At 38.9% G+C, this 69,736-nt stretch overlaps 3 protein-coding genes and 1 non-coding gene across 6 annotated transcripts; 1 reads left to right on the top strand and 3 right to left on the bottom strand.

Annotated features, from left to right (window-relative positions):
- Positions 1-12,009: 12,009 nt before the first annotated feature.
- Positions 12,010-18,757, bottom strand: ORC6 (origin recognition complex subunit 6). 3 transcript variants are annotated; one of them, XM_045442625.1, is made up of 7 exons: positions 18,645-18,757; positions 17,291-17,420; positions 15,679-15,842; positions 15,370-15,459; positions 13,723-13,835; positions 13,189-13,257; positions 12,010-12,576 (listed from the first exon to the last, which is right to left on the bottom strand). In XM_045442625.1, the coding sequence occupies exons 1-7, from the start codon at positions 18,707-18,709 to the stop codon at positions 12,449-12,451; spliced, it is 759 nt and encodes a 252-aa protein (XP_045298581.1). In that variant the 5' UTR covers positions 18,710-18,757; the 3' UTR covers positions 12,010-12,448. The 3 variants fall into 3 exon arrangements, with proteins under 3 accessions (XP_045298581.1, XP_045298583.1, XP_045298582.1); XM_045442627.1 differs by lacking the exon at positions 18,645-18,757 and adding an exon at positions 17,827-18,487; XM_045442626.1 differs by lacking the exon at positions 15,370-15,459.
- Positions 18,758-19,073: 316 nt separating this feature from the next.
- On the top strand, positions 19,074-55,825 carry VPS35 (VPS35 retromer complex component). Its single transcript, XM_045442624.1, has 17 exons — positions 19,074-19,280; positions 25,108-25,206; positions 26,480-26,576; positions 27,660-27,783; positions 29,521-29,703; positions 31,348-31,561; positions 32,746-32,829; positions 33,232-33,341; positions 36,900-36,996; positions 37,095-37,243; positions 38,982-39,189; positions 39,945-40,100; positions 48,675-48,797; positions 50,658-50,837; positions 51,586-51,825; positions 52,932-53,075; positions 53,728-55,825. The coding sequence occupies exons 1-17, from the start codon at positions 19,278-19,280 to the stop codon at positions 53,905-53,907; spliced, it is 2,391 nt and encodes a 796-aa protein (XP_045298580.1). The 5' UTR covers positions 19,074-19,277; the 3' UTR covers positions 53,908-55,825.
- TRNAR-CCU lies at positions 30,431-30,503 on the bottom strand. The gene has a single exon. It is a non-coding gene; the product is annotated as a tRNA-Arg (tRNA).
- Positions 55,826-59,314: 3,489 nt separating the features above from the next.
- On the bottom strand, positions 59,315-63,525 carry LOC123577823 (predicted GPI-anchored protein 58). The gene is made up of 3 exons (XM_045440113.1): positions 63,517-63,525; positions 62,681-63,356; positions 59,315-59,614 (listed from the first exon to the last, which is right to left on the bottom strand). Exons 1-3 carry the CDS (start codon positions 63,523-63,525, stop codon positions 59,442-59,444), a joined length of 858 nt encoding a protein of 285 aa, XP_045296069.1. The 3' UTR covers positions 59,315-59,441.
- Positions 63,526-69,736: the final 6,211 nt, after the last annotated feature.

The following is a 69,736-nucleotide window of genomic DNA, read 5'->3' as shown; positions in this document are numbered from 1 at the left end:
GTAGCAATTTCTTACTTGACACATCCCCAAAGGCAAGGGAATTAAAAGGAAAAATGAACTACTGGGACCTTATGAAGATAAAAAGCTTCTGTACAGCAAAAGAAACCACCAACAAAACTAAAAGGCAACCAACAGAATGGGAAAAGATGTTTGCAAATGACATATCGGACAAAGGGCTAGTATCCAAAATCTGTAAAGAGCTCACCAAACTCCACACCCGAAAAACAAATAACCCAGTGAAGAAATGGGCAGAAAACATGAATAGACACTTCTGTAAAGAAGACATCCGGATGGCCAACAGGCACATGAAAAGATGCTCAACGTTGCTCCTCAGCAGGGAAATACAAATCAAAACCACACTCAGATATCACCCCACGCCAGTCAGAGTGGCCAAAATGAACAAATCAGGAGACTATAGATGCTGGAGAGGATGTGAAGAAACAGGAACCCTCTTGCACTGTTGGCGGGAATGCAAACTGGTGCAGCCACTCTGGAAAACAGTGTGGAGGTTCCTGAAAAAATTAAAAATAGACCTACCCTATGACCCAGCAGTAGCACTGCTAGGAATTTACCCAAGGGATACAGGAGTACTGATGCATAGGGGCACTTGTACCCCAATGTTCATAGCAGCACTCTCAACAATAGCCAAATGATGGAAAGAGCCTAAATGTCCATCAACTGATGAATGGATAAAAAAAATGTGGTTTATATACACAATGGAATACTACGTGGCAATGAGAAAGAATGAAATATGGCCCTTTGTAGCAAAGTGGATGGAACTGGAGAGTGTGATGCTAAGTGAAATAAACCATACAGTGAAAGACAGATACCATATGGTTTCACTCTTATGTGGATACTGAGAAATTTAACAGAAACCCATGGGTAGGGGAAGGAAAAAAAAAGAAAACAAAGGAGGTTAGAGTGAGATATAGCCAAAGCATAAGAGACTCTTAAAAACTGAGAACAAACTGAGGGTTGATGGGGTGTGGGAGGGAGGGGAGGGTGGGTGATGGGTATTGAGGAGGGCACCTTTTGGGATGAGCATTGGGTGTTGTATGGAAACCAATTTGACAATAAACTTCATATATTGAAAAAAAATAGAAATTGAAGACACAAAGAAGTTGAAAAACATCCCATGCTCATAGACTGGAAGAAAAAACATTGTTAAAATATCTAACTACCCAAGTAATCTACATATTTAATGGAATCCCTATCAAAATACCACCAGCATTTTTCACAGAGCTAGAAGAAACCCAAAATTTGTATGGTACCACAAAAGACCCCAAATAGCCAAAGTAATCCTGAAAAAGCAAAGCTAGAGGCATCACGATTCCAGACTTCAAGTTATACTACAAAGCTGTAGTCATCAAGACAGTATGGTACTGTACAAAAAGAGACACATAGATCAATGGAATAGAATAAAAAACCCAGAAATGGACCCACAACTATATGATCAATTCAACTTCAACAAAGCAGGTAAGAATATCCAATGGAAAAAAGACAGTCTCTTTAACAAATGGTGTTAGCAAACCTGGACAGCAACATGCAGAAGAACGAAACTGGACCTCTTTCTCACACCATACACAAAAATAAATTCAAAATGGGTGATAAGACCTAAATTTTGAGACATAAAAATCTTAGAGGAAAACACAAACAGCAACCTCTTTAACTTTAGCCCTAACTTCTTACTAGACACATCGCCAGAATCAAGGGAAACAAAGACAAACATGAACTACTGGGACTTCATCAAAGTAAAAATCTTCTGCACAGCAAAGGAATCAATCAACAAAACTATAAGGCAGCCTATGGAATGGCAGAAGAGATTTGTAAATGACACATCTGATAAAGAGTTATCAAAATAAATATTACAAATATTTAAGAAATAAGCAGAAGAGAGAAATAGTTTTCCAAAGAAGACATCCAGATGGCTAACAGACATGAAAAGATGGTTAATGTCACTCATCATCAAGGAAATACAGATAAAAACCATGATGAGATACCCCCTCACACCTTTCAGAATGGCTAAAATTAGCAACACAAGAAACAACAGGTGTTGGTGTTGATTCAGAGAAAGGGGAACCCTCTTGCACTGTTGGTGGGAATGCAAACTGGTGCAGCCACTCTTAAGAACAGTATGGAGGTTCCTCAAAGTTAAAAATTCCTCGAAAAGTTAAAAATTGAACTACCCTACAACCCAGCAATTGCATTATGAGATATTTATCCAAAGGATACAAAAATACAGATTTGAAGGGGTACGTGCTCCCCAATGTTTACATCAACATTATCAACAATAGCCAAACTATGGAGAGAGCCCAAATGTCCATAGACTGATGCATGGATAAAGAAGAGGTGGTGGCGGTGCTGGGGTTGCTCAGTCGGTTAAGCATCCAACTTTGACTCAGGTCAGGGTCTCATAGTTCGTGTGTTTGGGCCTTGTGTTGGACTTTGTGCTGAGTTTGGAGCCTGGAGCCTGCTTTAGATTCTGTGTCTCCCTCTCTCTCTCTGCCCCTCCCCCACTTGTGTTCTCTTTCTCTCCCAAAAGTAAATAAATATTACAAAAAAAAAAAAGAGATGAAGAGGTAGTGTATACCTCCCCCCCCACACACACACAATGGAGTATTAGTCATCAAAAAGAATGAAATCTTGCCATTTGCAATGTGAATGGAGCTAAGATGTATTATGCTAAGCAAAATTAAGTCAATCAGAGAAAGACATACCATATGATTTCACTTATATGTGGAATTTAATAAAGAAAACAGATGAACATATGGGAAGGGGGTAAAAAGAGAATAGAGGGAAACAAACCAAAAGAAACTTAAAAAAAATTTTTTTTTTAATATTTATTTTTGAGACAGTATGAGCATAAGCCAGAGAGGGACAGAGAGAGGCGGTGACAGAGGATCTGAAACTGGCTTTGTGTTGACAGCACAGAGCCTGATGTGGGACTTGAACTCACGAGCCGTGAGATCATGACCTGAGCCAAAGTCAGCTGCTTAACTGACTGAGCCACCCAGGTATCCCAAGAAACTCTTAATGACAAACATGGGTTGATGGGTAGGAGATGGCCTAGGAGGGTGATGGGTACTAAGGAGGGAACTTGTGATGAGCCCTAGGTGTTGTATGTAAGTGATGAATCACTGAATTCTACTCCTGAAACCAACATTGCACTTGTATGTTAACCAACTAAAATTTAAATTAAAAAAAAAAAGGTGTGGTGGGGGAAAGATGTGGTTTATATACATAATGGAATATTACTCAGCAATCAAAAAGAATGAAATTTTGCCATTTGCAATGGCATGGCTGGAGCTAGAGTGGATTATGCTAAGTGAAATAAGTCATTCAGAAAAAGACAAACACCATACGATTTCACTCATATGTGGGATTTAAGAAACAAAACATACAAACACATGAAGAGGGGGTAAAAAAAAGAAAAAAGAGAAAGGGAAAGAAATCACAAGAGGCTCTTTGACAATAGGGAACAGACTGAGGGTTGATGGAGGGAAAAGGGTGGGGAATGGGGCTAGATGGGTGATGCATATTAAGGCGGGTACTTGTGATGAGCACTGGGGCATTGTATGTAAGTGATGAATCACTGAATTCTACTTCCGAAACCAATATGTACTCTAAGTTAACTAACTGGAATTTAAATAAAAATATGAAAAGAAAAAATAGAAAATAAAGAATAAAAAGAAAAGAACTGAGCTTCCATAAAATCTTTACAACAGTTCTGAAAGAGACTCACTAGGTAGTAAGCATCTATCACTGGGAATGTGAATGTGTGGGAAACACGTTGTAGAAAGAATTCGTGCCCTAGGAGGGCATTTGGATATATTGCCTTAAGGCAATCCTCACCTCCCCACCCCAATTAATTAAGGAAATAACCAAGTAAGAAATAACTATGTTCCAGATAATCAAAATAAATTACCACCATCTGCTTTAAGGCATAAAGGGGAAAAATGTCACCAACAGAACTTCTATTTACTTTCATGGAATCAACAGTGAAAAGGCAATCTAAGAAGTGGGAAGAAATATTTGCAAATCATTTATCTGCCAAGAGGTTAATATCTAGACTATGAAAAGAATTCCTAAAACTCAGCAACAAAAAATAACCTGATTCAAAAATGGGCAAAAGACTTGGACAGATGTGTTTCATAGATGATAAACAAATGGCCAGTAGCACATGAAAAAAATGCTCATTAATCATTACAGAAATGCAAATAAGGACAATGAGATACCACCTCATACCCATTAGAATAGAAAAACAAAAACAAAAACAACAGAGTAACAAGTGTTCAGAAAATAAGTGTTGGCAAAAGAGTTAAGATGATGGAGGAGCACAGAGACACTGAGCTTGTTTCTTCCCTGAAACGCAGCTAGATCAGCACCAAACCATTTTGAACACCTGGGAAATTAATCTGAGGATTAACACAACAATTTGTATAACTTGAGCCACAGAACTCAGCAGAAAGAGAAAAATTTATTATTATTGTTATTATTATTATTACTTTTTAATTTTTAAAGGTTTTTTATTCTATTTCATTTTATTTTATACAATATTATATATATATATAATTATTAAAGTTTTCTTACCTTTTCTTTTCTTTCCCTTTTTTCTCTATCCTATCAAGCTTCTCACAACAAGCAGATCAAAACACAACTATGGTCTGGCTTTCATGATTTGATTTTGTGTTTTGTTTTTAATTTTAACTTTTAATTTTATTATTATTTTTTCTTCCTCCAAAATGACAAAACAAAGGAATGCACCTCAAAAGAAAGAACAGGAAGAAATGACAGCCAGGGGCTTAATCAACACCTAGAATTTAGAACCATAATAATATGAATACTAGGTGGGGTTGAAAAAAGCACAGAACCCCTTCCTGCAGAGATAAAAGAAATAAAATCTAATCAGGACAAAGTTAAAAATGCTTTAACTGAGATGCAATCTCAAATGGATGCCACGATGGCAAGGATGGACAAAACAGAGCAGTAAATCAGTGATACAGAAGATAAAATTATGGAGAATAATGAAGCAGGAAAAAGGAGAGAAACAAAGGCAAAAAAATCACGATACAAGACTTACAGAACTCAGTGATATATTGAAAAGGAATAACATCTGAATCATAGGAGTCTCAGAAGATGAAGAGAGAGAAAAAGGGGCAGAAGATTTATGGTAGCAAATTATAGTGGAAAACTTTCCTAATCTGGGGAAGGACACAGACATCAACATTCAAGAAGTACAGAGAATTCCCATTAGATTCAACAAAAACCGACCACCACCAAGGCATATCATAGTCAAATTCACAAAATACACAGACCAGAAAAGATTTATGAAAGCAGCAAGGGAAAAAAGTTCTTAACCTATGTAAGACAGATCAGGTTCACAGCAGACATATCCACAGAAACTTGGAGGCCAGAAAGGAGTGACAGGATATAGTCAATGTGATGAATGGGGAAAATAAGCAGCCAAGAATTCTTTGTCCAGCAAGGCTGTCATTCAAAATAGAAAGAGATAAAGAGTTTCCCAAACAAAAACTAAAGGAGTTCATGACCACTAAACCAGCCCTGCAAGAAATTTTAAGGGGGGGTTTTGAGTGTAGAAAAGAGAAAACAAAAAAGACCAAAAGCAACAAAGACTAAAAAGGCCCAGAGGACATCACCAGAAATACTAACTCTATAGGCAACACAATTGTACTAAATTCATATCTTTCAGTACTCACTCTAAATGTCAATGGACTAAATGTTCCCATCTAAAGATTCAGGGTATCAGAATGGATTAGAAAAGAAGACCCATCTATATGCTGCTTACAAGACTCATTTTCGACCTAAAGACACCCGCAGATTGGAAGTAAGGGGATGGAGAACAATCAATCATGCTAAGTAGGTGGAGTAGCCATACTTACAATAGATGAACTACATTTAAAAATAAAGACTATAACAAGAGATGAAAGGATTATATCATAATTAAGGGGTATATCTACTAAAAGGATCTAACAATTGTAAATATTTATGCCCCCAATGTGGCAGCACCCAAATATATAAATCAATTAACCACAAACATAAAAAAGCTTGTTGATAATAATACCATAATAGTAGGGGATTTGAACACCACACTTACAACAATGGACAGATCATGTAAGCAGAAAATCAACAAGGAAACAATGGCTTTGAATGACACACTGGACCAGATAGACTTAACAGATACATTCAGAACATTTCATCCAAAAGCAGAATACGCATTCTTTGGGAGTGTGCATGTAACATTCTCCAGAAGAGATCACAAATCAGCCCTCAACAAGTACAAAAAGGTTGAGATGATACCTTGCATATTTTCAGACCACAATGCTACAAAACTTGAAATCAACCACAAGAAAAATTTGGAAAGGTAACAAATACTTGGACACTAAAGAACATCCTACTAAAGAATAAATAAATGGGTTAACAAAGAAATTAAAGAGGAAATTTAAAAAGTACATGGAAATCAATGAAAATGAAAACACAACAGCCCAAAACCTCTGGGATGCAGCAAAGGCTGTCATAAGAGGGAAGTATATAACAACCAGGCCTTCCTAAAGAAGGAAGAAAGGTCTCATATACACCACCTAACCTTATACCTAAAAGAGCTGGAAAAAAGAATAGCAAATAAGGCCCAAAACCAGCATGTAAATAATAAAGATTAGAGAAGAAATTAAGGATATCGAAATCAAACAAACAGAACAGATCAACGAAACCGGGAGCTGGTTCTTTGAAAGAATTAACAAAGTTGATAAAATCCCTAGCCAGGCTGATCACAAAGAAAAAGGAAAGGACCCAAATAAAGGGGAGAGATCACAACCAACACAACAGAAATACAAACAATAATAAGAGAATATTATGAGCATTTATATGTCAACAAATTAGGTAATCTGAAAGAAATGGATAAATTCCAAGAAACATAAACTACCAAAACTGAAACAGGAAAAAACAGAAAATTTGAACAGACCCATAACCAGTAAAGAAATTGAATCAGTAACCAAAAATCTCCCAACAAACAGGAGTCCAGGGCTGGATGACTCTCCAGGGGAATTCTACTAACATTTAAAGAAGAGTTAACACCTATTCTTTTGAAGTTGTTCCAAAAAATAGAAATGGTAGGAAAACTTCCAAACTTATTCTACAAGGCCAGCATTGCCTTGATTCCCAAAACCATACAAAGACCCCCTGAAAAGAAGACCTCCAGACCAATTTCCCTAATGAAGACGGATGCAAAAATTCTCAGCAAGATACTAGCCAACCGGATCCAACAATACATTAAAAGAACTATTCACCACAATCAAGTGGGATTTATTCCTGGGCTGCATGGCTGGTTCAATATCTGCAAATTGATCAACATGATAAATCAAATTAATAAACGATAGGATTAATAACTCATAATCCCCTCAATAGACACAGAAAAAGCATCTGACAAAATACAGCATCCTTTCTTAAAACCCTCAAGAAAGTAGGGACAGAAGGATCATACCTCAAGATCATAAAGGCCATATATGAAAGACCCACTGTAATATCATTCTTAATGGGGAAAAACTGAGAGCTTTCCCCCTAAGTTCAGGAACACAAGGATGTCCACTCTCACCACTGCTGTTCAACACAGTATTGGAAGTCTGGGACTCAGCAATCAGACAATACAAAGAAATAAAAGGTATGCAAATTGGCAAGAAGGAAGTCAAACTTTCACTTTGCAGATGACATTATACTCTATGTGGAAAACCCAAAAAACTCCACCAAAAAACTGCTAGAACTGATCTATGAATTCAGCAAAGTCACAGGATATAAAATCAATGTACAGACATCAGTTGCATTTTTATACATCAATAATGAAGTAGTAGAAAGAGAAATCAAGGAATCCTATTTACAATTGCACTGAAAACCATAAAATACCTAGGAATAAATCTAACCAAAGAGGTGAAAAATCTACATACTGAAAACTATAGAAAGCTTATGAAAGAAATTGAAGACACATACAAAAAAAGGAAAAACATTCCATGCTTACGGGTTGGAAGAACAAATATTGGGGCGCTCGGGTGGTCTCAGTCAGTTAAAGCGTCCGACTTCAGCTCAGGTCATGATCTCACAGTTCGTGGGTCTGAGCCATGTGTCAGGCTGTGCTGATAGCTCAGAGCCTGGAGCCTGCTTCGGATTCTGTGTCTCCTTCTCTATCTGCCCCTCCCCACTCTCACTCTCCTTCTCTCCAAAAATGAACATTAAAAAAAAATTTTTAATTAAAAAAAAGAACAAATATTGTTAAAATGTCAGTACTACCCAAAGCAATCTATGTATTCAATGCAATACCTATCAAAATAACACCAGCATTCTTTACAGAGCTAGGATAAACAATCCTAAAATTTGTATGGAACCAGAAAAGACCATGAATAGCCAAAGCTAGGAATTGAGCCTAATCCTGAAAAAGAAAACCAAAGCTGGAGGCGTCACAATTCTGGACTTCCAGATGTATTACAAAGCTATAATCAAGACAGTTTGGTACTGGCACAAAAAACAGACACATACATCAATGGAACAGAATAGAGAACCCAGAAATAGACTCACAAACGTACGGCCAACCAATCTTTAACAAGGCAGGAAAGAAAATCCAGTGGAAAAAAGATGGTGTCTTCAGCAAATGGTGTTGGGAAAACTGGACAGGGACATGCAGAAGGATGAACCTGGACCACTTCTTACACCATACACAAAAAAACTCAACATGGATGAAAGACCTAAACGTAAGACAGGAAGCCATCAAAATCCTGGAAGAGAAAACAGGCAACAACCTCTTTGACCATGGCTGCAGCAACTTCTTACTTGATATGTCTCTAGAGGCAAGGGAAATAAAGGCAAAAATGAACTATTGGGACCCATCAAGATAAAAATCTCCTGCACAGCAAAGGAAACAATCAGCAAAACTAAAAGGCAACCGACAGAATGGGAGAAGATATTTGCAAATGACATATCAGATAAAGCATTAGTATCCAAAATCTATAAAGAACTTAACAAACTCAACACCCAAAAAACAAATAATCCAGTTAAGAAATGGGCAAAAATCATGAACAGTTTTCCAAAGAAGACACCCAGATGGCTAATAACCACATGAAAAGATGCTCAACATCACTCATCATCAGGGAAATACAAATCAAAACCACAATGAGATACCACCTCATGCCTGTCAGAATGGCTAAAATTAACAACCCAGGCAACAACAGATGTTGGTCAGGATGTGGAGAAAGAGGAATCCTTTTGCACTGGTAGTGGGAATGCAAATTGGTGCAGCCACTCTGGAAAACAGCACAGAGATTCCTCAAAAAATTAAAAATAGAATTACCCTATGACCCAGCAATTGTACTGTTAGGTACTTGTCCAAAGGATACAGGAGTGCTGTTTTGAAGAGGCACATGCACCCCAATGTTTATAGCAGCACTATTGACAATAGCCAAAGTATGGAAAGAGCTCAAATGTCCATCAACTGATGAATGGATAAAGAAGATGTGATATTTATATGTAATGGAATATTACTCAGTAATCAAAAAGAATGAAATCTTGCCATTTGCAACAACATGGATGGAACTAGACTGTATTATGCTAAGTGAAATAAGTCAATCAGAGAAAAACAAATACGTTTCCCTTACATATGGAATTTAAGAAACAACATAAGATGAATATAAGGGAAGTAAAAATAATATAAAATCAGAGAGGGAGACAAACCATAAAAGACTATTAAATACAATGAACAAAAATTGAGGGTCGCTAGCTGGTTGTTAGGTGGGGGAATGGGCTAAATGGGAGAGGGGAATTAAGGACACTTGTTGGGATGAACACTGGGTGTTACATGTAAGTGATGAATCACTAAATCTATTCCTGAAATCATTATTACACTATATATTAACTAACTTGGATTTAAATTTTTAAAAAGTGAAAAAAAAAAAAGTGTTGGCAAGGATGTAGAGTAATTGAACCCTTGTGTACTGTTGGTGGGAACATCATATAGTGCATCTACTAAACAGTTCCTCAAAATTTTAAAAATAGCATTCACATGATCTAGCAATCCCATTTCTGTGTATATATCCAAAAAGAACTGAAAGCAGGGTCTCAAAGAGATATTGTACCCCCATGTACCCCCATGCATTATATACAACAGCCAAAAGGTGGAAGCAACCCAAGTGTCCATTTATAGATGAATGGATCAACAAAATGTGGTATATCTATACCATGGACTACTATAATACCTCAAAATGGAAAGAAATTGACACATGCCATGAGAATGAACCTCAAGGACATAATTTTAAGTGAAATAAGCCACTCACAAAAAGACACTCTTGTACCGACCTAGAGTAGCCAAATTCAGATATAAACATATGGTAATTGCCAGGGAGGCAATTAGGAGAGGGACGAATAAGTTGCTTAATGGGTGTAATCAGCTACACAAGATGAAAAGAGCTCTGGAGATTGGTTGCTAACAGTGTGAATGTAACACTACTGAACTATGTATTTAAAAAATGATTAAGAAGCTATGTTTTATGCTAGGTACATTTTACAATTAAAAAAAAACGTGAATATGCTTAATTTTACTTGGTGATGAATAGACTGCTTTTCACTCAAAGCCAGAAATCTAAATCTTGGCATCAAATAAAAACAAATTATATACTTTCTTAAAATAAACTAGGAAAAGACTAACTTATTCATTTTAGATGAAAGCAATGAGCTACTATTTAAGGAATGCCTTCTAAGTACTATGCACTTTATAGAAATATTACCTTCAGTTCTCACAAGGCAGAGAATATCTCTACTTTATAAATGAGGAAACTGAAGCTCTTTTAAGGTTCTGAAATTTCCTTACAGTGGAAGTGGCAGAGTCACAATTTAAATACCAATGTATGTGCTTCCAAAGGCTCATGTTCATTTCCCTCTATCACAGGGCTTGCTAGACATTATGCCTGAGTTAGGATCATTTGACCGTGGCTTTTCTTTTAGATTTCCAGATCTTGGAAGGATCTGGAAATAAAAAGGGCAGGGGAAGAAATTACTCTTTTAAATGTTAGTCTGCTTTTTTTTTCTTCTTTAATGTTTATGTATTTATTTTGACAGAGAGAGAGAGAGAGAGAGACAGACAGACACACAGACAGAAAGGAGAGAGCACGTGCATGCTAGTTGGGGAGGAGCAGAGGGAGAGACAGAGAATCCCAAGCAGGCTCTGCACTGTTAGCGCAGAGCTGGAGGCTGGGCTCAATCTTATGAACCAGGAGATCATGACCTGAGCTGAAACCAAGAGTCAGTCAGACATTTAACTGACTGAGCCACCCAGGCATCCCAAGAAATCCCTCTTTTAGCACTCCAGGTCTATACAGCAGGTATTACATCTTACTTATAGCAAATAAAATACAACCCCTATTGATACTATTCTGAATAGATTTTAAAATTTGGATATTCTTCATGGCTATACTTGATTTAATTAAAATCATACCTGGCACAATGCCTCTGAGCCCCTAGCAATGTACCTTCCATAAAGGTCCTTTCTTATAGTTATAAAATAAGGAGTATTTTTAGTAAGGTTACATTCTTCACTATGTGGGTGTGAAAGAAAATAGCCCTCAGTCCATCTGACTTTTTAATATGCTGTTAATGTGTAATTCATTACATGAGACCTTTATATGTGAAGTTCTCTCTATATTCTAACATTTGCTAAATACTTACTTATACCAGGTACTGTGCTAAATGTTTTATATGTATCAGCTCAGATACACCTCCAAATTATTCTATGAAGTAGACACCATTTTTAGTCCTACTTATAGATGAGGCACGAAGAAGTTAATTAATTTTCTCAAGGTTCCATAGGTAGTTAAGTGGCTGTAAACTCAGGGAGTCTGATTCAAGAGTTTGTTGTCTAGTGAGCATTATTATGGTTCAGGATATGGCCTTTTTCTTCTAGAGTAGACAGTTTTTAGCATAGCAATGACTCCCCCAAACTGATGACAAGGGCAACCTGAATGCATATAAAAAGAAATATTTATTAACTCAGGCTGTACCATATACTGATTTAGTCAAACAAGAAATTTACACAAAAACCTAAGTAAAATCCATAGTACTCCATTCAGACCTGAATTTTATATTGATAGGACAGGAGAATGTCTTTTGCTTAAAACAAAAGAGCAAAATGGCTCCAATTCCATTTTGTAGGAATGCAGACCTGTGGGGAGCCAAAGCCATGCCAACCAGGCACTGTGCCTGACCTAATGAATTTGTCGCCCATGTCACCGGCCAGTTTGCTTCCAAGAACTCAGCCCCAGCACTGACTTCTTTGCTTTTAAGGCAATAGTCTTCGGATCCTTGTTATAAGAGTTCAAATAAAATTCCAAAGCCCTCACATCTTCATTGAGGTGGCAGATGTACTATTAGTTTGCAGCCAATGGCAGTCTGGAAGCTGAAATCACTCTGCTACAACCTTTTGTGCTTTGGCAGCATTTTCCAAAATTTTCCTTTTCCATTCTTCATAATCCTGTGTCAGATCTTCATCTTTCTGCAGTTTATGTGGTCTGTCTACTACCTTCTCTGTTTCTATGAAAGAAAATTTTCAAAAGTGTTTCAAAATTCTTACAAGTAAAAAAAAAAGTAACCTTGTTTCAAATATCTTATTAATTAAAAAATATGGAATATAATGCTGAAAACTGGAAACAGTAGCTAACACATTAGTTTTTTGCTCTTTTACTCCATGCACCTCACAACATCCTTAAAATAGTTAACATTTATCAAGCACCTATCTTGTGCTTCAAGACACTGAACCAAGAACTTCAATGGCATTATCTCATTCAACCCTCACCATAATTCTATGAAGTGGGTGCTAATATTAACCGCAAAAGATTAGAAAATTCAGGCTTACAGAAATAAGTGACTTTCCTAAAGTTCTAGAGTCAGTGGGTATTAAAGCAGGATGTGAACCTAAGCCGTTTGGCTTCAGATAGGTTCTTACATAATATTTCTATTAACTTCTTTAAATGACTACTTGGAAAAGTGGTCTTATCAAATAAATGATTGTTAGAATTTATTTAAAACCTGACTCTTATCAGGCAAGCAGCTAAAGCAGCACAGGACTATTCACTGCATTAAACTCACTGTACACTAATCCCACTGCACTAATTTCAAAGCTTGTCCAGTGTTAATACAACTTACCTTTTGCTGGAGGTTCAACCATTGTCTTCTTTTTCTTCTGTGGTGGAGTAGCTGAATCTCCAGCTTCTCCTTTAAGGGAAAAAACGTGTTACCTACTAACTAAATTTTCTCCTATTCTTAATTTTACTAGTTGGGCACATTTTGGATTACAAATAAAAATTAGATACTTTGACCAAATACTAGGATAAGGAGAAGGCAAATGATCTTGCCCTTCTCTTTTCTTTAGTTTCTCTTGTCAGACTTGAGAATCTTTTCTATTCTAGCTTATGTATATGAAGGCTAGCATTTAACATTGGAGCATGTTAACAGAAAATCTATTTTTCAGGCATGGAGTCATATAATCACAGGTGTTTTAAAGGTCATTATGCTACTTTATTTGAAAAACCAAATAATTTCTCACTAAAAACTTACCTGGTCCACATTAAATACAGAATTCAGAAAGCAGCCATTTTGCAAGTTTGAAAATATTAGGCTTTTACCAGTAAGTTTACATTTTCAAATAACACATTCTTGAAATATAGAATGAATACTCACTGTCAGCCTGCTGCCCAATCTTCTCTAATTGTTTACACAGTCGATCAAATATGGCTTTTTTCACACCAGATGTGGCTACCATTTTATTTTTATCCACCTTTAGCTTTAACACCCTATAAAAGAGTTTAATAAATTACTATTTTTAAGACCAGTATAGCTATCTCTGGCCAACCATATTATCAACTTATTTCCTTTCCACTCATGCTTTATGTTTAGTTTTCCTTTTATTCCAAACATACACTATTAGCTATAATCATGTAAATTTGCCTTTTAAAACACTTATTTAGTTGTTTGTTGGACTGACAGTTAAAATATAATGGGATCTGTTATGTAACAAAAGGGGCACACAGGGGCACCTGGGTGGCTCAGTTGGTTGGGCATACGACTTTGGCTCAGGTCATGATCTCACAGCTCATGGGTTCAAGCCCTGCATCAGGCTCTGTGCTGACAGGTCAGAGCCTGGAACCTTCTTCGGATTCTGTCACAGTTTCTCTCTGCCCCTCCCCCCTCTCTCTCTCAAAAATAAAAAAATTTTAAAAAAGGGGGCACACAGAAGACATCTGTACAGTGCTTCATGCCTTGAAGAACTCTCAGAATCTCAGATGTTACTAATTTGCTGAATGACAATCATAGCATTTTTAAGTGTTCAACTCACTTTAACCCACGATACTTATGTTTATACTATAGGAAGATAAATCACTTTCACCTCCCCAATTACCAATCACCTTCCTAATTACCAGTCCACAACAACTACTAATGAAATATACAAAAGACTTCTTGTTTAGGATAAATCTAGTCAAACCTTTGTTTGCTCAGTGTCATTTGGTTTCAAAAGTAGGGTTAGTGTTAATATTGTTTTTTGTAACAACCGCCATACTCTTTCTCCACATACACATATCTTTGTTGAAATAAAAGGACCTTTTCTATGAATGCCAATTAATCGTTCTAGGTGTGTAGCTAATAGAGCTAAACAACCAAAATTAGAGGCTGGGTAGTAAGAAACCGTCTTTACAGGACAACTATATTTTGTTTTATAAGGAGTTTCCCAGCAAGATAAAATAAGACAACTTTAGACAAAGATAACAGGAGTATTTCCAAGGTACCATTTCAGTATGCACAAAAATAACCCCAAATTTTAAAATTCAGATGTAAAAATTCATCACTGGTGTTTTCTAAATTATTTGAAAAACAGCTGCAATTGGTATTTAAAAAAGATAGGACTGGAATAATCATAAACCAGTTTTAATGACAGATTTCATTACTCTTAAAGGTAGACCCTGGGGGTGCCTGGCTGGCTAAGTCAGAAGAACATATGACTCTTGATCTTGGGGTTGTGAGTTTGAGCCCCACGTCAGGTGTATAGATTACAAAAGAAAATAAAAAACTTAAAAAACAAACCCTTAAAAAAAGAAAAAGAAAATAAATAAAACATGGACCCTTGGCAAGCAGACTACTGGCAACAGTGATCCAAATTGTCAGATATATTGTAGGCTAAACAGAATCTGGTCACTTGGCCACTATTCCTAATATTATTTATATGGGAAAATATGCTCTGTGTTGAAATAAACTGAATTAGAAGTCTTCTTTGGGAATGAGAAATCTCTTTGTGAACTGTGGACTTTTCTCAATATTAAAAGGCACACTTACTTGCATGCTGAAAGTAGTGCAGCAGTGGTGAAAAGTGGCCTGGATAAGTCGAGATCCAACTGCTGTGTTTGTGGAAGACTGGACTCATAGCTAAGGGAAAGCAGTGTTTGCAGAATTATTTGTTAAAAAATACTATTTCAAAGGAACTGAAAATGCATATGAGAACTTACTAAGCCATTTAAATGCATGAGCTCTACGTCATGTCACCTTACCATATTAGTTATTTTTTAAGACTGAAAATAGGACATTAGATAATTCTGCCTTTTGTATCAGTGTAAATTTTCAGTTAAGACTCTTTATGCTTCTTACCTTTGCAATATCTTTGAAGCCATGTTCACTGCTTCTGTACAGCTAAATTGTACAGCTAGGTCTCTTATTCCAATATTTGAATTCAGGCCCAGTAAACACTCAAAAGATTTAAGACGGCTCTGATACATCTTCTTGTTCAAACCAGAAAGTTTAATTAAATAAACCTTTAAAAGAAAAAAATGCATGAATCATAAAAATTATAATCATAATCATTCTATATTGGTGCCCTTAAACGTTTGTTTAGTAGGTCACCTTTTCAAAATTAATTAATTCTGTGACAACTGACTCTATCTAAACATTTAGCTTCATTTAGTCAAAAGTCAGTAATCATGTCAGGCAGAATTGAGTACTGCTTTCAAGGAGCTCACACTTTAGAAAGACAGTCATGCATAAGCACAGGTAATTTTAAAAAACAACATAGTGTTACTACAGCCATGCTGTGAATAAAAAAACAAAGGAGACACCCGTTTTTCAACAAAAGTCACAATGTGCAATTTAGTGGGAAAAGGATGGAGGGAAGTAGTGGGAGTGGGGGTGGGAAGGATGATTGTGTGGAGGAGGGAGAGGAGAGGCTAACTGGGAAACAGGAGGATCAACAACTGAGGGAAACCAACTACACCTGGGAAAGTCAAGGAAAGTTTCATGAAGGATGTAACAGCAAGGCAGGGTCATGGAAGACCTTGCCAGAAAAGAAATGCATGTTAAAAAAAAAAAAAAAGGTTGTTGCTTTACAAAGATGTAAGTCATTAAAGTGCATAGTCTGTTAAGCAAATAGTGTAGCTTGAGGTTAGTATTTAAGACAGGCTGGAGAGGGGCGCCTGGGTGGTGCAGTCGGTTAAGCGTCCGACTTCAGCCAGGTCACGATCTCGCGGTCCGTGAGTTCGAGCCCCGCGTCGGGCTCTGGGCTCTGGGCTGATGGCTCAGAGCCTGGAGCCTGTTTCCGATTCTGTGTCTCCCTCTCTCTCTGCCCCTCCCCCGTTCATGCTCTGTCTCTCTCTGTCCCCAAAATAAATAAACGTTGAAAAAAAAAAAATTTAAAAAAGACAGGCTGGAGAGTTTGACAGTAATGGGGAGCCAATGTCACCATTTGATGAGTATATCATTATGTGATATATACTGTGTTAAGTGTGTTACATACAGTATATGGTTTAATCCTCACAATAATCCAGCGAAATGGATATTCTTATCCCCACTTCATGAATGAGGAAACTGGAAGCTCAGAGCTAGTAACTGGTGGTACTGAGATTTGGTCTCAACATCTAACTCTTCCTGACTCCTAGCTTGTGCTCTCAACCACTGTGATACTGGAAGAAAAATACACATGGGTTTTAAAGCATGCGCTTTAGGAGGATGCTAGCAGCTGCATGAAAGATGGTCTTGAGTAAAGAAAGAGGCAGCCAAGGAAACTAGATGGTAAAGAGTAAAGGGAATTTTCTTCAACTTGACAAAAATGGTCTTGAAGTTTATCTAGAATAATCTTATCTAATAGCCAGAAAAATTCTAAAAAACAAGAGTTTAGTTAGAGTCTACTCTTTCCAATCAGAAATTAAAACATATGATTAAGTTTCAGTGTTGCAGAGGATTATTTAGACATTCAGTGGGACCTACTTACCCTGTCCAAGGGGCACTTCATACAGGAAGCTGCAAGATCCAGGCACATGACTGCATTGCTGGTTTCTGTGGTATGTGCAGACAGGCCATTACAGTTCACCTGGGACAGTCGCAAGTACTCCTCTGCTTTCCTGGTTATAAAGGCAACAGGCTCACTAAGACTCTTTTCCAGAAGTTTGCCCAACACTTTGGTAAACAATAAATACAGCTTGGTGGACTTCGTTCTGGGTCTAACTCCTATGCAAGTTTATGTGGGGGTGGGAGACAAGGTTCAGTAAGACAGAATCAGCCCTGACCTCAGACACCACTGTGCTTAAGTACTTCTAAGCAAAAGTAAGTTCTTCAATTGCTTAAAAACAAACAAACAAACAAACAAACAAACAGACAAACATACAAAAAAACCCCAACTTCTTTCATCCTTCCATTACTGGGACAAACATGAACTATTGCAGAGGCTGGCAGTTATACCAGGGTTCCTTCTTTTTACCCCTTCCTCTAAATCAGTGATTCTCAAATTTTAATGTACAAGACAATCACCTTGAGCTTGTGAAAACAGATTGCCGGGTCCCATCCTCGGGGTTTCTGATCAGTAGGCCTGAAATGGGACCCGAGAATTTGCATTTCTAAGGAGTGCCAAGATGATACTGATGTTGCTGGTCCAGGAACCACACTTTGAGAATGGCTGTTCTAAACGATTACTGAATTCAAGAGGTCTTACTTCAACTCTTAAGAAGTGCTTTCCTTTCTCTCCCTCAATTGAGCGCCAAAGCATCGGGCCTTGTCTTGCTCTCCACGCTTCAGCCACAACAGCTTTATTTCTAACCCTGGATTATGCAAAATGATTTTTTGTGCCGCTCTTCCCACATCTTCCGATAGCTGGCACCTTCTATAAATCTGGTCTCAGCAAAAGGGGCAGCCCCTCCAAGGCCTTTCTAGGATTTGTTTTTTTAATGAAAAGCAAACGCCAGGGCGCGCTCTGTGCTCCTCCCTCCCCCGCTTCCGGCACATCACCCAGTTTAGTTTTCTCCCTAGTTCTGTCATAGTAACCTCAATGGAGGTCTGTGTGGCTCACCACTGTAAAGAGACCCTCAATAAGGATCTGTGGAACGACCTAAGTTCTCCGACTTTTCCCTTCCCACCGAGACAGCTGTTCCTAAAGACATCTGCAATTGTCCCTTCTCGCCGGCTCATAAAAGCCCACTCTGCTGGCAAGTTTTTCCTGAGACAGGGCCTAATCCCACCCACTTCCGGCGTTCCCCCCTTACTGCAGCACTGCCTGACGCGCGGGAATGACTCGGACCTCGCCTGAGGGAAGGAAGTCTAAGGCCCGCTGAGGCGTGCACCGCCAAACCCACCTTAGCACATCTGGCTCGGCGATACCCAAGCGCGGTGCTAAACGCCGTATCAGCCCCGATTCCATGGCGCGAACTAATCTCGCGAACAGCTGCTACACGATGAAACCCGCGCGCAAACGCCGCGCCAGCCAGTGACGGCCAGGCCCCACTCCTCTAACTGCATCTGGATTGGCTGGGACAAGAAGTTGAGACCGTTCCACAAATCAAGCCTAGTCTTCCTTTTGCGCACGCGCAACGTGACTGCACGCCCCTGGACAGGTGAACTTGGACCGGCAGCTCCCACTTCTTCCATTCCTTCCGTCTTGACAAACTACTCAAACGACACCTTTACTTCCTGCTGTCTCGGCGGCAGGAGCCGCCGAGAGATTCCCCGCTACAGTGCACCTCCCCGCCCTCTCTCACACACTGTGGAGGGACAGGCTAGAACCCAGGTCCGTCAGTCCCTGGATAAGTGGCAGGAGCCAATAAACACGCGAGACTTGAGTTCCTAGAAGCGGGCCAATCGAGGAGCCGCCTGCAGGGTCCGAGGGCGGGGCTAAGGAGGGCGGGGTTTGGAGAGGCCGCAGCGTCACCTGACCGCAGGAGGCTTCGCGCGGGGTGGGTGCTGCTTGCTGCAGGCTTTGGGGAGTCGCCATGGTAAGTGTTGAGGGGCGGCGGGCCCCGGGCGGACCCTTCTTTCAACCTCTGCGCTCTCCCACCGCCCTGGAGCCTTGCGGGCGGAGTTGGGGCTCTGCAGCCTGATCGGGGCTAAGACCAGCCCGGCTTGGCCTGCGGGATGAGGACAGGCCGGGGAAGGCCGCAGGCGGGCAGATCCGAGATCGGGGTGGGCGGCGGCTCCTGATCGCGACGGTTGCTCTGGAATGGGGTAGCCTTTTCGAGGGGGTGTCTCGGCCTGTAGGCTCTGAGGTCCATGAAGGCCTGCTGCCACCTCTTGAGTGGAGTCGGCCACCGCCGCGCCTTGAGGGGAATACCGGGTCTAAGCGTCAGGCTGAGTCGGGGGCGTGCAGTGGGCCTGAGACTCCGAGGTGGCGTAGGGATCCGCCCAGAGATTGCTCTGTCGCTGGCGTGCGTTTCCACCTTTGTGCCTGGTAGTGCTCTGTTGTCCCCACGCCCTTTTCTTGTACAAGAAATACCTACCGGAGGGGCCAAGTGGTGTCTTGGCCTTTTTCGGCCTCATAGCCCCCTTCCACTGCTGTGTTTGTCAGCGATTTCTAGGGACTCACGTGAATTTCCTGGAAGGACTCTTGCTATCTGATATCCATTAAGTAGGACAGAAAGGAGACTTCTTGTTTCCTTTAACGTTTGTTTATCCGGTACCTTGGCTATATTACATGTCTTCTCATTGATGAAATCTAAGTATTTTATTTGCTGGAAGTAGGCATTCATTCTTGTTAGCTCCTCTTCGTGGTGGCAGCAAATCGTGATGTGGCTGTTGGCCTGTAAACTTGAACTTCCTCAAAATGTAAATCCATGTGCCTAGTTTCCACAAAGGCAAGTTGTCACTTGCATTTTATTAGCTTTTGACATAATCTGCAGTGTATAAACCATGTTTTGGGGGTGTTGGTGTATTCTATGTAATTTTAATGATCTCATTATTCAGTTCATGTAGACAGGCTTTTATAAACCTCTAAGCCTGGAAACAGACTTCACTTTAAATGTGTTAATGCCAGAAAGCAGGATTAAATGTTTGACATACTACTTTCATATAATATATTGCCGTACAAGATGATTTTGTGTATTTCTCAGAATTTTTACAATAGAGAACTGATGTAAGGACGATGTAAAAATTTAGCGAGGATGTGTCAGTTTCTCAACATTTATGGATTGATATGTACAGTGTTTTGTAATGGAAAGCACTTAATTAAGGATCTTTTGTACACCTCAGTTCTGTACTGGGTGAACCAGTTTGAAGCAGTGAGCTGGACACACGGTCCTGTCCTCATGGACATTTTTGGGAAAGGAAACTTGGCTGTTAGTCTTGTCACAGTCAGTGTTTCTGTGAATTGGGCGAGTCATTCATTCTTCTTTGAGTCTCACTGAAAACAACTGTTGGCTTCTTTGGCTCTTCCCCGTCCTAAAATTCTGGGATACAATTCAATTCAACTATATTGTATGCCTTCTAATGTCAGTGCTAGGCACTGGAAACAAACATGGTCCTTACTGTCCAAGAGCTTAAGAGTGTCTAACAGGGAAGATATGCTTATGGAACTTAATGTAATATAGTCTTTACAGTCTTTATTAGCACTGTCAACTCAGTGTTGTGGGGTCATAGAGGGAGAGAGTTCTGCTTCAGGAGCCTGAAAAAGACTATAGAAAGTGACATGTGAACTGAGACAGTGAGTAAGGTAAGCAGAAATTCTCCAGGTGGAGGAGAAGGAGCATTGCCAATAGGTGAAGCTGAGAGAAGTGAATGCTCATGGTGTGTACCAACATAGAATTCCTGGAGAAATTTATTGGTAAATGAAGTTGGAGCCAGTTTAGCGTTCAAATTGTATTTTGAAATTCCCAAGCCCTCATCATCCTTAATGCTCTGTACTTCAGTTGTAATGTTGTGAAAGGAAAAGAAAGGGAAGGGAAGGAAAGAAAGCAAAGGAAAACAAAAGAAAATACAAAATTTCTGATTTTGAGAAAAATAAAATAGTGCTTTCACTAAATATGATGAAATTCTGTATCTTTGTGAGAGTGGTTATTTTCACTTTACAGTTGATTTGCATTGTGTTAGGATTACATCTACAGCATATCAGTGAAAAAATGGACCAGTAAATAAGTGGCTAGGATGGGTGGAGACAATTGCTTGTATCTGATGGGGGTATAATAATAATAACACTTAAAAAGTGCTTATTACTAAGTGCTAGGCATGTTCTGAGCTCTGTGTCATTTCATTTATTCCTCATAATAGTATAAGTACTCTTACTGTTCCTGTTTGATAGAAGAGGAAATGAATGCACATTGTTTGAATGGAGAGTAATTTTATAAGTGATCCGTTCATAATGGATCACTTTCTCTGCCTTTCTCTGAACCGTGTAATTGTATAGACTTAGGAGGACTGTTTGGCCTGGGTCTCAAGCTAAGGTGAGCCTAGTCACAAATGTTAATTTGATCTTGATTCTTTAGTGTTTCCATTTTTCTCTGACCCATGTAACTGCTAAGTATAGAGTCATTTGTAAATGAGGAACCACTTCTATAAGTGAGGAGACATTGATTACCTGGCTCATGTTTAATGAGAGCATGTTCGTAACATTTCTTACTGTTCTTGCTGTATGTGACACTTCCCAGGGAGGGCATCAAGACACTCCCTTAGAATAGCCATATTATGGCTACATTTGTATAATAGCTACATTGTCCTGGGAGTAATATCTAAAAATACATTTCTTTATTATAGCTTTAGTTTTTCATTTGTAGCCTACTTTGTAATAAGGGTGTAATTTTCTACATTTTGTATTTATGTTTCTATTTTAAACCCAGTTGATACAAAATAGAAGAATTTTGCTACAGTTTTATTTATAAATCACTGAATCTATTTAGTTCTATACAAATATTTTTACAATTGTAGTCTCTTTGTAACCAGTTATACTTGCTATATTAAAGTAATTTTATACAGAATAGCCAAAAGGTGGAAGCAACCCAAGTGTCCCATCAATAGATGAATAAACAAAATGTGGTATATACATATGATGGAATATTATTCAGCCTTGAAAGGAAAGGAAATTCTGACACATGCTACAACATGGTTGAGCCTTGAAAACATGCTAAGTTGAAATGGCCAGATACAAAAGTGTATGATTCTACTTATATGAGGTACCTAGAGAAGTCAGACTCAAGAGAAAGTAAAATGGTGGTTTCCTGGCATGGAGTGGAGAATGGGGGATAATTTTATGGGTAGAGAGTTTCCCTTGGGAAAGATAAAAGGCTGTTGGAGATGGATGGTTGGTGATGACTGTGCAACAGTGTGAATGTACTTAATGCCACTGAACTGTACACTTAAAAATGGTTAACATGGCAAATTGTGTAAGTATTTTACCACAATAAAAAATAATTATAAAAATTGCTTGACGTATAAATATTTATCTCTAAGTTGATCATCTGAATGTAATGAAATCTGTTGATTCTAATAATTGTTAAATCTATTCCATCTAGAGATAAAGAGCCAAAAAAAAAAAAAAAAATCCAAACTATAGTTTGATGTCACTGAAGTTCTCAGAGGACTAGCCCAGGATGAATAGCGAATTTCATTAAGTCAGAATCCTCAGATGCTGGTGTTGTCTTTGCCTCTGAGACCAACATTTAACACTAATAGTTCTGCTGTGTAAATTAATGTTCCCTTTAAGTTTAGTTTAAAAGACATAACTTTTTCTTTGAAATTTGTGTATGCTTGTGAAGAAGTGTGGTCATAGGGAAGCACAGGTTACTAGAGTTTGCCATGGGAAAAAGATAGAGACGCTTAGCATTTCTTGTTATTAGCTTTCCCCTCTTTACAAAATTAGACCAAGAGAAAACTTTCCACTTTTATAAGTGATTATAATTCAGAAATGGGTTTTATGTGGTTTTTGTTACTCTCAAATTCATTGTTGTTTTGATTGTTAGATATTGGAACAGACCAGATTGAACTTTCACGTTTATGTGTAAGTCTTTGCTGCCTTCCTTTCCATCTTATTGTGTAAGAGGGATTTTATCTTTGGTTATTTTTTTTTTATTAAGGTGAAATTTATATAACATAAGATTAGCCATTTTAAAGTGAACAACTTAGTGACATTTAGTACATTCGCAGTATTGTGCAACTATTTCTGTCCAGTTCCAAAACATTTTTATCACTCCCAAAGGAAACCCTATACTCATTAAGCAGTTATTCCCTGAGTCTCTCTTCTGGTAACCACCAGTGTACTTTTTTTTTTTTTTTTTTAATGTTATTTTTTACCAGTAGAGCACAGATGCACATGTGTGTGTGCCTGAGTGGGAGAGGGACAGAGGGAGGCAGACAGAGGCTCGGAAGTGGTGCAGGGAGCCCTACGCAGGGCTTGAACTCACGAACCATGAGATAATGACCTGAGCCAAAGTTGGAAGCTTAACCAACTGAGCCTCCCAGGCGCCCCTCTACTTTCCGTTTCTATGGATGATTTGCCTATTCTGGATATTTTATATGAATGGACTCATACAATATGTGGTCTCTTTTTTGTCTGGCTTCTTTCACTTAGCAAGATGTTTTTTAGTTTCATTCGTGTCACATATATCACTACTTTGTTCCTTTTCATGACTGAATAATATTCCAGTTTACGTGTTTATGTATATGTGTATACCAGAACTTAACTATTCATCTATTGATTCTTTAGTCATTTTTTTAATTAAACACGTAACCTGAACATTCTAAAACCAACTCATTCTTTCCTACAGTGAACATTTGTGAATATCACATAACCTAATATAAAAATGACCATCATTTACAATTGCAGTACAGTGCATTTATAGAGTGTAGAGGTGTAAACACGTTTACACAGCATAAAGGAGGGTGTAGTTAATTCTGCTTGACAGGTAAATCTAATTAATTTTGCAAATAAGGTTTTGCTGGTAACAAACTGAAGAGTACATAATATTTTGTCCATTATAGCTATAGATTTTTCTATTTGAAATGGTAAGGTAGGTACTTGAGAGTACTCCTATGGTCTTCTACATCAGTCACTAATATTAGTTTCAGTTATTTTATTTCTAAGCTTTTTAGTTCCTTGTTCTATATTGCCTGAAAAGGTCAGTGTTCCATAAACTGGCTTCTTGATCTAAGAATAGACTAAAATGCAGATGAAAAGTAGTATGGAGAAAAAAAGAGGCTTTTAGAGATTTGGGTTACACTATACCTATCACAAAGACTAGATTGATTGGATGGCTGTGTTTGGGTTGTATTTAAACTAACACCACATGTTTTTTGAGGCCAACCTGCTAACAAGTATGTTGAATCAGTTTCTGAGAGAGAAGAAATTCTGTCTACATTACTGTTCCCCTTTGGCATTATTTTGCTGTTAACTTAGATGACTGGGTTCAATAGTTGTCAAAAATAGATAAATGGGCTTGAGATCTAGAACTGGAATGAGCTTATATGAAAGCTTTGGAAAAGGGCTATGGCTAGAGCTATGGAAATAACAGATTTTTATTTTTTTATTTTAATTTTATTTATTTTTAAAAGTTTATTTAGAGAGAGGGAGAGAAGTGCGCAAGCACATGGGTGTGTGGGGGGGGGAGGAGGGGAGGGCGGGGGGGGGAGAGAGAGAGAGATAGAGAGAGAGAGAATGAATATGAATCCTATGCAGGCTCCACCCATGTGGGGCTGGATCCCATGAACTGCAAGATCATGACCTGAGTGGAAATCAAGTGTCGGACGCTTAACCCACTGAGCCACCCAGGCACCCCAGAAATAACAGATTTTTTAGAGGAGAGTGTTAATGGGACATTAATGGAAATATTTTTTATTTTTCAGCCTACAACACAGCAGTCACCTCAGGATGAGCAGGAAAAGCTCTTGGATGAAGCCATCCAGGCTGTGAAGGTCCAGTCATTCCAGATGAAGAGATGCCTGGTAAGAATGTCAATATGAAAGCAGAATTTCAATCTGGGTTTTCTTAAGTCCTATAGCATCACTTCTTCTGTCTTTATCCCACATCCCTCAAGCACTGTGTGGAGCAATTCCAACAGAGAGCCCTGTTTACTTGCATTTGCATTTATGATTTGGAATTGTCTCTTCTCTACCAGAATGTAAGCTCCAGGAGGACAAGAAACCCTATCATCTATTTACACATAGTGTTGATCTACATACCAATATCTGACCTTAGTTACTAGCCTCATTGATTCTATATCTCAAATCTGAGGAGTACTTGACATATAATGGGTGCTTAATAAATATTTGTTGAGCAAATATATTTAAAAGCTTTCGGTTTGGATTATTCAGCTTTTTTTTCTATCTTGAAGACTTTTTGTTTCTATCCTGAATAGATACATATTTTTTGCAGCAACCAACTTGAAAATTATCCTTACACCAGTTTCTGTGTTTTCATATTCTAAAAGACAGGGTAGGAGGTAATCTGTATAGAAACTATGGATTCTCTGCATTAAAATTTATGAAATGGAACCAGAGACGCCGGTACTTCAAGTTATAAGTTGCTCTGATGATGATGATGATGATAATACCTTATCTTTGTAAAGTGTCTTATAGTTTCTAAAGCTTAGCAATATGCCATTTTAACCAATTATACCTACTGTATTTTTTTCTTACAAAAAAGTGTGTTGGAATGGAGAAGACGGTGGGTATGGAACTTGGTATTGCTTGCTTCTGTTTTTTCTGAGTCTGAATATTGCTTTCTGTATCTGCAGGCATTTTTTGTATTTATGTGTTCAGTGGACACATGGGCATTGTGAGGAGGAAAACATACTTAAAAGGATAGTCATTTCATACATATCTGAAGAGTCTTTACTTGTGGCAAAGCATTAGTATGGCATTACTTGTGGCAAAGCATTAGTATGGCATTACTTGTGGCAAAGCATTAGTATGGCAAAGAATTAGTATGCCAGCCCTCTTGATTGTAGGAAATGTGAATTAATGGAGCTAGTTTCATAGTCACTAGGGGTTGAAAAGATTAGAGTTATGCCAGGAAGTTTGCAGTCCTAGTTACAGATGACTTGCTAATAAGCTTTGCAGTCCTGATGAACCATGAATCTTTTTCTTTCAGTAGAGAGAATGTAAAGTGAAACTAACCTGATTTGCATGTGATTAAAATAATTTAAGTACTACATACTATATAACAAATCCAAGTTAAATGAAAGCTTTCTCATCAGTTCTCTTGGTATTTCTGTAGGACAAAAACAAGCTTATGGATGCTCTGAAACATGCTTCTAATATGCTTGGTGAACTCCGGACTTCTATGTTATCACCAAAGAGCTACTATGAACTTTGTATCTTTTGAATGTTGAAGATTGAACATTTTCATCATACTTTTTTTCTTGATAAGGCCATATTTTGTTTGTTCCTTATTATGTTTTTCTGGTTTTACATTATTTTTCATTGTCTTAACCAAATAGTACTCCATGGAAATTTTGTGAGAAAAAGAAAAACTGAATATCAGAAACCCTTTTTCTATGCCTAAACTTCTTTAAATAGGTTGTTGCAGTTTCCAGTCCCTTCATGAAGGATATTGAAGCTATTAGGCAGTTGGTTCTTTAATGCTTAGATTTTGTTATGCAGTATTCTGAAGTGGAAATGAATTCAATGCTTTGCCATTTTAAAACCCTCTAGTAGTATGTTAGGCAATCCTTGTTTATACCCCTTTGCTTTACCAGACTATCTTTAAAAACCCTTATTTTATTTTTTTTCTTTAACATTTTATTCCATTTATTTTTTAAGTTTTTAATCACCTGGTGCTCATTGTGACAAGTGCCCTCCTTAATCCTCATCACCTGTTTCACCCATCCTCCAACTCCTGTCCCCTCTGGTAACCATCAGTTTGTTCTTTATAGTTAAGGGTCTCTTTATTGGTTTGTCTCTCTTTTTTTTCTCTTTGTTCATTTGTTTTGTTTCTTAAATTCCACATATGAGTAAACAGAAACTTTATTAAAAATTTTTTTTAAATGTGTCTTTATTATTGAGAAAGGGAGAGACGGACCACGAGCAGGGGAGGGACAGAGAGAAAGGGAGACACAGGCTCTGAGCTCTTAGCACAGAGCCTGATGTGGGCTCGAACTCATGAACTGTGAGGTCATGACCTGAGCTGAAGTTGGATGCTTAACCAACTGAGCCACCCAGGCACCCCATAAAACCTTTATTTTAAAATAAGGAAAACCCACTGAAATTGTCTTCACTTAAACACATACTTTTTTGAAGGACTAATGTTTAAAATATCTGCCCAGTGGTTTAATGACTGCAACAGGTTCCATTGTATTGCTTAGGCTGGCATTGTTTCTCGGCCTTTTGGCTAAGATCAAGTGTTGTATTGCTTAGGCTGGCTTAGCTTTATTTGAGTCCTTAATCGTAATGAAAAGATATGGCTATTTCTGATGAACTACACTATTTGGAGGTCTACCTGACAGATGAATTTGCTAAAGGAAGAAAAGTGGCAGATCTCTATGAACTTGTACAGTATGCTGGAAACATTATCCCAAGACTGTAAGTAATTGAGAATTTGAGGGCTTTTATAACTGCATTTTCCACTTTATGTTATAGCCTTTAAACTTTGATTTTTAAAAATCATTTTTTTTTTTTTATTTTTTTTTTTTTTTTTAATTTTTTTTTTTCAACGTTTATTTTTTTATTTATTTTTGGGACAGAGAGAGACAGAGCATGAACGGGGGAGGGGCAGAGAGAGAGGGAGACACAGAATCGGAAACAGGCTCCAGGCTCTGAGCCATCAGCCCAGAGCCCGACGCCGGGCTCGAGCTCACGGACCGCGAGATCGTGACCTGGCTGAAGTCGGACGCTTAACCGACTGCGCCACCCAGGCGCCCCTAAAAATCATTTTTAAGGTTACTTAATTTCTTGACAAATTGAGATTAGCATTTTGGTAGAAAGTCTAGGTTTTCTTTTTTCTTTTTTTTTTTAATGTTTTTACTTATTTTTTTAATTTTTTTTTTTTTAACGTTTATTTATTTTTGAGACAGAGAGAGACACAGCATGAACGGGGGAGGGGCAGAGAGAGAGGGAGACACAGAATCGGAAGCAAGCTCCAGGCTCTGAGCCATCAGCCCAGAGCCCGACGCGGGGCTCGAACTCGCGGACCGCGAGATCGTGACCTGAGCTGAAGTCGGACCCTCAACCGACTGAGCCACCCAGGCGCCCCTGTTTTTACTTATTTTTAAGTACAGAATTACAGAATACGAGTTGGGGATGTGCAGAGAGGGAGGGAGACACAGAATCCGAAGCAGGCTCCAGGCTCTGAGCTGTCAGCACAGAGCCTGATGCGGGGCTCGAACTCACAGACTGCAAGATCATGACCTTAGCTGAAGTCGGATGCTTACCCGACTGAGCCACCCAGGTGTCCCCCCCCCTTTTATTTTTTTAATATTTATTTTTGAGAGAGAGAGCACACACACATGCGCACACACAAATGTGGGCAAGGGCAGAGAGAGAGGGAGACAGAATCTGAAGCAGGCTCTGATCTGTCAGCGCAGAGCCTGATGTGGGGCTCGAACTCATGAACTGTGAGATCATGACCTGAGTCAAAGTTGGACACTTAAGCAACTGAGATACCCAGGCACCCCAATACTCTGTGTTTTCTTTTAAGGTTTTAGGGTATGATTAATTTTACTTTTTATATAGATAGTTGAGGAATTTTTGAAATAGAAAAGTAGACTTACTGTTTTGTTTAATGTCGTGACTACTAGAAAAATTAATGATGTTTATTCTCTTCCTAATGTGTAAAGGTGATTATGATACTCGTGTGTATATATATATGTATGTAAATATACATAACCTGTATGTAAATATATATGTAAGTTGGGGGGAGGGTCAATGAGTGGTTTTCTCTCTTTATAAGTTCTCTCTTTTTAAGTTTATTTTTGAGACAGAGCATTCAAGTGAGCGGGGAAGGGTAGAGAGAGGGAGACAGAGGATCTGAAGTGGGCTCTGTGCTGACAGCAGAAAGTCCGATGCGGGGCTTGAACCCACAAACCACGAGATCATGACCTGAGCTGAAGTCAGATGTTTAACTGACTGACCCACTCAGGCACTGTGGTTATATTATAAATTAGATATTTTTTCATTATGCAGAAGAAAAACATGGTTCCTGTCTTAATAGGTTTGTAGTCAGTATGTTTGGACATAGTCAAATTCTTGACTTGAATATTTTACTTATTTATTTTTGAATATTTTATTTTTAATCAAATATTTTCCTCATAATTCCCCTAGTTATCTATTGATCACAGTTGGAGTTGTATATGTCAAATCGTTTCCTCAGTCCAGGAAAGATATTTTGAAAGATTTGGTAGAAATGTGTCGTGGTGTGCAACATCCCTTGAGAGGTTTATTTCTTCGGAACTATCTTCTTCAGTGTACCAGAAATATCTTACCTGATGAGGGAGAGCCAACAGAGTAAGTGATTTTCTTTCTTGATTTAGTTGTAAGATTTTTTTGTTGTAGAATATGCAAGAAGTATAGAAAAGTGTTTGTAAGAAAATAAATCTCAGTAATTCTCCTCCCCACACCCAACTAGCGACTTGTAGCATTTCATGTATGTATTTCCCTTGTGATACAGAACTCTTGAGCATGTGTGGTGTGATGTAAAATGTACTATTATGAAATTTATGTCTGTGGATTATTAGAACCTGCTTTTTTCATTTAACACAATTGGGAGCATTTTTCCATTATGTTAAGTATTCTTTGAAACTGTAACCTTTTAAATTACATTTATGATGAATTCATGAGGTATGATTAACTTTTTCCACAAGTGAGGCTAATTTTCATATTGTTTCTTGAGTATCTTATCAGTTTTATAATTTATGGACTGGATAACCTGGATATAAGAGACTTAAGTTATCTGTGTACACAAATTACATATTAACTCCAAAACTGAAAAAACAAAAGCCTTTCAGTGAGAGCCCCATCTCTTGTGTGACCAGTATTCTAGTACCCACATCCATTGCACTTTTATTCTACAAGTGTAGATAGTCAGCCAGCTGTGGTCTTCAACCAACTAGATGAACTATTTATGTGAAGATTCTGTAGATTGAGGAACTTAATTTCTTTTTGTTTAATTTTATTTATTCATTTATTCATTTTTATTATTTTTTTATTATTATTATTTTTTAGGTAATCTCTACACCCAACATGGGGCTTGAACCCGTGACCCTGAGATCAGGAGTCACATGCTCTACCAACTGAGCCAGCCAGGCACCCCTTATTTATTTATTCATTTATTTCTAAGGTGCACAATTCGATAGTTTTTAGTATATCTACATCAGTTCCTTTTTAAGGGAAAAAGAATATAATAAAAATTTACCATGCATGTGACAAAGTTAAACAGTATAGAAGAGATAAAAACTTAACAGTGCTGAGGAGATGGCGAAGTTATTTGTTTTATTATGATTTGACTGCCACTTTTGAGCATTTATTTTTTATTTTTTTAAAGTGTATTTATGTATTTTTTGAGTGAGAGAATCCCAAGAAAATAGATGTAGGGCTTGAACTCATGAACTGTGAGGTCATGATCTCAGCCATAGTCAAGAGTTGGACGCTTAAGTGATTGAGCCACCCAGGCACCCCAGTTTTGAGCATTTAATTAGGCAGTCGTTAAAAAATTTTGAAAACTGTGTTTCCTATCCTAGAAGATGAAAAATAAGCAGGAAATAACATAGTCTCTTCCCTCTCAAAGCTTATATTCCAATTGGAACCATAAAAAGTTCGATAAAATGATGTAGTTAGTATGTTATTAGTATCAAGTTTTTTAGGCTTTTTGAATTAATGGAGTTGCTGTAAGAACAAGTTGGCCCCGGATAAAGAGTGGGGGAAAGTTTTTTGTCCCTTTGTACTTGTACTGTGTTCTCTCCCTGGTATTTTTTTTCTCTTGAGTCTGTTTTCCTTGAAATTGAACACTAAGCCAATGAAGTTAAAATTTCTAATAGAAAACATTGACATATTAATGCAATAAGGAAATGCACAAAGGAGAGGGATAACAGTAAAGCTGGTCCTATGGCATAAATAGTGTATATAAAGAATTTTTCAACTGTCTCTTTGCAGTGAAGAAACGACTGGTGATATCAGTGATTCCATGGATTTTGTACTACTCAACTTTGCAGAGATGAACAAGCTCTGGGTGCGAATGCAACATCAGGGACATAGCCGAGATAGGGAAAAAAGAGAACGAGAAAGACAAGAACTCAGAATTTTAGTGGGAACAAATTTGGTGCGCCTCAGTCAGTTGGAAGGTGTAAATGTGGAACGTTACAAACAGGTTTATATCCTTTTACTTGTCACTTTTTCTTACGTCATGAGGTATATAAATTGAGGTCTAATTTTTACAAATATTTTTATTAAATAATACTACATTGAAAACCATTTTAAAACTAAAGAAGATTTAAGTAAATTGATTTTCAGTTTGTGTTTGTGGATTGGAAGACTCAATATTAAGATACCAATTTTTCTGAAATTGAGATTAACTACATATTACTGTAGATTTACTCTAAAACTACAGTAAGATAATGTGATATTGGTGGAAGGGATAAACACATAAATCAGTGGGAGGAATAAAGCAGAGATTGACAAGCTTTTTCTAGAAAGGAAAAATAGTAATATATTTTTTTATTTTACAAGCCATGTTGTCTACAACACTAAACTCTGCAGGTATAGTGAAAAACAACCACAGACAATATAGAAGTAATGTACAAAAACAGATAATTGAGCTAGATTTGCTGAGCCCTGGAAAAGAGAATCCAGAATGGGCCCTGTCATATATGATAAATTACTTTTGATAAAAGTACCATTACTTTTCAACAAATGGTTCTGGAACAATTGGACATCTGTGTGCAAACAAAACCCTTGAACTGTGACCCATTCTCATACCATGTAGAAAAAGTCAAAAATGGATCAGGGGTGTAAATATAAAACCTAAAACCATAAAACTTTTAAGTTTTTTTTTTTTTAATGTTTATTTTTGAGAGAGAGCATGTGAGAGAGTGGGGGAGGGGCAGAGACAGCAGAAATATAGAAGCAGGCTCCAGGCTCTGAGCTGTCAGCTCAGAGCCCAACATGGGGCTCAAACTCACAAACCGCCAGATCATAACCTGAGCCAAAGTCGAACACTTAACCGACTGAGCACTCAGGCACCTATAAAACTTTTAGAAGAAAACACAAAGGAAATCTTTATAATATTGAATTAGACAAAGATTTCTTAGGGCACAAAAGGCACAAATTATAAAAGAAAAAATTGATAAAATGAACTTCGTCCTAAATGACTTACTAAATAGAAGCCCAGAATTTTTTACTTAAATTTTTATTTAAAAATTCTTCTGTAAAATGTTAAAGTTTAAAAATGAAATAGGGGTAAGAAAAATCTAAAGTAAGATTTTCAAATTAATAGTTTATGTTATTAGAGGAGTGGTTTAGGATTTAAAAATAATTTTTTTTTAACTCTTTTAGATTGTTTTGACTGGGATATTGGAACAAGTTGTGAATTGTAGGGATGCTTTGGCTCAAGAATATCTCATGGAGTGTATTATTCAGGTAAGTGAGAACATTTCACTTTTTAAAAGGACTCATTTTGTCTTTCATTAATTTTCATTGTTTTGAAAAAAATCTTGATAGAATATCAGCTGGCCTCAGTAAAGGATTTTCTCTTAATGATAAGTTCATCTTTGTATTGATGTGTTTTTTCTCCCCAAAATGTAGGGAAGAGTAGTTTTCATGTTTTCTAGTTCTCATTTGTTTTAGTTTAATTGTAGATGTACTTTGGTTATTGGAATATTTCTGTCTGGCCTTATGTTTAAAGAGTCTCAAAAGTAATGTATTTGAATTTAGTTGTGTAAGATTAAACAATTGTTTCCACAAATATGACCTTTGCTGTAAATCCAGAATATAATGTGAAATACTTTTACTTGTATCACTCAATTATTATTTGATTTTCAGGTTTTCCCTGATGAATTCCACCTTCAAACTTTGAATCCTTTTCTCCGGGCCTGTGCTGAGTTACACCAAAATGTAAATGTGAAAAACATAATCATTGCTTTAATTGATAGGTAAGCATTTCCAACACTGCAGGGCAGTGTTTTGACTTGGAACTAATGAACTTAAAACATTTCTGTGAATTACTTATTTCTGTTACATCTTTATTAATGATTTTAATGTAATTACATTATGAACATTAATTCTGTAAGCATGAGTACCTACCAGGTGCTTGCCTAGCTTAGGCATGAGAAGAGGCTTAGCAGCAGGCATGGAGATAATGAATACTCTTGTTCTTTTGTTTTGTTTTAAAAAATTTTTTTAAATGTTTTTTGTTTTGGGAGAGAGAGCATGTGTGCAAGCACGGGAAGGGCAGGCAGAGAGAGAGTGAGACACAGAATCCAAAGCAGGCTTCAGGCTCTCAGCTGTCAGCACAGAGCCCAATGTGGGGCTCGAACTCATGAGCCGTGAGATCATGACCTGAGCCGAAGTTGGATGCTCGACTGACTGAGTCACCCAGGTGCCCCATGAATACTCTTAATCTAGACATTTAATTGGCATTTAAATTGGCAATGTTATACAGATTCATTACTTAAATCTTACAAATCCAAAGAACAAAATTTGTTTTTTACAATAATGAAAGTTACCTTTTAGTGGGAACTGATTTGATTTGGGAGTCTTTTTTTTTTTTTTTTTTTTAATCAAGTATTCATTAAATAGAGATGATTAAGAATGCTTAGGTAATCACTCTATCACATTTTTTTAAAGAAGAATTTTGAAATATTAAATATGTTTAGTAAATTCCTTTTAGGTTTAAATTTTACTTTAGCCAGTGGTCTTGGGTGAAAGTATAAAACTTTGCCTTTGATAATGGTTTTAATGAGTGCCTGCTTGGCAACTATGCTGAGTGCCAGGATATAATAGGTGTCCTGCTTGTGAGCTTACACATCATTGACGTAATGAAACCAGAAACCCAAGTGAAGATTTATTTCTGCAAATACATTTTGTTATATTTTAAGTACCTAAGTTATTAAAGTCTGAGAATTTATATAGCAAATTCTCCCAAATTATCTCTTCAAACCTGGGCAGCAAGAATTACATGCAAATTGGGCATACTCTTAAGGGAAGCTGATAATGGAATTTATCTTTTATTTTATTTTATTTTTTATTTTATTTTTTATTTTTTAAAATTAACATCCAAATTAGTTAGCATACAGTGCAACAATGATTTCAGGAGTAGATTCCTTAGTGCCTCTTACCCATTTCGCCCCTCCCCCCTCCCACAAGCCCTCCAGTAACCCTCAGTTTGTTCTCCATATTTATGAGTCTCTTCTGTTTTGTCCCTCTCCCTGTTTTTATATTATTTTTGTTTCCTTTCCCTTATGTTCATCTGTTTTGTCTCTTAAAGTCTTCATATGAGTGAAGTCATGATTTTTATCTTTCTCTGACCAATTTCACTTAGCATAATAACCTCCAGTCCATCCACATACTTGCAAATGGCAAGATTTCATTCTTTTTGATTGCCGAGTAATACTCCATTGTATGTATGTGTGTGTGTATATATATATATATATATATATATATACACCACATCTTCTGTATCCATTCATCCATCGATGGGCATTTGGGCTCTTTCCATACTTTGTCAGTTTTGATAGTGCTGCTATAAACATGGGGGTGCATGTGTCCCTTTGAAACAGCATACCTGTATCCCTTGGATAAATGCCTAGTAGTGCAATTGCTGGGTTGTAGGGTAGCTCTATTTTTAGTTTTTTGAGGAACCTTCATACTGTTTTCCAGAGTGGCTGCACCAGCTTGCATTCCCATGGAATTTATCTTTTAAAGATTGCTCTTTAAAATCATGGTTGTTGAATACATTTGTCACTTTAATGCATTTTTATCCATATCTATTTGATTAGACTTCAAAGCATATGGCAAAATTGACCTATTGAAGATCTATGTATAGTATAAAATATGTATATATAGTAAGAATTCAGTGAAATGAGACATCATTGACAAAACTGTTCAGTTAAAAATGAATTGACCACTTTCTTACTACACAAAAATAAACTCAAAATGCATTAAAGACCTAAATGTGAGACTGGAAGCCATAAAAATCCTACAAGAGAGTACAGGCAATAATTTCTCTAATCTTGGCCATAGGAACATTTTTTTAGATATGTCTCCTGAGGCAAGGGAAATAAAAGCAAAAATAAACTATTGGGACTATATCAAAATAAAAAGTTTCTGGGGCACCTGGATGGCTCAGTTGGTTACTTGTCTGACTCTTGATTTCAGCTCATGTCATGATCTCAAAGTTCATAGGATTGAGCCCCATGTCAGGCTTGGTGCTAGTGTAGAGCCTACTTGGTATTCTCTCTCCCTCTTTCTTTGTCCCTTCCCTGCTTGCTTACTCTCTTTCTCAAAATAAATAAATTAAAAAAAAAAGTCTCTGCATAGTGAAGGAAACAGTTAACAAAACTAAAAGGTAGCCTACTGAATGGGAAAAGGTATTTGCAGATGACGTATCCAATAAAGGGTTAGTTTCCAAAATATATAAAGAACTGATAAAACTGAACACCCAGAAAACAATCCAATTAAAAAAATGGGCCAAAGACATGAATAGACATTTCTCCAAAGACCTACAGATGGCCAACAGGCATGTGAAAAGGTGCTCAATATCACTCATCATCAGGGAAATACAAATCAAAACTACAATGAGATGATTGATACCTCACACCTCTCAGAATGGCTAAAATCAAAAATCTAAGAAACAATAGTGTTGGTGAGGATATGGAGAGAAAAGAACCCTCTTGCACTGTTGATTGGAAGTCAGACTGGAATAGCTACTGTGGAAGACAGTATGGAGGTTCCTCAAAAACTTAAAAACAAATCTACCCTACAATCCAATAATCGCACTACTGCGTATCTACCCCAAAAATACAAAAACACTGATTCAAAGGGATACATACACCCCTGTGTTTAGCGCATTATTTGCAATAGCCAAATTATGTAAGCAGCCCAAGTGCCCATGCCCATGGATAGATGAATGGATAAAGAAGATGTGTTATATATATACATATGTTTAGTCATAAAGAATGAAATCTTGCCATTTGCAATGACAATGTATTTGCTAGAGAGTGTTATGCTAACTGAAATAAGTCAGAGAAAGACAAATACCATATGATTTCACTCATGTAGAATTTAAGAAACAAAACAAATGAGCAAAGGAAAGAAAAGACACATCCCAAGAAACAGATTCTTAACTGTAAAGAATAAACTGGTGGTTACCAGAGAGGAGGTGGGGGGTGGGGAATAGGTGAAATTGGTGATGGGGATTAAGGAGGACACTCACTCGTCATGAGGATGGGGTGATGTATGGAATAATTTAATCACTATACTGTACACTGAAAGTGATAGAATGCTGTTATACTAGAATTAAAATAAAAACTTAATTAAAAAATGAATGGAGGGAATGGCTCAATTCCACATTCTTTTTTAAAATCTTTTTTAATGTTCTAGGAGAAATACCTTGTAGAAAATACAGTAAGGTATAAAGAATAAAATGTCACCCATGATCCCACCACTCAAGTCCCTGTATTTGTTAAAATAAAGATTGTTTTCTTTTTCAGGTTAGCTTTATTTGCTCACCGTGAAGATGGACCTGGAATCCCAGCAGATATTAAACTTTTTGACATATTTTCACAGCAGGTGGCTACAGTAATACAGGTTTGAATGGCTTTTCTAAATTCTCAAAACTTGGAAACTTCTCAGCTGGTATATCCTTTTGTGATTGTTTAAATTCTGTGGTTTTCTAAACATTTCAGTCTAGACAAGACATGCCTTCTGAGGACGTTGTGTCTTTACAAGTCTCTCTCATTAATCTTGCTATGAAGTGTTACCCTGATCGTGTGGACTATGTTGATAAAGTTCTAGAAACCACAGTGGAGATATTTAATAAGCTCAACCTTGAACAGTAAGTCAAAGTTACATTTTTGTAAAAACCCTCATAAAACACTTTTTTAATCCCAGATTTGTTATTCTTAATTGCTTTTGGAAATGTTAGCATTTGTCTGAAGCGTTTGTTAGATTGACTTGCTTGGTGTTACAGGGCAGAAAGTGCCAATCAATTCCTTGATTATGTACATTGATAAAGTAGTGGCACTCATGGAGTATAAGCAGTCTTTCCATTTCAGAATATGAATGAGTTTTCAAACTGGTAAGAAAATTAACAGTTCATGTTTGAACAATGTTGGGATTAGGAGCACTGACCTTGTGTACAATTGAAAAATTGCTTAGAACTTTTTACTCCCCCAAAACTTAACTACTGATAGCCTACTGTTGACCAGAAGCCTTAACAACAAAAAACAGCTATGAACACGTATTTTCTACGTTCTATGTATTATATACTGTATTCTTACAATCAAGTAAGCCAGAGAAAAGAGAAAATTATAAGAATATTACAGGAAGAGAAAATAACATTTCATAGTACTGTACTGTATTTGTAGAAAAACATCATGTATAAGTGGGCCTGCACAATTCAAATCTGTGTGGTTCATGGGTCAACTGTTTATGTTAAGCAGTGTTTCCATAAGAAGTGATTTCCTGCAGATGAATAAGTTTTGAAAAATTAGAAACACATATATTTAAGGTGTGAAAATTAAATTGGTTTGAAATATTTTTCTATTTTGAGCTTTGATTTTGATACCATCAAGGAAAGTTGATTTTGTTACCTACTTGGGAGCTTCCTCAACTATGCTGTCCTAGTCTGTGGCATCCTCTAGTGGCCACCGTGGGCAATTCTGGTCCCTTTACCTTTTCACCAGCAGTCCTCCTACTGTCCCATCCTGCATTGCATCTGAAATTGGGGTCAATTATTTTTTAATAATTAAAAAGTATATTTTTAATAATAAAATTATTCATAATTTTACTTCATACCATCTTTTTCCTTTCCATCTCCTTTCTGGTGGTTTAGCTACATCAGGAAGATTTCTCATTTTCCTTTTACCTCCTTTTATTTGGCACTCCACCCCCCCTTTTTTTGGTTATTTCCATTTTTTTGTGAACTGAAAAACATTCCAGATCTTGAATGTTAAATATGAGAGAAAATTAAATTATGTATCTGCATTCCCCCACCAAGTAAGTTTTAAAGTAAAATTAGACAAAATAAAGAATTAGAAATCCCAACCTCTAAAGGTCTTATAAATGCCCGGATATGCCTCATCTCAACAGAATGCTGCTATGAGCTACTACCTTGAATTTAGCCTGCTTTTCCTTAATCACCAACATCTGATGCAGAAGAAACTGTTTTGTAGAGGTGCTAGTTTTGCATGGGTTTTTCTTACTACTGATTTTCATCATGAATATACAGTATTTATTGGCTACCCAGGAACTTAACTACCACTTAAAATACTTTTCTTAGAAATGTCAAATTCTAGATAGTTATTTTACCTCAAGCTGTACAACCTGGTCGTTGAGTTGGAGAGTGTTACATCTTATTTGTATTAATGGAAAATTAAGAGGTGAATACGTGTTTGTGTTTAGATAGACATCTCTATCTTCTTGAAGAAGGTCATTGGAGTATTTTGAGATGGCATGATTCACTTGACCTATTTCCTTTAATGTGTAAATGAACAATTTTTATGCAATGAGTTTTTCATATATATAGAAAGCTAATTTTATTCATTAAAGGGCTGTTGTTTTTCTTTTTGTAGTATTGCTACCAGTAGTGCAGTTTCAAAGGAGCTCACCAGACTTTTGAAGATACCTGTTGACACTTACAACAATATTTTAACAGTCTTGAAATTAAAACATTTTCACCCACTTTTTGAGTATTTTGACTATGAGTCCAGAAAGAGTATGAGTTGTTATGTGCTTAGTAATGTTCTGGATTATAACACAGAAATTGTCTCTCAAGACCAGGTAAGAGAATACCAACATGCTATATTAGGAAAACAGACAATGTAGGTAGGATTTTAGATCTTGAGAAAGACACATGAAATGGGAGGAGAGAGTAATGCTAAAAAAGGTTATAATTAGCTACTCATTATATAAATCAGAAATTAGAAAAAAATATATATATGTATAAAGAAGAAATTATAATCTTACCAGTAAGAGAATAATACTGTTAATTAGTATTTGGTGCATCTCTTGGATGGAACTAAACGGTATTATGCTAAGTGAAATTAGTCAGAGAAAGACAAATATCATATGATTTCACTCATATGAGGACTTTAAGACACAGAACAGGTGAACATAAGGGAAGGGAAGCAAAAATAATATAAAAACACAGAGGGGGACAAAACATAACAGACCCTTAAGTATGGAGAACAAACAGAGGGTTGCTGGAGGGGTTGTGGGAGGGGGATGGGCTAAATGGGTAAGGGGCATTAAGGAATCTACTCCTGAAATGATTGTTATACTATATGCTAACTAACTTGGATGTAAATTAAAAAATAAATTATTAAAAAAAAATAAATAAAATGCCAAAAAAAAATTTGGTGCATCTCTTCCAGACTCTTGTCTATATCTGTATCAACATATGTAAACTTTCTTATAACAAAAGGAATTATATTGTTAATACTATTTGATAACTTTATACAACTAGAAACACTTTTGACTGATTTTATATGCTGATAGTTTCACTTCAATGGGTTTCTGTGTCTCTTGTGTTATAGGTGGATTCCATAATGAATTTGGTGTCCACATTGATTCAGGATCAGCCAGATCAGCCCATAGAAGACCCTGATCCAGAAGACTTTGCTGATGAGCAGAGCCTTGTGGGCAGATTCATTCATCTTCTACGGTCTGAGGACCCTGACCAGCAGTACTTGGTATGAGTTAACTCAGTTATACAGCTTCATCAGCTCCTAGTGAAATCACATGTAGATGTGACTTGAATGGTCTGATGCAGCTGTGGCCTTAGAAAGTTTAAAAAAAATTGCAACCGAATAAGATTAAGTGACATCCATGGACTTTCACTTTATATATAAATGCATAATTGTGAGCTTATTGGGAATAAGTTGGTTGCTCTAGTTTCATTGAAGACTTCTTAAGAATGGCAGAAAGCCCATCCTCCTTTAGTTGGGTGTTCAGTGCTCATTCCATGTTCATTTTCTTTTTCAACTGTGCTGTTTTTAGAATTGTCCACTGTTTATTATAATAAAATTTAAAGTATAAACAGCAGTCCTCATATTCAGTTGTATTTATGTTTTGAAGGTTTGAAAATATAAGTTGTATGTGTTTGCCACATTGAAAATTTATGAAAACACTTTATTTTTTTTTAATTTTTTTTTTTTTATTATATGAAATTTATTGTCAAATTGGTTTCCATACAACACCCAGTGCTCATCCCAAAAGGTGCCCTCCTCAATACCCATCACCCACCCTTTCCTCCCTCCCACCCCCCATCAACCCTCAGTTTGTTCTCAGTTTTTAACAGTCTCTTATGCTTTGGCTCTCTCCCACTCTAACCTCTTTTTTTTTTTTTTTCTTTTTTCCTCCCCCTCCCCCATGGGTTCCTGTTAAGTTTCTCAAGATCCACATAAGAGTGAAACCATATGGTATCTGTCTTTCTCTGTATGGCTTATTTCACTTAGCATCACACTCTCCAGTTCCATTCACGTTGCTACAAAAGGCCATATTTCATTTTTTCTCATTGCCACGTAGTATTCCATTGTGTATATAAACCACAATTTCTTTATCCATTCATCAATTGATGGACATTTAGGCTCTTTCCATCATTTGGCTATTGTTGAGAGTGCTGCTATGAACATTGGGGTACAAGTGCCCCTATGCATCAGTACTCCTGTATCCCTTGGGTAAATTCCTAGCAGTGCTATTGCTGGGTCATAGGGTAGGTCTATTTTTAATTTTCTGAGGAACCTCCACACTGCTTTCCAGAGCGGCTGCACCAATTTGCATTCCCACCAACAGTGCAAGAGGGTTCCCGTTTCTCCACACCTCTCCAGCATCTATAGTCTCCTGATTTGTTCATTTTGGCCACTCTGACTGGCGTGAGGTGATACCTGAGTGTGGTTTTGATTTGTATTTCCCTGATAAGGAGCGACGCTGAACATCTTTTCATGTGCCTGTTGGCCATCCGGATGTCTTCTTTAGAGAAGTGTCTATTCATGTTTTCTGCCCATTTCTTCACTGGGTTATTTGTTTTTCGGGTGTGGAGTTTGGTGAGCTCTTTATAGATTTTGGATACTAGCCCTTTGTCCGATATGTCATTTGCAAATATCTTCTCCCATTCCGTTGGTTGCCTTTTAGTTTTGTTGGTTGTTTCCTTTGCTGTGCAGAAGCTTTTTATCTTCATAAGGTCCCAGTAGTTCATTTTTCCTTTTAATTCCCTTGCCTTTGGGGATGTGTCGAGTAAGAGATTGCTACAGCTGAGGTCAGAGAGGTCTTTTCCTGCTTTCTCCTCTAAGGTTTTGATGGTTTCCTGTCTCACCTTCAGGTCCTTTATCCATTTTGAGTTTATTTTTGTGAATGGTGTGAGAAAGTGGTCTAGTTTCAACCTTCTGCATGTTGCTATCCAGTTCTCCCAGCACCATTTGTTAAAGAGACTGTCTTTTTTCCATTGGATGTTCTTTCCTGCTTTGTCAAAGATGAGTTGGCCATACGTTTGTGGGTCTAGTTCTGGGGTTTCTATTCTATTCCATTGGTCTATGTGTCTGTTTTTGTGCCAACACCATGCTGTCTTGATGATGACAGCTTTGTAGTAGAGGCTAAAGTCTGGGATTGTGATGCCTCCTGCTTTGGTCTTCTTCAAAATTCCTTTGGCTATTCGGGGCCTTTTGTGGTTCCATATGAATTTTAGGATTGCTTGTTCTAGTTTCGAGAAGAATGCTGGTGCAATTTTGATTGGGATTGCATTGAATGTGTAGATAGCTTTGGGTAGTATTGACATTTTGACAATATTTATTTTTCCAATCCATGAGCAGGGAATGTCTTTCCATTTCTTTAAATCTTCTTCAATTACCTTCATAAGCTTTCTATAGTTTTCAGCATACAGATCCTTTACATCTTTGGTTAGATTTATTCCTAGGTATTTTATGCTTCTTGGTGCAATTGTGAATGGGGTCAGTTTCTTTATTTGTCTTTCTGTTGCTTCATTGTTAGTGTATAAGAATGCAACTGATTTCTGTACATTGATTTTGTATCCTGCAACTTTGCTGAATTCATGTATCAATTCTAGCAGACTTTTGGTGGAGTCTATCGGATTTTCCATGTATAATATCATGTCATCTGCAAAAAGCGAAAGCTTGATTTCATCTTTGCCAATTTTGATGCCTTTGATTTCCTTTTGTTGTCTGATTGCTGATGCTAGAACTTCCAACACGATGTTAAACAACAGCGGTGAGAGTGGGCATCCCTGTCGTGTTCCTGATCTCAGGGAAAAAGCTCTCAGTTTTTCCCCATTGAGGATGATGTTAGCTGTGGGCTTTTCATAAATGGCTTTTATGATCTTTAAGTATGTTCCTTCTATCCCGACTTTCTCAAGGGTTTTTATTAAGAAAGGTTGCTGGATTTTGTCAAAGGCCTTTTCTGCATCGATTGACAGGATCATATGGTTCTTCTCTTTTTTTTTTGTTAATGTGATGTATCACGTTGATTGATTTGCAAATGTTGAACCAGCCCTGCATCCCAGGAATGAATCCCACTTGATCATGGCGAATAATTCTTTTTATATGCCGTTGAATTCGATTTGCTAGTATCTTATTGAGAATTTTTGCATCCATATTCATCAGGGATATTGGCCGCTAGTTCTCTTTTTTTACTGGGTCTCTGTCTGGTTTAGGAATCAAAGTAATACTGGCTTCATAGAATGAGTCTGGAAGTTTTCCTTCCCTTTCTATTTTTTGGAATAGCTTGAGAAGGATAGGTATTATCTCTGCTTTAAACGTCTGGTAGAACTCCCCTGGGAAGCCATCTGGTCCTGGACTCTTCTTTGTTGGGAGATTTTTGATAACCGATTCAATTTCTTCGCTGGTTATGGGTCTGTTCAAGCTTTCTATTTCCTCCTGATTGAGTTTTGGAAGAGTGTGGGTGTTCAGGAATTTGTCCATTTCTTCCAGGTTGTCCAATTTGTTGGCATATAATTTTTCATAGTATTCCCTGATAATTGTTTGTATCTCTGAGGGATTGGTTGTAATAATTCCATTTTCATTCATGATTTTATCTATTTGGGTCATCTCCCTTTTCTTTTTGAGAAGCCTGGCTAGAGGTTTGTCGATTTTGTTTATTTTTTCAAAAAACCAACTCTTGGTTTCGTTGATCTGCTCTACAGTTTTTTTAGACTCTATATTGTTTATTTCTGCTCTGATCTTTATTATTTCTCTTCTTCTGCTGGGTTTGGGGTGTCTTTGCTGTTCTGCTTCTATTTCCTTTAGGTGTGCTGTTAGATTTTGTATTTGGGATTTTTCTTGTTTCTTGAGATAGGCCTGGATTGCAATGTATTTTCCTCTCAGGACTGCCTTCGCTGCGTCCCAAAGCGTTTGGATTGTTGTATTTTCATTTTCGTTTGTTTCCATATATTTTTTAATTTCTTCTCTAATTGCCTGGTTGACCCACTCATTCGTTAGTAGGGTGTTCTTTAACCTCCATGCTTTTGGAGGTTTTCCAGACTTTTTTCTGTGGTTGATTTCAAGCTTCATAGCATTGTGGTCTGAAAGTATGCATGGTATAATTTCAATTCTGGTAAACTTATGAAGGGCTGTTTTGTGACCCAGTATATGATCTATCTTGGAGAATGTTCCACGTGCACTCGAGAAGAAAGTATATTCTGTTGCTTTGGGATGCAGAGTTCTAAATATATCTGTCAGGTCCATCTGATCCAATGTCTCATTCAGGGCCCTTGTTTCTTTATTGATCGTGTGTCTAGATGATCTATCCATTTCTGTAAGTGGGGTGTTAAAGTCCCCTGCAATTACCACATTCTTATCAATAAGGTTGCTTATGTTTATGAGTAGTTGTTTTATATATTTGGGGGCTCCAGTATTCGGCGCATAGACATTTATAATTGTTAGCTCTTCCTGATGAATAGACCCTGTAACTATTATATAATGTCCTTCTTCATCTCTTGTTACAGCCTTTAAAGTCTAGTTTGTCTGATATAAGTATGGCTACTCCAGCTTTCTTTTGGCTTCCAGTAGCATGATAAATAGTTCTCCATCCCCTCACTCCCAATCTAAAGGTGTCCTCAGGTCTAAAATGAGTCTCTTGTAGACAGCAAATAGATGGGTCTTGTTTTTTTATCCATTCTGATACCCTATGTCTTTTGGTTGGCGCATTTAATCCATTTACATTCAGTGTTATTATAGAAAGATACGGGTTTAGAGTCATTGTGATGTCTGTATGTTTTATGCTTGTAGTGTTGTCTCTGGTACTTTGTCTCACAGGGTCCCCCTTAGGATCTCTTGTAGGGCTGGTTTAGTGGTGACAAATTCCTTCGGTTTTTGTTTGTTTGGGAAGACCTTTATCTCTCCTTCTATTCTAAATGACAGACTTGCTGGATAAAGGATTCTCGGCTGCATATTTTTTCTGTCTAGCACACTGAAAATCTCGTGCCAATTCTTTCTGGCCTGCCAAGTTTCAAAAGAGAGATCAGTCACGAGTCTTATAGGTCTCCCTTTATATGTGAGGGCACGTTTACCCCTTGCTGCTTTCAGAATTTTCTCTTTATCCTTGTATTTTGCCAGTTTCACTATGATATGTCGTGCAGAAGTCGATTCAAGTTACGTCTGAAGGGAGTTCTCTGTGCCTCTTGGATTTCAATGCCTTTTTCCTTCCCCAGTTCAGGGAAGTTCTCAGCTATTATTTCTTCAAGTACCCCTTCAGCACCTTTCCCTCTCTCTTCCTCCTCTGGGATACCAATTATGCGTATATTATTTCTTTTTAGTGTATCACTTAGTTCTCTAATTTTCCCCTATACTCCTGGATTTTTTTATCTCTCTTTTTCTCAGCTTCCTCTTTTTCCATAACTTTATCTTCTAGTTCACCTATTCTCTCCTCTGCATCTTCAATCCGAGCTGTGGTGGTTTCCATTTTGTTTTGCATTTCATTTAAAACGTTTTTCAGCTCCTCGTGACTGTTCCTTAGTCCCTTGATCTCTGTAGCAAGAGATTCTCTGCTGTCCTCTATACTGTTTTCAAGCCCAGCGATTAATTTTATGACTATTATTCTAAATTCACTTTCTGTTATATTATTTAAATCCTTTTTGATCAGCTCATTAGCTGTTGTTATTTCCTGGAGATTCTTCTGAGGGGAATTCTTCCGCTTGGTCATTTTGGATAGTCCCTGGCGTGGTGAGGACCTGCAGGGCACTTCCCCTGTGCTGTGGTGTATAATTGGAGTTGGTGGGTGGGGCCGCAGTCCGACCTGATGTCTGCCCCCAGCCCACTGCTGGGGCCACAGTCAGACTGGTGTGTGCCTTCTCTTCCCCTCTCCTAGGGGCGGGATTCACTGTGGGGTGGCGTGGCCCGTCTGGGCTACTTGCACCCTGCCAGGCTTGTGATGCTGGGGATCTGGCGTATTAGCTGGGGTGGGTAGGCAAGGTGCACAGGGGCAGGAGGGGCAGGCTTAGCTCGCTTCTCCTTAGGTGATCCACTTCAGGAGGGGTCCTGTGGCAGCGGGAGGGAGTCAGATCCGCTGCCGGAGGTTTGGCTCTCCGCAGAAGCACAGAGTTGGGTGTTTGTGCGGAGCAAGCAAGTTCCCTGGTAGGAACTGGTTCTCTTTGGGATTTTGGCTGGGGGATGGGCGGGGGAGATGGCGCTGGCGAGCGCCTTTGTTCCCCACCAAACTGAGCTCTGTCGTCAGGGGGGCTCAGCAGCTCTCCCTCCCTTTGTCCTCCAGCCTTCCCGCTTTCCGAGCAGAGCTGTTAACTTATGATCTCCCAGACGCTAAGTCGCGCTTGCTGTGGGAACACAGTCCGTCAGGCCCCTCCGCTTTTGCCCGCCAGACTCGGGGGCTCTGCTTGGCCGGCGAGCTGCCCCTCCACCCTGGCTCCCTCCCGCCAGTCCGTGGAGCGCGCACCGCCTTGCCGCCCTTCCTACCCTCTTCCGTGGGCCTCTCGTCTGCGCTTGGCTCCGGCGACTCCGTTCTGCTAATCCTCTGGCGGTTTTCTGGGTTATTTAGGCAGGTGTAGGTGGAATCTAAGTGATCAGCAGGACGCGCGGTGAGCCCAGCGTCCTCCTACGCCGCCATCTTCCCTCCTCTATGAAAACACTTTAGAATTGAAATTGTCTTTTTTTCTTAACCTCGTTTTCTTGGTAAAGAACGATCAGTTGAGGTTCTCCCTTTGTTTATCATTAGTCCTCAGTAAATCTTTGTGAAATGAATAACATGTTGCCTGAGTAGGAATATTGGTGACTGATACCAGATGATTTGTTTTAATGAAAGGTAGCACAAATGGCTGTTTAATTATTGTTTGGGCAAGGTGTAGTTTAACTGTTGTTAGATACATGAAGCTCTATAGTTAGACTGCTAAAATGAAGAACATTTTTATTTGAGGTTGAGTCCTGACTTTCTCCTTCTATTGATTTCTTTTGTTACAGTTGACACTCTTGTACTCCTTCATAAGCAGTGTGAAAAAGAAGCTGATTTCTATTGGCAAGATGATAGTCTTTGACTTGGCTTAATGATAAACATTCTGGGCACTCCAGTGTCACATTCTGTGCACTGTGTGTGATCTGTGTACGATGACTGGCTGATTGTTCAGATATTTTAAGTGATCCCCTTATGCTACGTTGGTTTTCACTTTTTGTTGCATACCAAATGTAGTGGTAGGAAGTATGCCTTCCACATCTAGCCAATTGATTTTGCCTATGTACTGAGAATTAAGACAAGGATTATTAGCTCTGACTCCCCAAGGGGGAGTGCATTCTCTTATCTGTCTATTATATCAGAGGATATTTTGTGAATACAGAATCTGAATATGTCACACAGTGTGTCACACATATTAAAAAATATTTCATGAATATTTGTGTTTTTTCTGAAAAACCTGATGTTTCACAATGGCTCTTTTTAAAGTATATTGTCATTTCTTTTGACTTTAATGGTATTTTTTTTTTTCTGAATTGGGAGGTATGACATACCAGCAATGTGCATATAACTGTTTTTGCATCCTACTAATAGCCAACATTTTCTAAGCACTTGCCTTGTGTCAGGAACTGGTAACACTTCACATGTATTACTTGATCTTCCCAACAACCCTAGGAGAAATATACTACCCCATTTTTCAAATGAAACTTTTATAGCTAAGAGAAGGTAAATACTTTACTCAGGGTCACTCAGATAGTAAGTGTTAGAAACTACTTTTATTTTTTTATTTTTTATTAAAAATTTTTTTTAATGTTTATTTTTGAGAGAAAGAGGGGCAGAGTATAAGCAAGGGAGGGGCAGAGAGAGAGGAGACACAACCCGAAGCAGGTTCCAGGCTCTGAGCTCTCAGTACAGAGCCTGATGTGGGGCTCGGACCCATGAACTGCAAGATCGTGACCTGAGCTGAAGTCAGATGCTTAACTGACTGACCCACCCAGGTACCCCTAGAAACTACTTTTAAATGTAAGTCTGTGTTCAGGGCCTGCAGTCTTTTTATATTTTTTAATTTATTTTTTAATTATCTATTTATTAAAAAAATTTTTTTTAATGTTTATTTTTGAGAGAGAGAGAGAAAGAGAGAGCAGGAGCAGAGGAGGGGCAGAGAGAGAGGGAGACACATAATCCAAAACAGGTTCTAGGCTCTGAGCCGTGAGCAGTGAATACATGACTGAACTGAAATTGGACACTTAACCGACTGAGGCACCCAGGTGCCCCTAATTTTAGTCTTATTTATTTTTTTAGTTTATTTATTTATCTTGAAAGAGAGAAGCAGAGTGCGTGCGCCAGCGGGGGAGGAGTGTTGGGGGGGTTGTGGTGGTGGAGAGAATCCCAAGCAGGCTCTCCACTGTCAGCGCAGAGCCCTATGTGGGGCTTGAACCCATGAACTGTGAGATTATGACCTGAGCCAAAGTCAAGAGTTGGACGCTTAATCGACTGAGCCACCCAGGTTCCCCCAGAGCCTGCAGTTTTTATAAACACAGTATACTATGTACATATGTATATGAAAATATGTGTACATCTGTCATTGTCTCTGCTTGTGTAACCTTGGGCAGATTACCTTTGAACCTCGGGTTTCTTCATTTGTGAAATGCGGTTACTATCTGTCTTGGTTGCGATGTTGATTGTATTGACCCAGTGAGATAAGAAATGTAAAGCATCTACTGTAAAGCCTGCTGCATATTAGATACAGTCAAAAATGGTAGCAATGACAATGATTAGAGCCCTCATTTAATTTTATAAATGATTAATCATAGTTCAGGAAAGATTAATGTTTTGGGTTTTGTTTTTTTTGGGGGGGTCAGATTTTAAACACGGCACGAAAACATTTTGGAGCTGGTGGAAATCAACGGATTCGCTTCACACTGCCACCTTTGGTATTTGCAGCTTACCAGCTGGCGTTTCGCTACAAAGAGAATTCTAAAGTGGTGGGTTGACTTTTAAGTATGTCATTACTTTTTTTTCTTTTTTTCTTCATCTGTATGTGTTATTTATTATAGAAATTGAGACATATAAAAAAATAGACAATGGTATAATGAAATTCCAGTTTCAATAAGTTAATTCATTATGCATCCTGTATTAAGTGTTCCTAACAGTGGTGTTGGTAGATTGCATAGTAGCTGAGGGATCACATAAAAACACTTAGAAATGAAAGATTAAAACAGTATAAATTTATGCTAGGAGTTTTTCCTGTATTTAAAGATTACTTGTGAGACATTGATAAGTTTATTAGAGAATTGGCTCAGAGTGCTTTAGTTTAGGAATGATTTTACTTTCTTAGGGTCTTTACCAATTCTAAAGTGATACAGTAATCTCATGTAGAGGTTGCAAGTACATAACAGGTAAGGTCTGATTCAAGGTAGCTTTGCCTAATGAAAGGGCCTGACATTGCATAATAACCTCTCTCCAAAAGCCTAAAATTGAATTATTTTATGAATTGTGTACATTTTTTTACGCACTTATTCTTTAAGTAGAATCATGACTTAAGTCTTTGATAATACAGTTTTATAGAAAATACTTAAATATAGCATACCTGATAGTTGGACAGTCAGTTAGTGTTAAGGAGTAAGCCTCGGTAAACTTACTTTTCTAATAGTGGAGAAGCAGATTTATTTAGTGGATATGCCAGCATGACATAGCAGCTTTTGGCCAGTTTTTATCATGCCAGCCACTCATTTAGACCCTTTTCCAGCATTCTATGTATAGATTTTGGTGAAAGTAACAATGGAAATAGCAGCCAGCATTTACTACATGCCGTATACTATGCCGAGGACTGTGTATATACTTGGATTATTGCATTTAATCCTTGACTATTATCTGATTTTAAAAATGAAAAGAATTGATTGCTTTAATAAGAAATTTTGATGGTTAAACATGGATAAAATATCTAACCTCACTAGTAATTACAACAATGAACCTCTGTTTTAGAAATTAAACTGGTAAAAAGGAAAGAAAAATAAGGTTCAGCAGTGGCAATGGTGTGATGATAATTCTCATCTGGTAATGGTGGGTATGTGAAATAGTACAGTCTTTCTAGAAAACTCTGGCATTATGTCAGTAGAGCCTTAAAAGAGCTAATAAAGTCCACTTCTAAGAATTTATACTAAGGAAATAATTAAGGATTCAATAAATCTTTATGTATACAGAGCATTCATTGTCATATTGCAGATTATTTCCAAAGGGAGTAGTTAAGTAAATTATCCTACATCCAGTTTGTGAAATATTTTCTAGTCATTAAAATGATTTCCAGTAACTTAGTATCATGAGGAAAAGTTATGACAAAATAAGTGAAGGGTGCAAGTATATGCAGCACGAACCCAGTTTTACTCTTCTGGTGAGTTAAAGTAGAAAACAAAACCAGAACAGAGATCCTAGTTAGTTATGATTTGCATAGACAAAAAAGAAGACCTTAACATCAGAATGTTATTACTGATTATTGCTGGATGGTAGATTTAGGGATGATTTCAATTTTTAAAATTCTTTGGTTTATTTTCTTAATTCTGTCCAATTGGGGTATGTGTTGATTTTCTGATGAGAAAAAACAAATGCCAAATATACAAAAATGGTCAAGTCAGTAACTACAAATTGATGTTTTGAGAAGACATTGTGCTTGATTCATTTGTGTGCTTTATAAATGAAACAGAAGAAGGATACCAGGAGAACCTTGAGCTCAGCTTTCCTGCTTTCCTGCTTTCCCTGTTCTAAAGACGTTTCACATAAAATGAATATTCTTGAGCAAGTTAATCTTGAAAGTAAGGTAATTTAAACTATTTTTTTTTTCCTTTTAGGATGACAAATGGGAAAAAAAATGCCAGAAGATTTTTTCATTTGCTCACCAGACTATCAGTGCTTTGATCAAAGCAGAGCTGGCAGAATTACCCTTAAGACTTTTTCTTCAAGGGGCTCTAGCTGCTGGAGAAATTGGTTTTGAAAATCACGAAACAGTAGCATATGAATTTATGTCCCAGGTGATGGTCTGTTCTCCTTTCTGTGTTTAATGTTACAGTTTTGCTGTGTTCAGCCACCTGTCTGTAGTTATGGCGGTTAGTGCACATGGATTGTCTCTTAACTGAATTTGTAGTTATCCCTTTCCCACCATCTTGGAACTCCTTAATACTGTAGTCATATTGATTGATTTGGAACAGGAAAATGGATCAGTTACTGGGTGCTAATGAGATTTAAGATTTCTAGGTAAGCCTAGGTAAAAGTGTTTCATGGGGTAAAAAGTACCTTTATTCAGCTTGGGAACTCTGGGTTAAACAGTAGTTAAAACAAGTTTCTTTGTTGGAAGTTGTCAGTATCTTTCCATATCAGCTGTGTCTTGTGCTTCTCCAAGGGAGGGGTCAGCATCTTGTGATCTGAAGGGGCTACAGAGTGTCTCACACGATGGGGGTTTGTTGGGAAGTACTTTAGAAAATGCTTGAGTAGGGGCGCCTGGGTGGCGCAGTCGGTTAAGCGTCCGACTTCAGCCAGGTCACGATCTCGCGGTCCGTGAGTTCGAGCCCCGCGTCGGGCTCTGGGCTGACGGCTCAGAGCCTGGAGCCTGTTTCCGATTCTGTGTCTCCCTCTCTCTCTGCCCCTCCCCCGTTCATGCTCTGTCTCTCTCTGTCCCAAAAATAAATAAACGTTGGGAAAAAAAAATTAAAAAAAAAAAAAAAAAAAAGAAAATGCTTGAGTAGATAGTAGTAAAGGTCTCTTCTGCTTCTTGTTCACCAGGCATTTTCTCTGTATGAAGATGAAATCAGTGATTCCAAAGCACAGCTTGCTGCCATCACCTTGATCATTGGTACTTTTGAGAGGATGAAGTGCTTCAGTGAAGAGAATCATGAACCTTTGAGGACTCAGTGTGCACTTGCTGCATCCAAACTTCTGAAGAAACCAGATCAGGGCCGAGCTGTGAGCACCTGTGCACATCTCTTCTGGTCTGGCAGAAACACAGACAAAAATGGGGAAGAGGTAAGGAGGGAGGTCATTCCTGGTCATAGAAGAGGGGATTGTTTGCTGGAAGTAGCTGCCGGGTCCTTGTGTGCTGGAAGTGAAGCATTTGGAGTGCTTGGAAACTTGACAAAGAAAATTGCCTTGTTTATTAAAATAAATGAAATGGATGGTAAAGTATACTGTACAGAGTTAACATACTGTGGTGAAGACCCACTTTAAGGATATTGTAACACAGCAAGTATATACTACTACCTTTAAAAAGTATACATAACAGGGATGCCTGGGTGGCTCAGTTGGTTACGCGTCCTACTCCTGATTTCATCTCCGGTCATGATCTCATGGTTGTGAGATCAAGCCCTATGTCAGGCTCCACATGGGGCATGGAGCCTGCTTAAGATTCTCTCTGCTGGGGCGCCTGGGTGGCTCAATTGGCTAAGCGTCCGACTTCAGCTCAGGTCATGATCTCTGCAATTCGTGAGTTTGAGCCCCACGTTGGGCTCTGTGCTGATAGCTCAGAGCCTGGAGCCTGCTTCAGATTTTGTGTCCCCCTCTGTCTGCCCCTCCCCTGCTCGTAGTCTGTCTCTCTCTCTCTCTCTCTCTCAAAAATAAATAAACATTAAAAAAGAAAATTATCTGCCTCTCTCCTGCTCACATTTTCTCTAAAAAAAAAAGAAAAAAGGTATACATAATAAATATAAAACATTTAAGATACAAATATGTAAAACAGGGACATCTGGATGACTCAGTTGGTTAAGCATCCCACTGTTGATTACGGCTCAGGTCATGGTCTCATTGTGAGTTTGAGCCCCACTTCAGGCTTTGCACTGACAGTGTGAAGCCTGCTTGGGATTCTCTCTCTCCTTTATTTTCTCTCTCAAATTAAATAAACATTTAAAGAAATGGATACTCTTTAAAAAAGTGAATATGTAAAACAAATACATGTTTTAAAATATAGCCGTGTCTTTAAAAAAAAATGAAGAGGTTTTAAATTTGTTGTGTACCTTAAAAAAGAGCCAGTGTAGGGTAGGGTTCTGTTTATTTCTTTGTGTGAAATGGGACATTTGTGATTCATTAATCTCTTTAATACTCTCCCCTTACCCCCAATCCCCTCACTTTTATTCTAGCTTCATGGAGGCAAGAGGGTAATGGAATGCTTAAAGAAAGCTCTGAAAATAGCAAATCAGTGCATGGACCCCTCTTTACAAGTGCAACTTTTTATAGAAATTCTGAACAGATATATCTATTTTTATGAAAAGGAAAATGATGCGGTAAGTAAAGTATAATAAAATATTGTTAGTGAATTAATACTTCCCTTCCTGCTCTTCAGAGATCTGATACATATTAAAGTTTATGATCTTGATAACTTTTTTTTTGTTTAAGAGGGTCAGAGTTTAGAGAATTCACCTAGTAGTCTCTTTTATTCTCTAGTATCCTTTTCTGTCTATAGATGCATCTCTCTAACAGAAGAACTCATCATGTACAAGAAATTCTCATCTCTTTTGTTATGAATATTTTATAAAAAAAAATAGTCCCTGTCTGTTTGAAAAACACAAAATAATTTACAAATATAGTATACTGATTGGTCATCACATACAAGTTTAGAATAATTCCTAAATGAATTATCCTTTTAGCAGTACAGTGTTGAAGATTTGTAGGTTAAGTAAAATTTTGCTATTCTTTTATTGGTTTGTGATGCTCTCATTTTTATTGATTTTTTTTCATTTTGTTTTGTTGGTTGTTTTGGTGAATTGCCAATAGTTGTTGCTCAAAGCAGGGATCATGTTTTCATATGTCTTTTTTTATGATTGATTACTCTGGTGATTGGTGCGAGTAAGACAATCTCTAAAACGTTTTTATTGAATTATCTTTTCTTTTTTATCGTACATGCTTGGTTATGAAACTGTGTGTGTTCTTTTGTAGGTCACAATTCAGGTTTTGAACCAGCTTATCCAAAAGATACGAGAAGACCTCCCAAATCTTGAGTCCAGTGAAGAAACAGAGCAGATTAACAAACATTTTCATAACACACTGGAGCATTTGCGTTTGAGGCGGGAGTCACCAGAATCTGAGGGGCCAATTTATGAAGGTCTCATCCTTTAAAAAGGGAACTGGCTCACCATACTTCTTTCCATGTGCATCCAGTAAGGGTTTTATTATACTAGGTTTCCCCTCCATAGATTGTGCCTTTCAGAAATGCTGAGGTAGGTTTCCCGTTTCTTACCTGTGATGTGTTTTACCCAGCACCTCCGGACACTCACCTTCAGGACCTTAATAAAACTATTCACTTCATAAGTGCTCAATCTGTCTGATCACCCCAGGTAGCATGATTGATCTGCTATTTAAAACTCCTGTGATCTGTAAACAAAACAAAACAAAAAAAACAAAACCCACCAACAACAAAAAAAACAGCAAACCACCACTTAGCTACTAATGAAGCCCTTCTTCCTTTATTTCGTTTTGTTGGTTGTGTAATTTCTTTCGTTACTTGGGAGTACTAACCTGAAAGTGTCTGTCTCTTTGTTCTCTAGTCCAATTTGAGATTAATTTAGAGGAAAGGGATACTGTATGTGAAATTCAGCTTGGGTTTTTCCCTAAATGCAAGATAAGGCCATGTGTAATATTTTCCCTAAAACTAGAATATATTAATGCATGTTTGAGAATTTTAAAGCACCATGGTCAAAACCAAAAGCTATATTTTGCATATTTGGACTCCGTCATTCATTAAGAACCTATGTTTTACTCTGGGCATATTTATCAAAATAATTTTGTTCTAAATAGCATAAAATAGAAAATTCGTGATCAGTATAATTTATGTATAACCTTCATCGTAAATTTAAGGGGAAATGCATCGTACAATTACCATGATTTTTTTTTTTTTTTTTTTTTCACCAGTGAAACAATAAAGTTGCTATTAACAATTTTGGACTTTTTACCCTTTCATGCTAGATTTATAGAAGGAGCTAGTAGAATGCCTGTGGTTAATAGACAATCTTACGTACAACACTTGCTTGTTCATTTTAAGCTTTCATTTTAAGCACTTCTTGAGCAAGGCACCATCTATTCTTCTGTTTATACCCATTTGCTTTCCTTGGCCTTATTCTCTTCTCCTTAGGCATGGTACTTCCACATTAATTCCCAGAAGGCTCACCACCTTTATCTGTCATGTAACAAATTATTCCAAAACTTAGTGTGTTGAAACAACAGACATTTATCTCATGGTGTTCTGGCTTAGGAATTTGGGAGCAGCTTAGCCAGTGGTTCTGGCTTAGGGTGTCTCAAGATTTTGCCTGGAGCTGCAACCATCTAAAGGTTTGGTTGGGACTGGCTTCCAAGCTTATTCACATGACCCTTATCTAAAGGCCTCTATTCCTTTCTTTGTGGGCCTTTACAAGGGCAGCTAGAAAGTCTTCATGACAGCAGCTGGCTTTTCCAAAGTGACCCATGTGAGAGAGGGCAAAGAGGAAACCACATGCCTTTTTATGACCTGACCTTAGAAGTGACATACTGTTGTTTTTGCTTTCTTCTGTTTGTTAGAAAGGAGTCACTAAGACTAACTCATACTCAAGAGTAAGAGGAATTACATTAAGCTCCACCTCTTGAAGGGAGACTTTGCAAATGTATGGACATTTTCAAATGATCACCTCACTTAATACCTTACCATCTGCCCCTTCACCCACATTGATAGACGTCTAGCACTTCTTAGGTGCTATGGTCTGAATGTTTGTATCCCCCTCTCCCCACCACCCCTGCAATTTATATGTTGAAATCCTAGCCTCCAAAGATGTTGAGTGGTGGGGCCTTTGGAATGCGCTTAGGTCGTGAGGGTGGAGTCTCACGAATGGCATTAGTGCCTTTATAAAAGAGGCCCAGAGAGCTTGCTTGCTCCTTTCCACTTTTTGAAAACACAGGTTGGCAGTATGCAACCTGGAGAAGGGCCCTCACTCAGCCATGCTGGTGCCTTGATCTTGGACTTAACACCTTCCAGAACTATGAGAAATAAACTTCTGTTTATAAGTTACCCAGCCTATGGTATTTTGTTATAGCAGCATGAATGGACGAAGACATCAGGTTTTAAAGAATAAAGTTATAGAATTGGTACCATTAAAATCTACCAAGTATCCTAAGCTTCTCTGTAGACCCTTTTAGTCTAGCAAATCCTTTCTGTACTTTGCAGGTGCCACTTTACTCAGTATAAACTTGATTGTGGAATAGAAGTCAACATGTTCATTCTATTCACATATTTTGTGAAATATAGCTGGAGAAATAAAGACGTGACTCAAGGAGAATACTTGAATTTGAGCTCAGGAAGGTTCAGAGGTAAAATGTCAGTACAGGGTATAAAGTATTTCCCATTGTTTTGGTGAGATGAAGAGAACAGATTTAGGAAATAAACCAAAGCTCTGCTAATCTTAATTCACACATTCCTTTACTGAACAAAAATTGGGTACCTACTATATGCCAAGTACAGGCACTGGGTATAAAGGTGAACAAGATAGGGTCCCTAGCTTTGAGAATTTTCATCTGGTGTGAAGACCAACAGTAATGTGATAAGGGTATGCCCAGGAGAGCATAGAAGTGCTTTTGGGGGCTGAAGGTGTTGGGGTAAAGCCTGGAGGAGGTTTTATGAATCCTCATGTGACTTCAAGTCTGTCTTTTTAGCCTTGTGAGGCTAATGCTTGACCTGCAGTCCCATATTTTATAGATGGAGCCAGGCTATCCAAGAGTGATCCATGGACTGAAGCAAGTTAAACTCTTACCTGTCTATAATGAGAAATTTAAAAAAAGTTAAAAAAGAAAAAAGGACTAAGAATTGACACACTTAAACCAGTTTGGCGATTTTATGTCTGTTGAATCTAATGAATTAGGGCTTGTACTTTGTATGCCTGCTTCCCTGGCCTCCTTTTTTCTAATAATTTTTATTGTGTCTTACAAAAAAAGTACTGGTTCTTGATAGACCAGGGGGAAAAAAACCCTTCGTAGGTGGAGAGAAGCACTGAGCCTAGGTCAGGCCTAATGTTGCATGGAGAATTCCAAGACTAGGGGACAGTTAGTTAGGAGGACATATCTAAGAGGTGATATGAGTGGACGACCCTTTCTCATTCTGAGATGCTTGCTGTTTTAGGACATTTCTGCCCTCCCTTTCCTATCTCCACTTGTCTGAAGTGATTCTTGGAGTCCAGATGATTGCTTTTTCACCTAGAAACTCATGCTTCTGACTGGTCCTTTAGCCATGACATTGGGAGCCATCAGATAAAGGAGCTCTGATATTACCTTGTCCACTAGGGGTCCCGGTTAGTTTGCAGGCTGTTTTATCTGTTAGTGTAGCTTAAAAGAGGGAGGTGTTGGACTTGATCAGGCATCATAGAGTGCTTTGAAGAAAAGGAAGAATGGTTGTAGTACAGTTCATGTACATCTCTCAGAGCCATTGAGAAATAGGACAGACCACAAGGAATAAGTATACCACCATAGACACTGAGAGGGGATTTAAATACAAAGTCTAGATTTCAGAGGGCTCTTCCATTACATTGCTTTCATAAGAATTCAAAGAAAAAAGTTCAAGCAGAATGGAATTGAAAGGATTTCTCAATGGCATTGTCTTTGATGATGGGAATTCCAGACTACATACTATAAATGAAAAGTGATGGGGTGAGGAAATCTCTCAAGGAGCCTTCCTGTTTGCTATGATTGGGGGTGTCCTGGAGTTGGACAGCAGACACTGAGTCAGCTAGCCAATATCTACTCATTTGTTGTATACTTGAGTGACCTGCCCTAGGTTTGATTAAAGACTTAGGTTTTCTGGCTTGTGGTAATTCAAAATAAGTCAGTTGGGAATGGGTAGGGAAGGACCTCATACTGCTGTTCACTCCTCTACATCACACTGCAGTGTGCCAACAAAACTAGGTCCAAGCCTCCAAAATCTCTGGAGATGTACTGTATGTTTTAACCACTCATCACAGTGATTAGCCTTAGGTTAGAAATGTCTTCCTAAGACGAAGTAAAATCTTAAGCTGTGACTTTAATCTATTTTTACAAGGCAGAGCTAAGTGTAAATACAAATGGCTTCATGACCATTAGATATAATGTTAGAAAGGAGCACATTTGGGAGTGCCTGGGTGGCTCAGTTGGTAAAGCATTCTACTCTTGATTTTGGCTCAGGTCATGACCTCATGGTTGTTGAGATCGAGCCCTGCATTTCACCGAGTGAGCCACCCATGTGCCCCTGGGTTCTACCATTTTTTATCAAGCTTACTGTCTATATACAAAGGCAATGGAGTACTCAAAACTCCAATCAAAAGGGTTAATATTGGGGCATCTGGCTGGCTCAGCTGGTAGAGCACGCAACTCTTGATCTCAGGGTTGTGAGTTCAAACTCCATGTTGGGTATGGAGCCTACTAAAAGAAAAGTTAAAATCTAAACTGGTGATCCTTATCAAAGAATAAAATGGGTTGACAGGATAGTGTGCAGATTCAGTAAAATTAATATAAATTTGAACCACAATGATTTTAAGCCTTAAATAGGATGTCTCTCAGGATATGGGCTATCACAAAACCATGCCTGTCAACTACTTTTATCCTTTTACACATCCCTTGGACCAGATTCTCAAGCTTTATTAAACATACAAATCACTTGGGATCTTGTTAAAATGCAGATTCTGGAATTCAGCAGGTCTGTGGTAGGGCCAAAGATTCCATGTTTCTAATATGCCCCCATATAATGCTGTTGGTCCAGGGACCATACTTTTGAGTAAGAAGCCCTAGATAACAATTCCATAGACACATTTTTAATAGTACTTGCAGTAAATTGTTTCACTTGTTTCTTATAACGTAAGATGGTTCTTACATTTCCTTGTGGTAAAGACTAAGGAGAAATGTGTGGCAGTGGCCTAGGGAAGTGTTTGTAAACATCTTTCCTTTGGACAGTATAAGGGGTTTAGGCAATCTGCTCCAGGAGGCATTTCTGTCCTATGTACATATGAGGGTGGATCTTGGCTTTTCCAGGGCATAGCAGTTTGATGAAACTCTTCTGAAACTCATGTGGCATAAAGGGTACAGAACAGGGTTGATAGCCGAATTCAGCCAGAGGAGCCAGAAAGACATCTCATGGAGGGAGTGCTGGATGCATATCCCATGGCAGGCAGCTCGGATGATCATGAGCAATGTGTAGGGTGCCCAGCACAGGCCAAACACACATGATGATGGCTAGCCACCTGGCCACTTGCTTAATCTGGAAGAGCTGCAGGCGGCTGGCCAGTGAGCTGGCGAGGTCTGGCTGTCTCTGGGCAATGCAGACACTCTTGCTGGCCCTGTAGTTGTTCTGTTGCCAGTGTGCTGCTTTGGCTTGGATGTCTACCTGCAGAGGTGGTAAATCTTATGTCCCAGGGATATCCAAGGAAAGACCCTTGTGTCTGGGGGAGAGTACCTGGTCTCTCTTCTTCCTGCTCCTCGTCTCAACTAGTTTAACAAAAAGTATAATGTGTTTTTTCTTCCCTGGAAGTTCATCTCCGAGTTGTCTTGGCTCTGGGCAATGTTGTTCCTCCTCAGGGAGGTGCGCTTCTGAATGTTGATGTAGATGCTCAAGTTGAAGTAAGTGACGCTGATAAAGGGAGTGAAGAATTCGATGATGGAGGTCGTCATCAGGAAGTACCTGTTGTAGAAGAACTCAGCATAGCACTCCCCCCGAGGCAGGATGCTCCTTTTGGCCACATATGCCCAACCGATGATGGCAGGTCCATAGACGAGGAATGCCACCACCCACCAACTCGAAAACAATATTCCTGGTCATGCCCTTCTGAGCTCTGTAAGTCACCTAAAAGGAAACAGCAGAGGCCGGTAAGAGGGGAAGTTGAGGCACCTTCACTCACTCAGCCTGGTACAGCATGGTGCCAATGGTGAGGTCGGATATTAGTTGTTGAGCTAGCCAGTGTCTGGGGGCTGGGAGAGGTTCTACTTCCCTATCAGCCAACTCTTCCCTAGCTCTACTCTGCCACTCCAAGGGGCCTCCGTGCAATGGGTGAAAAGCCTCCCTCTTCCGGACACAACTCAAAGTCTGCCCATTTGGATGTTAGTGGTATTCCTCCACGTATGAAAGCATACATTTTCAACACCTCTGAGAACATGTATACATTATATACATAATTCGCTCAACATCCACAAATGGAATAGCACTGTGTTGCACCGTGCTTCTTCTTCCAACTTTAAGTACATCCTGCTGTTAACTTTATGTGCTCACTCTGTATTTTTATTTTTGATCAGTCCAGTCCCACCTACTGTTCCTGTAGGTGGCACAAGGTCTCAGTGACCAAGAGTAGAGGCTCTGGAGTCAGGTGGCTTGAATTTAAATGTCCACTATCACTTGGCTAGCTGTTTGTCCTAGGCAACTTAGTTAACCTCTGTGTGCCTCAGTTTCTTCATGTATAAGATGGGACACCTTTACCTGGACCACAGGGTTGTCATAACCCTATGTATATCAGCTCTTGGATATAATCCATATAAAGTTCTTTAAACAGTATCTGACTTAAAATAGGCCATCAAATATTACCTATCATTCTTACTGAGCATAAAAATATCTGTAAGGGCAGAAGCATGAAATAAATGTTCTTGGCTTTTTCTCCCCTGTATCTTTGGTGTGCAGAAAAAGTTGAGATGGTGAGAGATAACTGTGAAAATGAAAGGTTCTTTGAAGATTGGAGAGATGGGCATTTTCCCCCAACTGGGCTGCCATATTGAAGACCCTTTGGGAATGTGTGTCACTGAAGCAGAAGACCCAGCCCTCTACATGGTTCAATGCAGAACATTTAATACTGCTAATTAGGCCATCTTACTCTGTATGCCCTCAGTGTACCCCAAAGCCTTTCATTCATAGCAAAGGAAACCTAATCGCCAATGGATTACAGGAGAGTGAGCCCAAGTAATGTTTACTTTGGGCTCATTTAGAAAGTGCCACTTTAAATGATGTTGGTACTTAGGAAATTATTTTGGTCAAATACAGTGAAAATGTAATAAACAGTAACAGAGATGAGAGACAGGGATGAGCTGGTCTAGAGCAGTGACGAAAGACAATGAGTCTCATTCTTGGTTGTACCTTCTAATACCTTATAATCACCTGATGCCCTTTTTAAAAATGCCAAGCTTGCCCCCCACCTCTAAGCCCATTAAGTCTAAATATGTAATAATAATAATAATAATAATAATAATAATAATAATAAAGTGCTTCCCAAATGGGTTGGAAATTGCAGCTGGAAAAAGCAAATTGCCTGAGTGCCACAGAGTGGACTTAGCAATGGATGGCTCTATCTGCCAAAGCTTCTAATTTTCCTATAGTGAACATAGATTACTTGAACAAAAGATAAAAGGAATTTTCGTAAAAGCCCCAAAGGAAAATGCTTTAAATGCAGTAAAAATGCTTTTTTTTTTTCCTCTTATGTCTCATTTAAGGTTCAGTTTTGCCCCAGATGATTAATTTCTTTGGGTCTTATCATCCCTGTGTGCAAAATAGGGATAAAAATCTTTAGTTTCTACCTTACAGGGAGGTGAGGACCAAAAGAATTAGCCATCATAGAGGTTAGAGCCAAAGGGCTTTTAACCCCTCACTTTCCTAATGGAAAACAAGTACACAGAGGTGCTGTGATGTGCCAAAGGCACACAATGTGTTGTGTCTTAAATCAAGAGTGGACCCTAGGTCTCCTGACTCCTGGACCAGCCTAAAAAGCACCACTGTGAGTGCAATGTACTTGTGATTGCTCATGCAAACCCTTCCCTTTGCTATCTGCTCTGGAAATACTGAAGTATTTTCCCTTCCCACCCAGCACTGTTCTTGGGGAGGCAGCCATGAATACTTACCAGGGAGGACAAAAAGCCACTTGGCACCCATATTACCTTTACACCAGGCCTTGAATGTGGACTTTGGATCACGCCTCCAGATGAGGTTATGCTTTCATTAAATCAGTACCTATGCCTAGCACTGTTACAAGCAAGCACTGGGAAAACATCAGGTAGCAAGACCCCTGCCCCCTTAGAGCTTGGGTTCTAGTGAAGAAGACAGACCTCGAATACAGTGTCCAGCCGTGATAAGCATGAGTATAGCAGGGAAGGAGAACTGGAGAAGGTGAGGGCTGTTATTTGACACAGATGACCAAGGAAGTCTCTGAGGAGGTGACAGTTGAGCAGAGGCATGGACTCAGGGTGAGAACAATGGATGGAAAGAGAAAGATGCCTTAATAGGACTTTACGTTTGCATCCTTCCTGACCATACTCATGACCATAACACCTAGGGTACACTTTATAAGGATAAAAATAAATCATGTGAAAGGCACAGTTTATATTGCATTTTAACTCTTTAATTTGTTAAATGTATTTAAAACGGATATCAGTATTTGTAACCTAGTTTTAGCATCTCCTTTTCTTTTCCCTTTGAATATCTGGGGTTCTGAAAATACATGGAAATCGTATGGTGGTTTCTCTCCGTCACTAGCCCAGCAACTCCAAACCCGACTGTGTCCCTGGCAGTCCTCCACGCCAGCGGGTTTGTGTAGAACTTCTGGCCTTCTTTCCACCCTGGTGACAGAGGTGAACCTGTCATAGCTGATGAGGACAATATTGAAGGCCAAGGAGGCTCACCAGGTAATCCATCACTAGTCACAATTTACACAGCTCCTTCCCGAACTTCCACTCCCCGGACAGGACGTAGGGGATGTACAGTGGGATGCAGAAGCCGCCTGCGGACACAGGGGAGCGGTGGCCCGGCCGCCGGGCTGCCAGCTCCAGCCTGGCCTGGGGTGCCCCAAGGCGCCCCAACTCTCGAGGGAGACTTTCGAGCGCAGTGTTCTCCTCTGCAGGGCTACTTGTATGCCGCCGGTCCCTAGACCGCACTCACCCACCAGGAGGTCGGCGACAGCCAAATTGAGGAGGAAGTTGCCGCTGGAGCGCAGGCTGCGGTCCACGGCAAAGACCACCACGATCAGTGAGTTGCCCAGCACCGTGGCCAGCGCCAGCAGCGCCCTGAGCGCCGCCAGCAGCGCGGCCACCGGCGCCGAGAAGTGGCCGGCGTGCGTCCGGAGTGTAGCCCTGACTGGAGCCCCAGCCCGGTAACGCACGCGTTGCCCGATGCGTTCGGCTCCATGCTGTAGGTGGCAGGGATGCCGGGGGCTGGCGAAGGGAGCCCGTGGGCAGGGGGCGCGCGGCTGGAGCCGGCGCCTGGCCGGTGGGGATCTAGGGGGCGCAGGGGGAGGAAGTGGGGCGGAGAGACGGCTGCCTGCAGCCAGCACAGGGCTGGGACGCTGGGGACCTGGCCCCTGGCCTGTAGGGTAGGGACCACCAGTGGGCTGGGTCCGGAACACCTGGGGCGGGGCCGGAGTCGGGGTGCCTAGTTGGGGACAGCCGGCTGGCTGGGGAGCAGCTGAGAGCGGGGAGTAGCCAGGGGACTGGGGTGGGAGGAGTCGGGGACCGCTGGCGGTGGGGCAGGGGACCCTGCGGGGCAGGGGCGGGGGGAGGTGGAGCGTTCGCGTTGCGCCGCCGTCTAGCTCCCCTCGGCGAATGCAAGGAGGTTGAGTCTTCCAAGCAAGTTGTTACTACTATTTTCCCGAACAGGAATAGTTTTGTTTCATTATGTTTTATCGTAAAAGTAGTATGTGCACTTATAAAACAAGCAATACAGAAGGGCATCAAGTGGAAGTAAAATTTCTACCGTTATCTCCTCCCTGAGATACCCACTTTGAACATTTGGGTTTAAATCCTTCCAGGCTTCATGCCCCCCCCCCTTTTTTTTACCCCCCAACTCTTCCCTCCTCCACAGAACTAGACAGACAAAACAAACATGCAAAAAACCCAAAACGCATAGATTTGGGGTGGGGGGTGGAATGGGGTTTGGCTATTTTGATTTATAATCTGCTTTTTCTCCCCATGAAATAATAAATCTGGACATTTCCCCACATCCATACGGAATACAGGTAACCATTATTATCTTTAATGATATCATTTTTCCATTATATGGATGAGCATATTTCTCCAATTTGTTGATAGACAACTATCAATTGTTTCTGTTTTGTTTGATTTTGCTTGTGTATCTTTGTTCACTTATCTACATAATTTCCTCAGGGGAAATTAATGGAAACAGAATTGCTGGGACAAAAGGAATGCAATAGTATAAAATACTATTTTACAACATGTTGCCAGGTTGTCAGGTTGGTAGAAAAGTTGTTCTAATTTACCATTGAAAAAGCCATTTAAAATTTTTTTTCACAGTGGTGTGACACTGAATACAGGAAACTTCAATTACAATAGAGGCAGGAGGACAAGGGACACCTGTTAAGCATCTTGATTTCAGCTCAGGTTTGTGTGAGCCCCACATCACGCTTTGTGCTGACAGTGTGGTACCTGCTTGGGATTCTCTCTCCCTCTCTCTCTCCCCCTCCCTTGCTCACTCTCTGTCTCTCTCTCAATTAATTAATTAATTAATTAATTTAAAAAAATAAAATAGAGGCAGGAGGCCAGAAGGGGAGATCTCACCCCTTATCAACTCTAGGACAATTGCAGATCCCAACAGAAAGATCCATGCCTTGCATTTTCCAACAGGAAGAAACCTACTTTATTACCCCAGCAAGCAGGAGGAAGATTTTTCTCCTTGCTCAACAGCAGACTAGCCAATGAGAAACTGCCACAACTTAGCCAATGAGAAACTGTAATCACCCTTCTCAGTTTCCTCTAATGGACTTTTATCCAAAGCTGCCCCTCCCAACTTCCCTTTCCCCTATAATGTTCCTTTCCTTTGTTCTCTGGACTAGCCTATGATTTTGCTTTGGCTTGCATGTCCAAATTGCAATTCCTCTGCCATTTCTGAATAAACCCATTTTGCTGGTAAAGTAACTGGTTGTTTTTATTTTCAAGGTTGACAGTAGGTAGTGATTGTGTGGGGTCTTAGTTTGGCTTCCTAGAGCTCCCTCTCACCTTAGCCCCTTTGTTTCTCCAGCATAGATAGTCCTTCCCTGTGGCGAATTGGCTCAGAGTGGACTACCTGTCAGGACTACTAGGACTGGGAGTAATGGCCTCTTAGAGAGGGGGAAGAGGTTGGAAGACTGTACCTTAACACTTTTATCACCGGGGTTGGGGCAGAATCTGTCAGGAAGCTCCTCCCTGTGGTTTGGGGTGTGTGGGCATGGGGAGAGGTATGTGTAAAGAGGGGATGTGTATAAATTATGCAGATGGCAGCTGCTTTATCTGTCCTGTTATTTGCCTCTTGCAGACCAGTTTGTTCTGGTGGTGGGAAAAGTGACCCAATGTCACGGATACAAATTCTTGGGCCACAGAGCAGGGATGGGCCCTTGGGGATTATTTGTGCAATGACTCTCAAGCTTTTTGAACCACAACCCACCTAGAATATACTGTTTACATTATAACCCAATGTGTACACATACTGTACACATGTGCATGTACACACATATTGGTGAGGAAAAAGTAAAACAAAAACAGTGACTGCCCTTAGTATGATGCATTCTGATATTTTTGGTTCTACTCTATGTAGATTTTATGTTTTATTATTAGTTTTTAAATGCTGGTCTTGACCCACTACATTTATTTTGTGATCCTCAACTGGCTGTCAGCCTGCATTTGAGAAACAGTCATCTAGTTAATCTAGTTGAATCCACTCATTTTACACATGGGAACATGGGCCAGAATGGGAAGATACTCAGTTGAGGACATCCAGGGAGTTATGGTTGAGCAGAGCTGGTTCCAGACTGATGTTGACAGACATGGCCAGCAGAGAGATGACTGTCCCTCTCGTGGCAGCAATGATGTTTGAGGCAGGAAACAACTCTGATGATTGAGGAAGAAAGAAACAAGCCAGCATTTATCTCCTTTCTTGTCTACTAATTGCCTCTTCATTTGCTGAAAAGATACTTTGGGCTTGGTGGAAATGACACTTGGAGCAGATTGATGGGCCCCTCTCCCACCAACCAGGGGCTGAGAATCCATCTAGGCCAGTTTAAATAGGAAAAGTGATGGCAGGTCATGTAGAAGATGCAGGTAGTACTACTCCTGTTGTCTGTCTGTAAGAAGACAGGAGAATGGGGTCTAGCAAGCATATACTTCTCCCTCCCCTTCAGGTATTGGGTAGCTAGAGGACCATGCTAAAGAGTTAATCCCTGTTTGTTGTGTATGTGTGCTACATTTGTTTCAGAGGGCCAGGCTATACCTTCACAGTGCCTCAGGGGCTGGGATTCCTGCAAAGAGCCTTAGGGTTGACACTGCTGCCCCACTGGTCCTGGAAGGTAGGGTATCCAGGCAGAGAATCGTTCTTGAGCCTTGGATTCATCAGTTTGGCCTGCCAAAACAGAATACCATAGACTGGGTGGCTTCAACAACAAATATTTCTGACAGTTCCAGAGGCTGGGAAGAACAACATCAAGCTGCTGGCAGATCTGGTGAGGACATACTTCCTGGTTTGCAGATGACCATCTTCTCATATCTTCGAGTAGAAAGATATTGTGTCTCTTCCTCTTTTATAAAGGCATTAATTCTTTAAGACCTAATATAACCATAGTTCCCTCCCAAATGCCCCACTTCTAAATGCTATTACACTGGGAATTAGTGTTTTAACATATACACTTTGGCATGAGGGTTGGAGGACACATGAACATTCAGTCCATAGCAAGCATTAAGATCCAACGGAATTTGCCTTGCTAGTGTCTGGTCTTGCTTGGAATCTGTCACCCCTTTCTTTCTGATGTCTCCCTTTTGGAATAGGAAAGTCAATTCTATGCCTGTCTCACCATGGTAATTTGGAAGCACACAGCTTGTCTGGTTCCACAGTCTTACGACTGGACCGGAGTTTTGTCTCAGGATGAATCACACCCTGAGGAGGTGTAACTAAGAAACCAAATCTGGCACAAAAAAGAAAAGGAAATCATTGGCTCTTTTTTGAAGTGGAAGTAAAATGATTTTTATTATTGCTATTGTTATTTTGGTGTCTGGGCTTTGCAATGTGAAAGGAGCTGACTTTACTTGTCTGCCAGGCTGTGTGGGGCTGTTGCATGTAGAATCAGAGCAGAGGAGGAAACCTGACATGGGGGCAAAGCTGTCTTCATTCCCTGGGCTCCCGCACAGCTCTGTCCACCATCTCAGCCTTCAAACCAGTTCCTACTTACATGTGCTTTCTTGGGAGTGGAGTGAAATCATGGCTTTAGTAACCAGACTTGAGTTTAAATCATGGCCCTACCACTTACTTGTTAGAAGACACCAAGCAAAGTTTAGAACCCCTAAGTCTCATTTGATCAGCTGTCAAATGGCAATAATAGTAACTGGTAGCATTGTTATAAAGATTATTGGACAATGGGCACATATTTCATGGCACACAGCAAGTATGACATAAATGGTAGCTCTTATAGCCAAGATGTTAGCTGAGGTCTCTAGGCCTCTTGAGTTAGAGATAAGATTTCTTGAATCCTAGCACACCTGGAGGAATCTAAAACTTCCCCAATGTTCCTGAAAATCCACAGAAGGCTTTTGTTCCAAGTGTCACTCATATCTGGCTTGGAACTCACCTTTTTCTTGATGAGGTTGTCTCACATCTGTGCCATCTCTCTTATGGGTCATATCAATTCAAAACGAAACTCAACTCCTGTCTTGATTTCCCCAATGCCCCATCCCTCAAGATTTGGGGAGGAGATCCAGGAGGAGTTTATGTCTCATAAATATAATCTTAGCAGCTTCAAATGGAACATTAGGCCTTCCTGTTCTGAAAATGTCTGTCAGCTACCTCCACCAGGATGTTTTTGGACTTCTTCGCTCCCACAATGTCCCAACATCACACTATTTCCCTGGCTCCCCTCTCTATACTCCCTTTTCTGAGAGCAAAATATATTTTCCCTTTTCTCATGATTATCAGACTAGCTATCTCTTTCCACTTTCTAGGTTTCTGCTAATACTTCTTGCTCAAAAAGATTATCAAGCCATTTATGGATCGAAAACCATCCCTACCCCAGTGGCAACTGAAATTTATACTCCCCTCTCCTGCATTATTACTGTTTGTTATTTAAATTTTATTACAGGATAAAACACAAAATTCTTTTTGTAGACCCAGAAAATCCAAGTGATTCATTTAAAAATCTATTAATAGTAATATGAGCTCAGTAGAGTGGATAGATTCAACTATATGAATGGAAATCAATAGCTCTGTTATACACTAGCAATAACCATTTAGAATTTTGTTGCAAAAAAAAATCCCATTTGCCATGGCAACACAAGCCACAAATACTTATGAATAAACCTAACAAGTAATTGTGCAATAGTGTGAAGAAAAATGTTAACTTTATTGAAAGACTTAGAAAAACCACCAAATAAAGGTAGAGACAAATGTTTCCTCCTTTTTAAGACCCAACAGTGTAAATATATATTCTTCAATTAATCTATAAATTTATTTCAATCCCAACTAAGTCCCAACAAGTTAGTTGAGCAAAGTTTACATGGGAAGAAAAATGCACAAAAATAGCCAAGACATTTTTAAAAAAAGATAGAAAAAAATTGTCCTAGTGCATATTAAAATATTATAACCCTATAGTGATTAAGATGGTTCAGGAATCATGGGTCACCTTGGTGCCTCAGTCAGTTAAGCGACTGACCTGATTTTGGCTCAGGTCATGATTTCACAGTTCGAGGGTTTGAGCCCCCTGTAGGGCTCTGCGCTGACAGTGCGGAGCCTGCTTGGGATTCTCTCTCTCCCTTTCTCTCTCTGCTCCTACCCCCCCCCCCAAATAAATAAATAAACTTTAAGAAAAAAGAAAAGATGGTTCAAGAATAAAAAAATATAATGCAAAAATGCAGAATTCAGAAGCATGTATATATGGAATGTAGTTTATGATCAAGATGACATTTCTTAGTGAAAAAAGATCATACAACACATTTGTTTTAAACAAAGGGCTGAAATTTAGGAAAAATAATGTGAAATCCTGAATCTTATACAAGGGAGAAAAATATTCCAGATGAATTAAGAAACTAAATGTAAAAATGAACAAAACTTTAAAATACTTAAAAAAAAATCATCTTGAGATGGGGAAGACCTATCCAGAAGCTATAAAGAAACAAATGGACAAATTTGACCTTAGTCAAAACTGTATAGTTCAAAACTTCTATAAAATGACAGATGCTAATCGCAGTCATAAAAATATTTTTCAAAGAATTAATATCTAGAATATACAGAGCACTTTTACAAATAAGAAACAAACACAAATGTCCAAAGAATATGAGTAAATTATTTAAAGGAGACCTACACATGACTTATAAACATACAAAATGATGTCACCATCACTAGCAATCAAATTAAATGCAAATGAGAACAAGACAGCTTTTATAGCCCATGATGATTGGAATCATTTAAAATGGTTGATAATAGCTGTGATTGACAAATATGCACGAAAATGGGCACTCACTTATCGGTGGCAGTATAAATTAATGTCAAAGGGTAAAATTCTTGTACTTTTTAACCCAGGAATTTCACTTCTAGAATCTATCAAAAATAATCACACATGTATAAAGATGTATGCAAAAAGATGTCTGTTGCAACACTTCTTGTAATGATCAAGTGTTGGAAGAGACCTAAATGTCCATCGATATAGAAATGAATAAATAGGGGTGCCTGGTGGCTCAGCCAGTTAAGTATCCGACTTTGGCTCAAGTCATGATCTCACCATTTGTGAGTTTGACCCCCGTGTTGGGCTTTGTGCTGACAGTTTGGAGCCTGGAGCCTGGAGCCTGGAGCCTGGAGCCTGCTTTGTCTCCCTCTCTGCTCCTCCCCTGCTCGTGTTCTCTCTCTCTCTCTCTCAAAAATAAATAAACATAAAAAAATTTAAAAAAAGAAGTGAATAAATAATACATCTATGCCCTTAAATGTTGCCAATGGCCCTGACAAAAGAGGGAATCTATTTCTCCATTCTTTGAA

This window comes from Leopardus geoffroyi, chromosome E2 (genome assembly GCF_018350155.1).
Source record: "Leopardus geoffroyi isolate Oge1 chromosome E2, O.geoffroyi_Oge1_pat1.0, whole genome shotgun sequence".
Lineage (NCBI taxonomy): Eukaryota > Metazoa > Chordata > Mammalia > Carnivora > Felidae > Leopardus > Leopardus geoffroyi.
Note: the sequence above shows the minus strand (reverse complement) of the source record. Positions and strands in the feature narration are given on the sequence as shown.

What these genes read in the sequence shown, in the direction of transcription:
- ORC6 (XM_045442625.1), bottom strand. Translation starts at nt 18,709, where the DNA reads ATGGAATCGGGGCTGATACGGCGTTTAGCACCGCGCTTGGGTATCGCC. An exon ending in GCACTACTTTCAGCATGCAA is followed by an intron (nt 13,836 to 15,369) that starts GTAAGTGTGCCT and finishes ACTCTTTTATAG; the next exon opens with GGTGTTAAAGCTAAAGGTGG. An exon ending in GGTTGAACCTCCAGCAAAAG is followed by an intron (nt 12,577 to 13,188) that starts GTAAGTTGTATT and finishes TTTCTTTCATAG; the next exon opens with AAACAGAGAAGGTAGTAGAC.
- LOC123577823 (XM_045440113.1), bottom strand. An exon ending in TGTCGCCGACCTCCTGGTGG is followed by an intron (nt 59,615 to 62,680) that starts GTGAGTGCGGTC and finishes GTTTCCTTTTAG; the next exon opens with GTGACTTACAGAGCTCAGAA.
- VPS35 (XM_045442624.1), top strand. An exon ending in TCCAGATGAAGAGATGCCTG is followed by an intron (nt 25,207 to 26,479) that starts GTAAGAATGTCA and finishes GTATTTCTGTAG; the next exon opens with GACAAAAACAAGCTTATGGA. An exon ending in GATGAGGGAGAGCCAACAGA is followed by an intron (nt 29,704 to 31,347) that starts GTAAGTGATTTT and finishes GTCTCTTTGCAG; the next exon opens with TGAAGAAACGACTGGTGATA.